The sequence below is a fragment of the Adiantum capillus-veneris genome, chromosome 2, assembly GCF_014529385.1.
Source record: "Adiantum capillus-veneris isolate H3 chromosome 2, ASM1452938v2, whole genome shotgun sequence".
Classification (NCBI taxonomy): Eukaryota; Viridiplantae; Streptophyta; class Polypodiopsida; order Polypodiales; family Pteridaceae; genus Adiantum; species Adiantum capillus-veneris.
In genome coordinates, this window is record NC_140932.1 from 129,820,240 (window position 1) to 129,892,328 (window position 72,089).

The 72,089-nt window shown below is 40.8% G+C and overlaps 1 protein-coding gene across 1 annotated transcript; it reads right to left on the reverse strand.

Annotated features, from left to right (window-relative positions):
- Positions 1 to 23,804: 23,804 nt before the first annotated feature.
- Positions 23,805 to 50,009, reverse strand: LOC147463619 (uncharacterized). The gene is given in 5 exon segments (XM_086496934.1): positions 23,805 to 24,076; positions 24,153 to 24,434; positions 48,655 to 48,726; positions 49,483 to 49,675; positions 49,983 to 50,009. Coding segments are annotated over 5 exon segments (846 nt in total).
- Positions 50,010 to 72,089: the final 22,080 nt, after the last annotated feature.

The window sequence follows — 72,089 nt, forward strand, 5'->3', positions numbered from 1 at the left end:
CACGAACAACTGAAATTTGGGACTTTTGGCATCCAAACCAAAATTTAAGCATATCACTGGGTTACTCATATCTAGGGGAAGTTGTGGGACAAGGCTGGGGTCAAACAGGCCAAAAAGACATCCTACGTGTAGGATGTCTTTTGAGTGATTTTCGACTCCAAACTGAATTCTGAGTATACCAAAGTGATCAGCAACTCAAGGGAGACCTGGGCTTTGAGTTTGAAGCCATTCTGATGAAAAATACATCCTATGAGTAGGATGTCTAATGCAAGAAAATGAAGCCAGACTTTGACTTTGAGCATAGTAAGGTGTTGTATAGCCTAAGGCAAGCCTCCTAGTCAATTTTGGTCCAATTTGGAGTTGATTAGACTGATCAATATCAGCAATAGGCTGTCGGAACAGATTTCTGACTCATTGACCAGCTAATAGGTGTCCAAACCAAAAAGTAAAAGCAGCTGTAGGCTCAACACAACAAGGGGAAACAACAGTGCAAAAATCCATGCAAAACACAGCAGGAGACATCCTACGCGTAGGATGTCTATTAGGGCCTACTGCAAGGAAAATTTGACCTGGCATAGACAGTGAGATTCCATTTGGCTTAAGGGTTCTAGAAATTCTTTCAGAAGTGAATTTGGACCTTGTTTGCCCATTTAACGAAGCAAAGACTGAATTCAGACTATTTCGCATAAATTGACCAACATCTGAGGGTAGTACTGTTTCAGATTAGCAAACCTAATCCAGAACATCATCAGTATATAAAATACAGTAGTGGTTGAGATTAACTCTCCAGTTATACCAATCATTACTAAGATAACCTCTAGCAGATAAATGCTTTGATTCGATTGTCAAAATTAAAATGCTTGTGTATAGGTATATTCAGTAACAAAGCAAGAAGTTGTGCAGAAACTGACCCTTTGCCAGGTGCGTGGTTGGATTTGTGATAAATTGCATTGATAAGTTTGATGAATTTAAGATCAGGAAGATACATTATTAGAGACCAGAAGGTGGCAGGTGACCAAGGTAGCTTAGTGTCCACCGAAGAGAGTGTAACTCAAGCAAGGCTAGATCCGCTAGCACCGATTATTGAGGAAGGTAGTGATACTGACACTTCTTCAGACAGATCTTTCTTCATGATGGGTAGTCAACAGCCAAGAGGTTTCACCTATGATGGACCTATGCGAGGAGGAAGCACCTCCCAAAATCCTTTGAATGATTCCAAGCTCACGGTGATCTTCTTGGAGGGAACAAACTCGAGAGGATCCCTAGTCTATTCTGACTATCAAGGACGCAAGTGCATTTGTATCGAAGAGAGGCCAGCTCAAAGATTGGAGATAATTCGAGTGTATGATGATAGAGATAGGTTCCGAGATGAAAAGGGGAACCACTATTTAATAGTTAGTAACCCTGAAGATTACAATAGATATGGAGATAACGTGGAGAAAGGGAAAATGGTTTCAGAAACTCAAGAACCGCCACCAAACATTGATCGGTCCGGAGATATTTTTATGTATGATAAGAAAACAACCAGGGTTCCAACTAATAACGAGAATGTGGGAATCTACAAGCATGAGAGTGAGGGTATAGTCTCTTACTTTCGCAGCAAAGAACCATACGTAAACGAATTAAGCAAAGACAAGGTTCTTTACTTATTCTCTTATGAAACTGCTATGGGGAAGGGCATAGTTTTTGTTGATAGATACGGGTGAGAATACCAACGTATTCTCCAAGAGGAAGTAGAGGTAACAACAGGTCCAGGAGCATCATCATAAGCCCCTGAGGAAGTGCCAAGAGCCACCTACACCCCAAGCAAGTCTACAAATTCTTTTTCTGATGAGTATGAGGAAAACTCACATTCCACCCAACCTCAAGCATTCAACAACCAAGACCAACCAGCAAACCAACCATCATTGCAGACATGGCTTCGACAGAGCGCAACAATGGAATCCGACCGAAACCAAGATGGTTATCAAGCCACATGAGGGCTCAGGGATTTGCAAGAACCACCACTCTATTCAAGGTATCAGGCAGAGAGTAAGCCAAAGACACAAGGGTCAACAAAGCCAGGAGGACCACCCATAGAACGAGTTCGAAGAGAAGAACCACCTCAAGCAAGAACCATTAGAAATTATGGCTTAGGAGCACCACAGCCTATTACAAAAGGCCTGAGGAGGTGTATCGACTAGGACGGGGTGATCCAATGATGAGGTTTGTAGACCATCGAAGAATTAGACCAGGTCCTTCTCAAGTGCAAAAATGGGTAAACAAGAAATACACAGGAAGCAGAGACCCAAGAGATCATGTAGCAGCCTTTGTGCGTGTAATTAGAGCAGAAGAGGTGTTAGATTTTCCTACCCAATTTGCAGGTTTTGGACTAACCCTAGAGAATGATGTTGCCACTTGGTTTGACTCTGTAGAGCGTAGAGACTTTGAGTCGATGGAGGAAGTGTTTGATGAGTTTATCGAGGAATTCTCTCAAAGGAAGCTAGCTCATAATACCATCTCACAAATCCATAAATTCAAACAGAAAGATGGAGAATTTGTACGAAAGGCAACCCTAAGACTAAAAATATATGTTAAGTTCTATCATGTAGAATAGCTGCCAACTCAGTCCAGACTTATGCTGATATTCATCCAAGGGCTAAGGAATGCAGATCTCCAGAAAGACTTACATATGAAGAGGAGCACGACATTGAATGAGTTGACCAAGGAAGCTCTGTACCTTATGGACAATTGTGCGGTCTACAAAGAAGGGGAGTTCAAGGACCTTGATGACGATTCGTCTTCACAGCAAAGTGGAAGCAAGTCTTCTAAGACAACACAGAAAGGAGAAGTAGTGGTAAACCAGGAGCAGCTTGTAGATGAAGTGCTAAAAAAGATCAACTTGTACGCCAAACCCTAGGCTAAACAACCCAAGTGGTGTGATATTGAACAAAAATGGACAAACCATGGGACCAAGGAATGTTATTATAACAAGGGATATGTGAGAGAGAGACCTTATGCTCCCCAAGCTTCAGTAGCTTCCCCTCAAGTTTCACCGATGCCTAGATATCAAGTAGGCAATTTACCAAGACCTGTAGGTGTAGAAAGACCACAACCGGTGTTGGGGCAACAACCACCCCTACCAGGATTACGACCAGTTGGTAAAAGATACACACCAACAGTAACTGAATCAGAGGATAAGGCTTTGGTGCCTATGCATGCATATTATGAAGATCCCAATGGATATGCGGCAAACCCTGTCTATTATCCACCAAAAGAACCCTCGACACCAAAACTATGGAGCATGATCAAAAATATAGGACCACCAACTGCTACACAGGCAGCAGGAGAAGGAAGATATAGCTTAGATGAACGAACATTGTTGTTCATAGCCAATGGAGGCATGGGTGGACAGAGACATGATTACCAACAAAGAGGAGCTCAAGGAGCACCTCAACAACCCAAGGGACCCTGCTACAAGTGTGGAGGAGACCATTGGCTGAGAGACTGTCCTCATGATGAAATCATTAGAGTCAATGCGTATTGCCCAGAATGTGGAATTACTCATTTGATTCCTGATTGCCCTAAAAACCCGAGCAAATGAGCAAAAACCACCTTGAACATGTTAGAAACAGTACCTTCCAGTGGAGGATCGAAAAATGAGACAATCATACCTATTCACACGGTAACACGAGCCCAAGCTCAAAGAAGGACGAATGAACCCATAGTTGAAGAACCAAAAACCGATGCCCAAAGTTCAGAAACGAAAAATCAAAGAAGCGCTTGGAAAGCTAGAAAGGCGCGTAGGAAAGCCAGGAAAGAACGAGAGCAAACAGCCATATCTGAGGAGTTGAAACATACAAAGGACAAATTGGAGCGGTTAGAGGATCTAGCTAGCTTAAGCTCACACACCACAGCAGCCATAGCACCCAAGGAAATAGCAGAGCCCAAAAGTGCAGGATCAGGAGGATCTGTATTGGCGGACAAGGTAAATGAGCAGCTGGATGCTCTTCTAAAAGCTTATGAAGCTCGACTTAAAAAGAACCAAACCCAGGAGCAAAGGTGGATGACTTATCCATATGCTGAAATAGAAAAACAGAGGTTGGATATGTGTAAAAATATGATCGAGACGGCTCAATCATTGATGGAAGACCCGCTAGGTAAACCTACAAATTGGCATGAGGCACCAGCTCCAATGCCTATCCAACCAACTTTAGAGAGATATGTGGAAACAAAGGAAAGACTCACTAATGCCTATGAGTCCATAGGAGAGCCTATCGTAGTGCCAAATACCACAGATGGGACAAGTGACGAGTTCCAACCTAAAATATTGGCAGAAATGGGCAAGGACTGTGACGTTCTAGACGATCTGTGGAAGCAAATTCGTGAGGCCAATGAAGCTAATAGGATGAGTAACCACCTAAATAGCATGAGAAAAGAAAAGAATGTGATCTTACCGCCTATTGAAGAATTTGAGGCAAGGTCGCAGATGAGCTTTGAGATACATTCACAAGGGGGAGACCAAGGATCTATAAGTTCGGGGCACAGCCAACCAGACTCGTTGAGAACCTTACCCTCTTACCTAGGAGAGTACGAAGCTAAGTCGGAAGTGAGAGCAATCCCATCTCAGAGACTTTCTTCTAACAATGTGATGGATTCGCAAGGATTGATTGAGTTGTTATCCACTCCGGTGGCATGCACAATCACGTTAGTAGAACTCCTAAGGTTAAGGCCAAACATGTGGACCACAGTAGGAAAATGCCTATAAACATTTGGAGTAAAAGACCCCACCTTGAAGCTACAAGAAGGAATCAGAGAGTTGGACAGGCCTTATCTAAACACTAGGCCGGTCCCATTGAATAAGGTAGGAGAATATTGCGAAGGAGAAGATGAAAACACTACGCTACCAGTAGCATTCCAAGGAGTAGTTTCCAAAGCTATTCTTGACAGTGGAGCGGGGGTTGCTATCGCCACCAAAGAAATCTGGAAAAAATGGGGAAAACCAGCTTTGAGGGCTACCAGAATGAAACTGCAATTGGCAGATGGGTTCATGGAGAAGCCTCTAGGACTTTTAGAAAAAGTAATTGTCACTTCGTGCGGAATTGAGTATGAGCATACATTTGCAATAGTCAATTTTGACAAAAAGAAAAATTATGAGATCGTCTTGGGACGACCATTCATGCGACAATTGAAGATGGTCCAAGATTGGGGATATGACCACATATACCTCAGACATGGCGAGACAACAACTAAAATACACCTGAAAGACCATAGTTACAAAGATGTGAACCAAACACCTGTGGAAGAGTTTGATTCGGCTATAGTAGCAGGATCAGAACTACCAGCATGGTTAGGGCAACCAAAAGAGCTATGGATGTGCGGAGCTTCACATTGTGGAAGCTTAAGAAGAGAGGAATGCGTCTTAGAAAGAACAGTTGAGGACAAGGAGTATATTCCGGAACCTTTTCTGAAGATGCCTTGGAACCTCTAGAATGGGAACACATACAGAAACATTGGATGTCTGTACCAGTACCGACAGTCCAACAACAAAATTTTGCGATAAGGATAGCTATGATGTGTTACCCTGTTACATGGTAAGCGTTATACCAGAAAAAGAGATGGTAGAACCACCAAAACAAGAAGAGTTTTACAACTCCTCTGAACATTTAGAAGTAAAAAATGATGTAGATAATGAGTGTTTATACACCTCAAGTGAGCGTGGAAATGGAACCGAGAATATCAAGTTTTATGATTTTGCTAATCAACACCCTAGACGCCAAGAACGCTATAGGAGGAAACGAGCAGGAAACAAAGCGAGAGAGAACCTGATGCCCAGGATAAAAGGTAAAACTCACTATTTGATGCTTGTAAAAGCAGAGGATTGTGTAAAAGATCAAATATCATGAAAATTCTCAAAAAATCGAATAGAAATAACATGAGAGGAAATAAAACAGGTACGGAAAGATAAAACCGAAACAAAATCACAAAAATCTCAAAAATTAAAAAAAGAAATAACAGAAGACCAAGAGTGGACCAAACTGGAGCGTAAACAGAAATACCAAGAAATGAAACGGTCTTTGAGAGAGATATGGACCACTGAAGAAGATAGTGATGGTAAAGGGGAGTCAAAAAAGGGGAACATGAATGTACCATCACACTATCGGAAATTCACTATCCAGGACAGAAAAATCATCATGACACCACCAGTCAGGGAAAGAACCAACCAAGAATCTTACGATGGGCCTGAAAATGCAAAAAAGGTAGACCTCGCATAACCAGGTGAAAAGCCTCAGCCGGTCTATATAGCTAACGATTTAGAGCCTAAGGAGGAAGAACAGCTAACACAACTTCTCAAGAAGTATAAAGATGTGTTCACTTGGTCCTATAAAGACCTCAAAGGAGTTGATCCATTGATATGCCAACATAAAATTCCTTTGAAATCGGATGCAAAACCTAGCAAACAACGTCCTCATACATATAATGACACATTTGCTAAACGAATCAAAGAAGAGATTGATAAGCTAATGGAAGCTGAATTCATCTATGAAATTGAACATACAGATTGGGTGTCGCCCATTGTGGTAGTTCCCAAAAAGAATGGAAAACTGTGAGTGCATGTAAACCTCAAAAAGGTGAATGTAGCAACCATAACACTAGGTTGGTAACCTAACAGGACATAAAAGTGTCCTTTCAGGGTTTTGAAAAAACCGTCCAAAACCATACTAGATCCACTCATTTTGTAAAATCCTTTCATGAGGTTATAGTTCAAGGCCTACTACACATGGAAAAAATAAGAAACTTTTAAAATTTCTCATCTTTTGGTCACACCAAGCCTCCAAAGTTGATGGACCAGTGCATTTTCATCAAAAGTCATTTCTTACGTTTTGTTGCATAAAAATAAGATTAGGGATTTTTGTAGGACTTGAGATAAATTCCCTAGTTAACTTCAATGGGTTGGTGATCAGAACATATGATTGCTTCTCACTCACTATTTTTTGTTTTTCCAAAATAAATAGGTACAAAAAAGTTGAATTTTTACCATTCTGCAAACCTATCATCAAAGTTTCTATAGCCACGCTCAATACAAATAATATATGCATGTTTTCTTAGTTTCCTATTGTCCTTTATGTTCATAAGAAGCCATGGAGCATGTCCAAAGAATAATACATCTCTTACCAAGGGGAATCTTGGGGACAAAGATGAAGTGCTAAATACACCAAACATGAAAAAATTGGGTTCAATATTATGAGTTGTAGAATCCCATAGAAACTATTCAATATCTAGCCAAATTTGATCCTTATGACTAGATATGGTTGCCTACAAAATGCATGTAGTTGTCACAAGAAACTAACAATATTGAAAAAGCTATACTTGATATACTAGAATGTTTCGTTTTCTTCTATAATTGAAAAAATCAACCATCGTTGTGTACTATGAAAAGTAGGGTATAGGTGCCCCAAAAATCAAGGAATATTAGCTTTATGTTACAATATGCGAGATAGAAAATCAAAAATGCATTTGGATATCATGAAATCCACCAAAAAAATCATAGAAGATGTAAAATTGGCCAAAAAACAGGATTTGACAATTTTTGTAATTTGGTCATAACTTACAACTTTAATATTTTTTTCTCCCTAGAAGCATCCGGACATGTTGAGGACTACTAAAGATAGTTCTCTAGCATTATAGACCTCACAAAAATGAATTCTAGAGTGGTATAGTTGCAAAAAGTTGAAAAAAGCCAAAAACAAGACCCGTTTTTTCACATAGTTTAGGTTGTGAAATGTTGTGCAAGGACAAGGTTAAAGATGGAATTGATATTCCAAAAAAATGTCGAGTTTTTTTCAGCTCATGAGACAACTTTCTAGATAGATAGCACCTCAAAATCCGTTTTGAAACTCTTGACATAATTCAAGGAAAATGGTCACTTAATAGGAAATAAAAGTGTCCCATTACCAACCTAGTGATAAGGGATAATTATCCCTTGCCAATCACACAACATGTACTGGAGCGAGTGGCTGGGAAACGGGCTTATTCCTTTCTGGATGGGTTTTCAGCATACAACCAACTGGCAATAGCAAGGGAGGATCAACACAAAACAGTATTTTCCACAGAATGGGGGATTTATGCGTATCGAGTTATGCCATTTGGCTTAACTAATGCACCAGCCACTTTCCAAAGGTTAATGACTCACGTATTCAAGGAATACCTAAGAATATTCTTAGAAATTTACATGGATGACCTGTGTGTACACTCTCTCCTACGAGAGGAACATATTGACCATTTGCAAAAGGTCTTTGAAAAGTGCAGGACATATCAAATCTGTCTTAACCCGGAAAAGTGTGTGTTTATGGTTAAGCAAGGACGAGTCTTAGGACACATTGTCTCAAGAAATGGCATAACCACTGACCTAGACAAAGTCAAAGTCATTAAAGACCTACCCAGGCCTACTAATGCGAAACAAGTGCAATCCTTCATGGGACACTGCGGATATTATCGAAGATTCATATACATGTATGCGGTTATCGCACAACCTCTGTATCGTTTGCTAGTCAATTTTGAGTGGACCGAGGAGTGTGAAACTTCATTCCAAAAGCTGAAGGAAAACCTTATATCAGCACCTGTACTAAAGGAACCAGGTTGGGAAAAGATATTTCATGTGCACATTGATGCTTCAGCATATGCCATTGGAAGTATTCTAGCTCAACCTGGAGACGGAACAATGGATTTTCTAGTTTGCTATGCGAACCGACAGTTAAACAGTGCAGAAAAGAACTACACAACCACCGAGCGGGAAGGGTTAGGAATGATTTATGCTGTAAAGAAATTTCGGCATTATTTGCTTGCAAACAAATTTGTGTTCTTCACAGATCATCAAGCTCTTTTGTACCTAAAAAATAAACCTTGCAATACAGGAAGAATCGTACGCTGGTTTATTATATTGCTAGAATTTGACTTCACAGTGGTGGTCAAAAAGGGTAAAAACCATCTACAAGCGGATCATCTTTCAAGGATACACAACGGGGAAGCTCCTGAAGGAGTAGATGATGACATACAAGATGCTTATCTTTTCAACATTGAAATGGTACCCAAATGGTCTCAGGAAATTGTTAGCGTTCTTTCCTTTGGAAGTGGGTTTGATAATACGGAATGCAGATCCAAATAGCAAACAATTCGACAAACAAAAAACTTCCAGTTGATAGCAGGACGACTGTATCATCTTGGATCTGACCTAATCCTACGATTATGTATAAATCCGGAAGAATTCGAGTGCTACCTTGAAGAGGCACATGTCCAGGGTTGTGCATTTCATTGTGCAATAGTGAAGACACACCAGAGCCTGAAACAGCTAGGGTTTATTGGCCAGCTATGTATGCGGACACACATTCTTATGTTACCAATTGTACTATATGTAGTACCAAACGACCAGTGGATCACGCAACTTTGTTTCAGGTAAACATAGCACCTGCATGGAGTCAATATATCATTGACTTCTTAACCACCAGGACGTTCCCCGAGAACATTACAAGAGCACGGAAAAAAGCTATAGAGCTGGAAGCTCATGACTTTCAGTTAATTGGGAACCAACTCTATAAGCGAGATAAGGACAATCAACTTAGAATCTGTGCAAGTGAAAGTGAATACCTGCTGATTCTAGAATATGCACATAGTGGAATAAGTGGAGGCCATTTTTCAGGCGATAAGACAGAAAAAATTGTCTTAACCGCAAGAATTTGGTGGCCTACATTGCAGATGGATACGGAAGAGTTTGTAAAGCGTTGTGACGCATGTCAACGCACCAAGGTGCCAATAAAAAGAGATGAGATGCCATTACGGCCAATGATGGGAGCAAGAGCATTTGCAAAATGGGGCATTGATTTTGTGGGACCTATATCACCCCCTACATATCGCACCCATACCCAATATATCATAGTGGCCACGGACTATCTCACAAAATGGGTCGAAGCCAAAGCAACACAAAAAGCTGATTCACGCACCACGGCACAATTTTTGTATGAGAATGTTTTTGTACGCTACGGGTTACCAATAGAAATTGTCAGTGACCGTGGAAAACATTTTCTCAATGAAGTCATTGAATATCTGCTAGAGGAATTCATGGTCATACATAGGAAATCCGCACCATACCATCCACAGGACAATGGGCAAGCTGAGGCCACTAATAAAACACTATGTACGGTTCTCACTAAAAAAGTGTCAGAATCAAGAACAGATTGGGATCAACAGCTACACTCAACACTATGGGCATACAGGGTAGCTTACAAAACATCAATAGGAACAACACCATACAACATGGTGTTTGGCCTGAATACTATACTATCCATAGAGTTTTTAATTCCAACCCTACGAGTAGCAAAAATCTTAGAACGGTTAGGGCATGAGCTCTCTTCAAGAATTGATGATCTTGAAAAGCTAGATGAACTCCACTTACGAGCTGTCGCTTCAATCTATGCCAAAAAGAGAAGACAAAAGGAATTTTTTGACAAACATGTGCGTACCAAAGAGTTTAAAACAGGCGATTACATACTTGTTTATACCTTGAAGCAACATGCCAAGAAACTAAAAAAGCAAGGGATGGGACCATTTGTGATTAGTGATCTATCACAAAGTGGAGCTGTCAAGCTTGCTACATTAGCAGGTGAAGAACTGCCAAACTCGATTAGTGGATGTCGGCTGAGGAGCTATCATCTACCACTCACACAGGAGATGCTCCAACAAATTCATCAAGGAAAACAAAGAATGAAGGAAAAATAGAGAGTACGGGAGGAAGCTCAAGCCGAAGCACAAGAACGCATTGCAAAAAGACGACTTCTGTGACAACAACAACAAAATGGAACACCATATCAATGCCATTCGACTGACGAAGTTGGAGGAGGAAACAGCGGAGCCAATAATTCCGGTCAAAATGGGCAGCAATCAAGTTGAATCAACAACATTGCTTGATTCGGGTGCTCAAGCAAATTTGATCTCTAACGGATTATACCAACAACTCAAAGACACAGGTCAACTTCATCCTACTCCTCAAGTGCTAAAAAGTAGCACATCACACCCGTTGAAAACATTGGGATGGACTATATTGAATGTACAGATACATCAATATATTTACCCACAAAAATTCTATGTGGTGACATATGAAAGCACACAACACCCAATGATGCTGGGCCAACCTTGGCAAAAAGAGTATAATGTGCAGATAGATTGGAAAGCAAAGGCAGTCAAAATTCCGCATGAACATGAACAATAGGTGATAAATTTTGCTCAGCAATACGATCATGATTAACTGCAAGCCATGCAATCACTGGGAACAAGGCCAAAAGCACGAATGACCTTAAAGAACAACATGATACCCAAGACCAACAATCAGGTAAAAGCCAACCATGATAACTACAGACAGATGAAGTCACCGGCCACAATGCAAAGATCTAGGCTACCAAAACAAGGAGAAAAGTATGGATGCGGAAAGATAGAAAGGACATGGCAGACAAACAACAATGCAACAAAAGGATTCCAACAAAGTAGAAGGTTCAACCACAAACCAAAGGAACAAAACAGATATGGATCCCAAAGAAAATGCTTAGCCATAACCCAAATGTCACTCACATTTGGATACCAAAACAAAATCAAAAGGAACTCCCTTCTCTACAAGCAACAACAAAAAACAGACAGCTGCATTCTAAAAAGGAAAACCGACTTATGTGGATGCCAATAAAAAACAAACCAGTGGTAAACAAGAAAGTGCCAAACCATCTACAAAAATCGGCAGCAACAAAATACCAATGGAAAGCAATGGCAATACGGCCAATAGCCATTACGCCCCAGCCAATTCTATCCTTCGAATTAGCTACGACTCCATCAACAGTATCGGCAAAAGCAATTGCCTTTTGCCAAAAAGACAATTAAACAGAGAGCAGTAGAGTTACAGCTGTTACTTGCAAAGAAAACAGGAAACTTCGACGGCAAATGCCAATAAGCATATTTCTTATTCCCTTCTCTTGCACAGCATTAATTTTTCCATGCATTGACAGAGTATGCATAAAATAGGGCCGCATTAATCGGCCAGGCATTAACACAACTTTTTCAACCTATGCACGGAACATACTCCGAGGCGAAACCTTGTCGTCCGGGAGGACTCCGGCTAGGAGGGAGGGAGGCATTCTAGAGGCACTCTCAAATGCGGAACCAATAATAGAAACAGTAAAAAAGGGCATGATTTTCGACTATATTTAGGATTGTTGTTTGATTGCGAAATTTTCTGGAGTAACCCAAGTACATATGCCCTTATACAGCATGAAGCTACAGGTATATGGGGCCAAACGCCAAATCAAGCCCCTAGGTGTGTGTATATAAGTAGAAATAGCCATTTTTCAGACAAAATATTGGTAAAACGGAGAAATTCGGCCATGGGGTGCAATTATGAGACTGGAGCGGAAAACGTGTTTTGGCCAGGTTTTGACCGAAATGCTAAAATTCTGGTAAACAGAGCAAATGGAGTCCAAATCAAGAAATTTTTTAGCCTAAACCTCATCTCTCAAGAAGATAGGAGCACATGTCAAATTTCATGAAAAGTGGTTCGGGGACCTCCATTATAAGAAATTTTCACCCCATTTTTAGCTCATTCTCACTATTGACTTTGTGGAGAGAGCTTCTGCCACCTAGAGCGGATCGACCTTCCAGCAGCTTCTATGATGCGCATGACTACCCGACCAGCTCCAGACATGAGAGGTAGGCTCACCACCTTGAGCTTTTCGCGCATGTTTGTCATTACGTCACGAAAACTAGCGTAGGAGTCACACAGAAAGCGGGCGGTAGAGACCTACAAGTAGAGACGGCGGCCTAACGACTAATCCGACAGCAACAAGACTTCATCGGCATCTTACTCTAGTCTAGGAGACCAGTCCTAGATAGCCAAAGGCAGTAGGAAACCATTGGGAAAAACCCTAATTCCCAGAAACCCTCAAGAGGCCACCAAATGGGAAATCGGCGAACCGACGACCAAATGCTACCAAAATTCATGGGTAGAAGCATCTTGACATGCTCGACAAGTCTATATGACCCGCATGACCAAAATGTGACCCGAAGCGGCACTAAACTTTAGAAACGGCATCAGACACACAAAGCGTCAAATTGCACTCATGGCCAAACCGCAAGTCTGTTTGCCACCAAACTTCACGAGCGGCTTTCCTAGACCATCAAAAACCAAGTCCTATGGTGGTAGACCACCCCAAATCATCAAAGGTATGTAAACGCAACCACGGGTGCTTCTAGAGCGACAAATTGCCAAATGGAGCTCCGGTGAAGCCAAAGTTGACAAAAACCATACGACAAGGATCCCCAAGGGATCGGGAAGCTATGGAGACCAACATCGAGAAATTTCATCGCCAAAAAGCACTCCAAAAGTAAGAAAACGGCTCAGAGGCTTTGAAGTCCACACAGGGAGTTATACTCTATCCATTTGACTTTTTTGTTGAAATTAGGCTCAAAAGGGACTTAGGGAGGCCAAGGGCAAGCACTGGGAGCACCAGCACTGAAAAAATCACCAGGAGACATCCTACGCGTAGGATGTCTCAAGGGCACTTTTTGGCACAACCTCCAACTTTTCTCATCATGCACATGTTCTGCATGACATTTACAAGGTATACACCAAGTTTCATCACATTTGGACCACATTTGACCTCATATGCATGGAAAAACGCAAAGTTAGGGCATAGAGGCAATAAAGGGCCATTGACCTACCAAATCTTGTCCAAATCCCATGAAACTTGCACAACACATTCACCAACACATCAGCAAACAATCGGTGTGGTCAGGTAGAAAAAATGATGAAATAGACATCCTACGCGTAGGATGTCTGATTGACCTTTTTGACATGCAATGGATGTTTTATCATTCCATATCAAATCACCTCATCATCAGGAGCCCATATATCAAATTTGAAGCCATTCTAATCACTTTTGACCCCCAACACCCTCAAGATATACTTTTTGAGCCCAAAAACACCTCACAGAGCTTTACAAGCATCAAATCTTGTCCAAATTCAAATCCAAGAACATGGCCATGTTCCATAAGCCAAGGACAACCCACAAAACAAGTTTCATGTCATTTTGATGAAAAAGAAATCCTATGCATAGGATGTCTCAAGCATAAATTTAGCCTTCTATGCAAAGAATGACAACATGGGAGCCTATACTATGGTGCAATGAGCCCATATACCAATTTTCAACCCATTTGGACATCAATTGCTACCTATGATGGACATTCTACCCAAATTGTGACCTAAAGCTTGAATCAACCCAAAAATCCACTTTTTGATATCCAAATCCAAATCCAAGCATATAGCCATGTTCCATGAGCCTTACACTACCTGCATGTCAAGTATGAACCAATTCTGATGAAAAAGACATCCTACGCATAGGATGTCTAGATGGAAATTTTTTGCCAGATTTGCACTATGAGCAAATGCACAGCTTCACAAGTTCCTTTTAAGCTTTATTTTCAATTTTCAAGTCATTTGGATAAGTAAAACTCAGTTTCGCAGCTAATATGAAAAAAATGTTAACTTCGGACTACTGAGTGCAACAGGATCTATGACGGCCTCGAAGTCACCGGCAAAAAAGAAAAGAATGACCATCAAAGATTATATGGACGAAGTGGAACCCTTTGTCATTCCAAAAGGAACACTAAAGCCCACCAGCACCTGGATACAAGAAGATTTGTTAGAGTCAAACGACCTAAAGATCTACCAGGGAGTGTTCAAAGACAATGAAGGCAATGTCATAGAGCTATCAATGCTGCCGAGAGAACTCAATGAGTTTGTACGAAGCAAGATGGCCAGCTACATGGAGAAGATTGATCTCCACAACTACTTTGAAGCAATACCGGCAGGAGTGGACATCAAAAGAGTCTGGGAGTTTGTAACAAGCATCAAAGAGGATGGAGTGGCCAAGGTAACAGATTTACAAGGCAGACCAGATACAAAGATAATAATCACTGAGCGGGTTGTAGCCCATGCACTAGACCTCTCCAATGAGGGAGACAATGTAACAAAAAGAAGGGATGAAGTCAAGGTGTACAAAGAGAAAAAGGCAAATTACACCTTTGAAGACATTGCCAACCCAAAGGTGGCAATTATGAGCCAGTTGTACAACCAGTACTTCCACATGTGCACGAAGAGGCCACAGAAGTATAGGATGCCGCCAGGTGCAATTTCCACAATGTTCACTTGGGCAATGACAAAAGGAACCCCAAAGATAATCAACTATGCGGCATACATACATGACAGCTTAGTAAAGATGGGCCACAAAAATCCAACCTACATAGTGCCAGGAGAACTGATCACCAAGGTGGTTTATGGGGCAGTACACGCTAAAGGAAGGTGGACTGACCCCCCATCTTAGAATGATTGGCTGAGAGTAAAAGAAGACAAAGAAGATGAGTCGCAAAGGGCACCAAGAGTGGCTACGAGGTTGAAAAGACGGCTAGATACGAGGTTGAAAAGACGGCTAGAGCGAGTTGAAGAGGAGCAACCCGAGCAAAAGAAAGGAAAGAAAGAGTTTTCTCAAGTGCCGGCCAAAGAGACAAGGTCACAAAAAGAGGCAAAACTAGAGAGGCTGATGGAGAGTTTTCGAGCAGAGAGAGCCCTCAAGGGTGATTTAAACGAACTCAGGAAGCCATCTCTCAAGTCTATGTCCGGGTCATCCAGAAGAGTGCAAAGGGACCGCTTTGAAGTTTATATCAAAAATTTTGAGATTCTTGATGCTGCAACAAAAAACATCCCCCATGTCCCTTTCATAGAGGAGGAAGTAGAGCAGATAAGGTAGAAACTGCTAGATGAACAAGAAATCCAAGAAAGAGAAAGAAAAACAAAAGCAAACAAGGACTTAAAGGGAAAACCTGCAACTTTACCAGCCAGTCCTAAACCCAGCCCACCGCCCTCACCACCTCCTAGCAGCCCTCCACATGAAGACAAGGAGGCTGAGGACAAACAAGAAGAAAGGCAAGCAGAGGAGCAAGAGCAAAGGTAGGAACCTGAGCCAAAAGAAGAGGCCAAGCCTAAATCTCAGCAAAAAGGATTAGATGAGGCCTATTATGAATTTCTGGACCTGCTAGCTGCTGCAGGCTATACGAAGGAAGAAGCCGCCACAGTCGCATTCGACTTGGCGAGGACAGGGCCTAAAGAACAGATGCAAGGAATCAGGGTAGTGGAGCTAAAAGAAATTTCTACCGACACGGTAGACCTGCACCTACCCTCCAATGACTGGGACGTGGTGATGACAAAGCTAGCCGGATTGAGGGCACAATCCATGGCTTCAGAGAAAGAGATGATAACTCTCAAAGCCACCGAAGAAAAGATCAAAATGGAAAGGGATTCTTTGCAGGCACAAAGCCAAGGGCAAAAGGAGAGAGAAGCTGACCTCCAAGCCAGCTTGGCAAGGGCTCTACAAAACTGCCAAGCAATGGAAGACGCAAATGAGGCAGCAGCAAAAAGGATACAAGCAGCTGAAGAAGAGTGTCAGCAGCTCAGCAAGTCATTGCGAGATGCCAAAAAAGAATGAGATAATTTGACGCTACAACTGGCAGAAGAAACAAAAGAAGTAGAGGCCATGAGGAATGCCAAGGAGAGAGCAGAGATAGAACAAGAAGCAAGCTTGGATGAAGTCCTTGAGCTCAAGGACCAACTAAAAGTCAAAGATCAAACCATCCAAAGGCTAAACCGTCTCTATTAGTTCAATTCGATATATTCTTTTGAACAGATTTTTAATTAAATATAGAATTTCCACAGCTTTTTGTTAAATATAGAAGACGGATCTATACCTCTTAACTATGCACGTCAGCCAGCTCTTTACACCATTACTATTTCCACGTCTCTTTTTCAAATATAGAAGACGGCTTTGTAGCTCTTAACTATGCACGTCAGCCAGCTCTTTGTCTTCCCGCTCTCTCGTTTTCCTGTCTCTCTCTAACTCTCTGTGTAGGAGCACAGATTGCTGTTTTACTTTGTAGGCCTATCACACATCTATTGTTGTCATATACTGCTCTTGCTCTCTGTAGGCCTATCACCTCACTCAATCTCTCCCTCTCTAGAATGGAGCAATAATCTCACACTGTATGTGACTGCTCTCAGCCTCACTGTGAACTGTGTGCTAGGTATGTTGTTGATGCGGTCAAGGAATATCATGCTAGGAGAAAGAGGGAGCAACATGCTAAGAACAAGCTTGAGCAGGTAGCACGTGAGGAAGATAATGATCAAAATGGTGCTGATGATGCAAAGCGTCAAAGACTTTGCAATGACCTTGTTATGCTCTTCAATCGGCGTACAAAGGCCCTCGATGTTGCATCACGCTCAGATATTTTGTGCAAGTTTGTCAATCATCCTTCTCTTGGAGACCTTGAAATGCCTAGGGCACAAACAACCTTCGTTGAAGCCATACGCAACACAATAGATGCAATCAAATTACCCAAGAGCGGACAGGAGCTCTTTCTTAAAAGGTTCATCACCACAATGCTTATGAATGTTGAGTGTACATCTACCTCAAAAGTGAATGTTTCAGCTGCATCTAAGTTGCTAAATTTGCACAAGAGGAACTTCATAGATGCAAAGAATCGGTTGAGGGCAGCAAGTGATGGCAATTTGCCCTCTCTTTGTGTGCTCGATAGCCCATGGATCGTGGCTTCATAACACCTGATGAGAAAGAGTTGATCTTCTCTTTTTGGATGTCTAACACTCGTGTTTCACCCAATAAGAAGGATGTGTGCAGAAAGCGTATTGGAAGAAATTCATATGTCAAACATCCTGTGCATCTTCTTGAACAATCTCAGGTAATAACTTGCTTCACTATATCCATTTTTGTTTTCTAATATTTGCATTCATGACCTATATTCTCTATAAATGGGTTGATAAGAGTAGATATGAAATCAGATATGAAGGAAGTTATAAATGGAAATAAGAGGAATCTGTATTTGGTCCTAGACTAAGAGTAGATAAATATTGGATGTGAAGGAGAATATAAATGGAAACATAGTTTTTATCATACGCGTATGTTTGTTGAAACATACGTTTGCAGACGCATACTTTCACACGCGTATGATATGTATAAACTGGTTAGGTAAAAAATTGGTTTACATAACCAGTAAAAATATTTTAACACCTATTTCTCATTGGTATACATAGTGGTTAAGTGTTCATGTACTGTTTGTCATGTCAGATAGGTAAAAAACATGTCTGTTTGAAAGTAAAATAGTGGTTTACATATCTAGTAAATTTTTTTGTACACTTATTTCTCACTGGTATACATCGTGATTAAGTCCTCACATGTACTGGTTAGGTAAATAACATACCAGTTTTAAATGAAAAGACTGGTTTACATTAGCAGTCAGAACATTTGAACTGGTTGACACTTATATACCACTGGAACGTACCAAGGACATGTGTTCATTTTTTTAAAACACATTTTTCTCACTGGTATACATCGTGGTTAAGTGCTTACATGTACTGGTTAGTAAATAACATAGCGATTTTAAATGAAAAGACTGGTTTACATCAGTAGTAAGAATATTTGAACAAGTTGACACTTATATACCACTAGTATGTACCAAGGACATGTGTTAATTTCTTTTAACACTAATTTCTCACTGGTATACATCGTGGTTAAGTGCTCACTTGTACTGGTTAGGTAAATAACATACCGGTTCTAAATGAAAAGACTGGTTTACATCAGCAGTAAGAACATTTGCACTGGTTGACACTTATATACGACTGGAATGTACCAAGGACATGTGTTCATTTTTTTAACCCTTATTTTTCACTAGTACACATCATGGGTAAGTGCTCACATGTACTGGTTAGGTAAATAACATACCGGTTTTAAATGAAAAGACTAGGCTACATCAGCACTAAGAAAATTTGCACTGGTTGACACTTATATACCACTGGTACGTACCAATGACATGTGTTCATTTTCTTTAACACTTATTTCTCACTGGTATACATCGTGATTAAGTGCTCACATGTACTGGTTAGGTAAATAACATACCAGTTTTAAATGAAAAGACTGGTTTACATCAGCAGTCAGAACATTTGAACTGGTTGACACTTATATACCACTGGTACGTACCAAGGACATGTGTTCCTTTTTTTAACCCTTATTTTTCACTGGTACACATCATGGGTAAGTGCTCACATGTACTGGTTAGGTAAATAACATACCGGTTTTAAATTAAAAAACTGGTTTACATCAGCAGTAAGAACATTTGAACTGGTTGACACTTATATACCACTGGTACGTACCAAGGGAATGTGTTCATTCTTTTTAACACTTATTTATCACTGGTATACATCGTGGTTAAGTGCTCATTTGTACTGGTTAGGTAAATAACATACCGGTTACAAATGAAAAGACTGGTTTACATCAGCAGTAAGAACATTTTCACTGGTTGACACTTATATACCACTGGTATGTACCAAGGACATGTGTTCATATATACTGATTTACCTAACCAATTAAGTGAAAAAACATAGTGGTTTGAAATAAAAATACTGGTTTATAGTAATGTAACAGTTTTTCTTAAAACCTGCACTTTTCTTCAATGTTCTTTAACAATATATGTCTTTCATTGTAGTTGGAGCTCTTTCTCAACTTCAAAGAACAATACCCTGAAATTGTAATAAGGCAGCGGGCATTTGAGTACATGAAGCCATATTTTGTGCGGAAATTGAGAGACCGATATACTTGCTGCTGCATTTCACATGTTCAAATGTCCTTCCTAAAGGATGCCATAAATCACATGCGAAGTTTTGTATTCGGTCTGCATGGAAAAGCTTGCCATTGTCAATGCAACATATGCAAAGACAATGGTGGATGCAAGGCACCAAAAAACCCTATCAAGAGTGTAACAGCCTTATTGGACTCTATACTGTGTCCTAAATCAGATACGTCCACCTTCCATGCCCTTGCCTGCTTGAGTGGTCAATGTAAAAGGTGTGGCCCGGATAAGTTAGACTTTTGTGCTGCAGAGGCTGCATTTATTGCTAAAAAGATTGTGGTGAAGAGTTTTGAGGACCTAGAAGTAGAAACTGCGCGTGACGGTCTGAAGAAGAAAAGGAAAGTCTTGTCGCATAAGGAAATATCATGCCACGATCTCTCAGTCATGTTCAAAGACCATCTTAAGAAATACATGATGCATAATTTTGTGTATAGATGGCAAGCAGAACAATATAAGGAATGTATACAAAGCTTTCCAGAAGATGTTGTTGTGTCAGTTGTTGACTTTGCTGAAAATTATAGTTTCAAAGAACAAAATGAGATTTAGTCCATGCACTAGTATTCAAATCAAGTAACTATTTTTGTGCACATAACATATTTCTGAATTGCAGGTAACGACATCACCCTAGATCAGTATTATTTATTTTGTATTAAGCCTTCAATAATTTCTGATTTTTATATTATGCAGGTGACATCCACAAGACAATTCACTTCTTCATTTCAGATGACAAGCAACATGACACACATTTTGTTCAACACTGTTTTCTGAAACATGCGGAATGGCTAAAGCAATTTGGTCTAAATATAAAACGTCATTGGGTATGGTCTGATGGAGCAGCTTCACAATTCAAAGCAAGAAGACCATTCTATTTCCTTGCCAGGTATACCATGTTCTAACAAACATTATCTGAAGGCGGTTTTAATATAGAGACCTATCATAGTGGCATTAAAGTTGTAATAAAATGCTTGTCTAACATCAGTAATATTAAAATACGTGTTTTTTTTGGTAATTCTATCGTGCCAACAGTATATTAATCTTCTTCTATCCATTGAATAAATTGCAGATACAGTGTTTTTACGGGATGGAAAATGTCTTGGAACTTTTTTGGATCCGGACATGGTAAGGGAGAACACGACGGTGCGGGAGCAGTGATAAAAAGGTCTTTAACTCAATACAAATTGCAGCCAAACTGCCCAAAGATAGACTGTGCTACAGATGTTGTGGAATTATTGAGACGGACCTTCTCAGATGGTGCTACAGCCACCTATGCATCCCAGGCCTGTTATGTAAGCAGGATTTTTTGGGTGATTGAATTGGGAGATGTCGAAAGGGGAAAAAATTGGGATGTGAAGGCTGTAAAAAATACCCGCTCAATGCACTCTGTTTCTGCATATTCAGAGCATGATACAACTGCTTTGAGAACACGTTCACTCTCTTGTTTCTGTAGTGGATGTAAACAGGAAAAGTGGAGGAGATGTGTGAGCAAGTCACACGTTCCTTTCTGGACATACCTTATTTTGGAGCCTACAGAAGAAGGGGAAGACGATGACAACAAAATAAATGAGGATGCAGCATATGAAGGACTCTATGACACCCTCAGTCAAGATCTTATTGTTGGTGATAATTTTGTTGTTCCCGCACCAAATGACAATGAAGAAAAAGTGGATTTCTATATAGTGAAATGCACTACATCTATTCAAGAGTTTCATTCAAACGCTGAAGATGACTGGGGCAATATCATTGGGCAAGGATCCTATGCTATCAAAGGGTTTTACTATCGTATGATAAATGAGCAGACCTACGAGCTTTTGGACAAAAAGCCAGAGGTGTTCATATATTCACATCTTGTTCGGGCAATCAAAATCCCCATGATACCCCATCCCAGCAACTCAAAACTATATACAATATCACTTGATGTCAGTGAGTCTATCTACAATAGTATGCCTTTTGAGCTGTAACCATCTTAAGAAATGCATAATGCATAATTTTGTGTATATCTGCCTATTACTATAAACTGAACTGTCTCCCTCTCCCTCTCTCCCTCTCTCTCTCTCTCTCTCTCTCTCTCTCTCTCTCTCTCTCTCTCTCTCTCTCTCTCTCTCCCTCTCCCTCCTCTCTCTCTCTCTCTCTCTCTCTCTCTCTCTCTCTCTCTCTCTCTCTCTCTCTCTCTCTCTCTCTCTCTCTCTATCATTTCTCAGTATCCTCTCTTTGTCATTTCTCAGTATCATACCAGTCACTTCTCAGTATCATACCCGTATCATACCAATAACTCCTCAGTATCATACCAGTCCTCTCTCTCTCTCTCTCTCTCTCTCTCTGTGTGTGTGTGTGTGTGTGTGTGTGTGTGTGTGTGTGTGTGTGTGTGTGTGTGTGTGTGTGTATAACGTCTCAGTATCATACCGGTCACTCCACAATATCATATTAGTCCCTCTCCCTCTCTATGTCACTGCTAAGTATCATACCGGTCACTCCTCAGTATCATACCGGTATGATATTAGTCACTTCACAGTATCATACCGGTATCATAACAGTCACTTCTCAGTATAAGACTCTCTCTCTCTCTCTCTCTCTCTCTCTCTCTCTCTCTCTCTCTCTCTCTCTCTCTCTCTCTCTCTCTCTCTCTCTCTCTCTCTCTCTCTCTCTCTCTCTCTCTCTCTCTCTCGTGTCACTTCTCAATATCATACCGGTCACTTCTCAGTATCACACCTGTATCATACGAGTCACTTGAAAGAATCATACAGGTATCATACATGTCACTTCTTTGTATCCGACTCTCTCTCTTTCTCTCTCTCTCTCTCTCTCTCTCTCTCTCTCTCTCTCTCTCTCTCTCTCTCTCTCTCTCACTTCTCGGTATCATACCAGTCATGCCCAGTATAATACCATTATCAGACACTCTCTCTCACTCTCTCCTTTTATTTGCAATATACTTCAAATATAGAATACAACGTATTTCCGTGCAACTTGCTTGTAAATGTATTATACATGAATTCTGTTACATTGATTGAGCCTTTTGGCTGAGTAATCCTCCATTTACATCCATCGACAGAAAAATACATCGACAAAAGTCGCCCACTTCACATTTTTATGAAGCTTTCTTTTTATATAAAAAATCTGTTCCTTTCTTCTTGAAAAAGTCAATCCGCCATTTCCAAATTATAGTCCTCTTTGTATACTCAATTCTGTCCTTAGAGTACAACCAGTGTGCCAGCCAGTTTATGACAGTGGTTGACAGAAAACAGGCGCGTACTTCTTTAGACTGCTTTTCTAGCTTGGGAAAAACAAGAAATGACCCCAATGGATTAAACACTAGCTTATATCCAAAATCATCAACGATAAGTGTGTCAGGTGGTAGGTCAGGAAAATTTTCGAGATTCTTGTGGAACACCGGTTTATCTGTCGCGCCCAATTTAAAAGGGTCCCTTGTGCACTGCGCCTGACCTACCACTCTATTGAATCTTTTTTGGTGGTCAGGGAACACTGTCGCTAGCATGCGTTTGAGCTTCTCAAACTCGCAGCAGCTCCATATCCACACTTCGAACCATCTGAAACAAAAATTCAGAAACACTTCTGCATCGGGCCTTACCCAAAACTGTGTATCCCCTTCAACAACATACCACATTTCTGGCCAGTGGGGCAATTCTTCACCATATTTTCCATCAAATTTCTTGAGCAGTAATCCATTAAGGTCCAAAATGAGAATCCTACGTTGGACGCTCAATGGAGGTGGTGGCCTTGGCCATATCAGTGGGATTCTTTTAATTATTCTATACCATAGAGGAAACACGAGCACTGCAGGAGACAACACGCAATTCCATATTGCACGAATGTCAGCCCTGCCATTCTGCTTGTCATCCCTGAACCTATCTCCAAGGCGCCATTCTTCAACTGAAAACATATCTGTAGATGCAAAATTACACAAGACTCAAATTTAAATATGCAATTAGGACATATCTATAGATTGAAATCATACAATAAATACACACAATGTTCAAAAATTAGGCACAAGATGAAAGAGACGTCGAATGGGAAAGAAAGTTATATTAATTTCAGAAGTGGTTACATAAAAAGAAACATGGGGGGGAAAACTGTAATCTTTTGCAGGCTTTGGGTTTAGGGTCAAAACTTGTGCCGGTATTCTGCATCTCCTTAGTGTCTTCTATGTCCATCTCCTCTTCTGGCTGCCCCTGGGTCTCTTCCTCTTCCTTGCTTTTTTACTCCATTTCAGGCTTCTAATCTCCAGTCTTCTCAATTTTTTTTCTTTTTGCCTTTCTTATATGTTGAGCAAGGGTCTCCTCGGGACTTCCCTCCAGCCTGACATCTACACGACCATCAGCTTTAGAAAGCTGTGCAGCAAGAGATCACTTATTAGAGCCATAATCAATGAAAAAAATTACTCTTGCCACGTTGGCCTCGTTTTCTCGGGGTCTTTGATCTTGTCACCCGCACGCTGTCTAGCAACACATCGTCTTCCTCATTCTGGGTTTTCTCTTCAGCACCAGTCGTACTCTGTTCCTTTACCTCAAAGTTTTGTTCTTCTTCTGTTGTTTTCGAAACAGGTTTCTCAGCATTACCAGGGACATTTTCATCAAGCAATACCTCCACAGTTGTCTTGTATGCAGGCGTCACTGCATCGTTCCCTGTGTCTTTACCGGCAGTAGTTCTGAAGTAGCTTGACTCTGAAAAAACATCAGAGAAGACAAAAATCAACCACTTGAAAAAACATTAGAGAAGACAAAAATCAACCACTTGATTACCCATTGAAACAATTTTCTCACCTGTTTTTGGGCATGGTTCAACAGGCTTCTTCTTTAGAAGGGATTGGTCTTCTGCAGAAATAACTCCGAGGCAATCCTTAACCATGCACTTTCCTTTCTCAGCCAAGTGAGCATAGCAGAATGCATGGTATGCATGTGAACAAGGCAATAGAACAACATGGTTTGAGTGATTGTGATCATGAATTCTTACACCACAAGCATTTCACACATCAACGAGAAAAACACTATGTGCAGGAGCTGTTACTCATGCAGGCAAGACTATGGTTTCAGGTAGCATTGGTTGACTAATCATGCCTGTCACAAATGTGACATAGAGACCAAAGGTTTCCTCACGGTCCAAGCATTTCGATAATTCTTCCTGTAGGCAAGAGACCTCTGTTATCAGACAATGTCAAACAGGTATAAAATCGGTATGAATGCTTGAAAATCGGTATAATGATGTTATCATATCGGTATGATTACATCCTCCTGGTATGATGTTATCCCACCGGTATAATGTTATTATACTGGATAGTATAACATCATACCGGTAGGATAACATCCGGTAACATCATACCGGTAGGATAACAATATACCGAAAGTATAACATCAAACCGGTTGGATTTTATCATACCGGTTGGATCTAACCATACCGGTCGGATGTAACCATACCAGTAGGATGTTATCATACTGGTAGGATTATCTCCTAAATCCTACCGGTAAGATAACATCCTACCGGTAGGATATAATCATACTGGTAGGATGTAATCATACCGGTAGGATATAATCCTACCGGTATGATAACATCCTACCGTTATTGTCATCTACCCTTACCGAATATGATATAATCCTACCGGTATGAAAAATCATACCATATGGTACTTTGCATGTATTATACTACAATCAGATGGACTTAAAAGCATACCTGTGCCTGTTGTAGGGTGGCTTTTGCTTGGTCAAATTTTTCTTGGAGGCTGTCAAGCAAGCCTATTCGTACATTGGCATCATCAGGGAAGTGCATTCGGATGGTGTCAAGGGCACCCTCACAACGGTGCACATCAGCAACAGATTTGACCACTGAATCCTTAGCCTTCTAACACTCGGCTGATACATTGTCATGAGATTTTCTAACCTCAACAAGAAGTTGTTAAAGAATATGTCCATTGTGCTATGGGCGGCTGGACACTGACTATACTATGTTGTAAATATACTTTGGATAATAGTTCAAAATAGAAGAAGAGAAGAGTAGCTCATTGAATGGCTGCTGCAGAGTAACGATTGTGTGTGTGTGTCTCGATGTGTGTTGGCGTGTGTGCGTAGTCTTCTTTTCTACATTCTCCATCACCTGCGCACTCTACAAAGTGGTATCGGAGCTCAGTTTGAGGAGATACAGTCAATACACAGGTTTCCGCAGCTCTGGAAAATAGCAAAAAAGAGAGGTTTTTTGGTCATAACTCCCTCACCCGAACTCTGAATACAGTGATCCAGGAGTCTATCTTTATTTTTTTGGGCGTTCCGGACGCATTGGCATACTCAGATTTTCCAAAATCTACAATTTTCTGCAGCAAACAGCCAGCTCACACAAGCATAGGAGATGTCCAGTTTTGCACTTGACAGTAGATTTACAGGTTACAGTTGAAGAATTCAGCATTTACACAGGTTTTGGAGAGCGACATAGAGCTTTTGCATCATGATATTGTGTTATCGAAGATTATGTTTGGTTGTTGTGGGTCCGTTATGGACAGCCGTCTATGTAAGAAAGGTTGTGGGAAGAATTTGAGGCGGTTATATTGTCAGATTGAGTACTTTGTGGTTATGTATGGATATGCGGTCAATGTATTTTGGAAAACTGCAGCCTTTGTGAGGGTCGAGTGAGGTTTTTTGAAGCCTTGCCTTGGGAGCTTTGGTACCTTGGCAAGGTGGATTAGGTACTGGAGCGAACCCCCGACTGGCCCCGCGAAAGACCTCATATGTCATTTACGACTATGGGAAGAAGGTGGATGTATGGATATGTGGTACAGGACAGCGTATGGATTGCATTTGCATACAGGTCCATGTGGACATTGTTTTAGAGTATTTATGCATAGTACTAAGTCAGCCTGTGGCAAAGTGAGTCAGTGGATTTTCCCTTGGCAGTGAGAGATTTTCTGTCAGTGTTTATGAGCACTTTGGTTGAGATTGTCACTTGAGATATTGTCCGAATACAAACGAAACTCTGCCGAAATTTTGCCAAAATCCTTTGAAAGAAATTGAGAGAGTGAAGATGGCAGAAAGTTCAACTCAAGTCACACAGATTGTTGGAGAGAAGCTGACCAGAGAGAACTACAGCATATGGTCTTACAGGATGGAGAACTTTATCATGGGCAAAGGTTTATGGGATTATATTACAGGTGAACAAGAGTGTCCCGAGGTTGGTTTGGAACCAAATAGAGAGAATATTGAAGCACATAAAACATGGCAAGCAGGAGTAGAAGCTTACAAGAAGTGGATTGAGAATTCAAGGAAAGTGATGCATTGGATTTCACTATGCATTAGTGACTTCTTTATACCACATGTGAAGAAGGCTCAATCTCCAAAGGAAGCATGGGAGATACTAGCAAGAATGAACAGCTCCAATACAGAACCACGAAAAGTTCACTTGAAGCAAAGGCTACATTGTGTATGGCGAGGAAATAGATCCATATCAGATTATGTGACAGAGATAAAGAAAATACAGGAAGATCTTGAGAACATTAATGTTGAAGTTCCAGATGATGACTTAGTTTCAGTGACATTGAATGGTTTGGGACCGGAATACAAGTCATTGGATACATCTATATCTATTTGAGGACACATGCCTGATTTTGAAGAGTTAGTAAACCTTTGTTAGCAAGAAGAGGTGAGTTACGCAAGTCAGGTCCTTCTACATCAAATAGCAATTCCAGAGATCAGGTTTTTTACTCTAGAGGTCGTGGAAACAATAGAGGTGGAAGAGGAAACTATGGTCGTGGAAACAATGTTGGAAGAGGTCAATAGCAAAACCAACAAAGTCAAAGTTACAATGATTATAGCCAAAGAGGCAGGGAGAGAGCCCGAACTCGTGGACGTGGAGGTGGACGATTTGTACATCCTCAAAGAGATGGATATTGTAACAGATGTGGCATTTATGGTCACTTTGAAAGAGAATGTTACACAAGGCTAAATCAAAATCGTGATCGTGGTGGAAGAGGCCGAGGTTATGGCAGACATGGAGGAAACTTTGTTGGATACAATCCTCATGATCAAAATATATATGACAATAGGTCGAGTGGACATTTATTTCCTATGGAGCATGTTGTTGGAAGCATGGTGGAGCCACATCATACAGATGATTGGTATTTAGATAGTGGTGCCACAAATCATATGACATATCATGGTGAATGGTTTGATAGAAAAGAGAAGTTAGAAGAGGATGAGTTTGTTGCTATAGGTGATGATACTATGCATCGGATTACACATGTTGGTTCAGTTCCATTGCTAGAAAAAGACGGGACATACAACACATTGGGAGATGTTCTATATGTGCCTTCAATCACAAAGAATTTAGCATCAGTTGGACAGATGACAGATCAAGGGTTTCAAGTCCGTTTTAATTGTTATGGATGCTTCATAGAGGAGTTTCACAAAGGCAGACCAGGCAAGATATTGGCACGTGGAAGAAAGAAAGGTCACTTGTTCTCATGGAAGCTGGAGATCCATGCTTACACAGTGGTATGTATGCAAACAAATCAGGCACTCAAGATGATTGGGCAAATTTATGGCATAAGAGAATTGGTCATGTCAATTTTAGAAGACTAAAGCATATGCAATCAAATCAAATTGTACGTGGATTACCAAAGTTTGGCAGATTGAATTTTGATCATGTTTGTGAAGCTTGTCAATTTGGAAAGCAATCTCGTTTACCATTTCCAAAGAGGGGGAGAATTAGCCAAAGTCCTTTGGAAATTGTTCATTCAGATATTTGGGGACCTTGTGATCATGCTACACCAAATGGTTGTCTATATTTTATCACATTTACGGATGATTACAGCAGAATGACATGGGTTTACTTTCTAAAGGCAAAGTCAGAGGCATTTGAGGTATTCTTGGAGTTCAAAGTTATGGTTGAGAAAGAGAATGTTTGTCAAATTAAATGCCTACGTACAGATGGAGGGGGAGAGTACATGTCATAGAAATTGTTCATTCAGATATTTGGGGACCTTGTGATCATGCTACACCAAATGGTTGTCGATATTTTATCACATTTACGGATGATTACAACAGAATGACATGGGTTTACTTTCTAAAGGCAAAGTCAGAGGCATTTGAGGTATTCTTGGAGTTCAAAGTTATGGTTGAGAAAGAGAATGGTTGTCAAATTAAATGCCTACGTACAGATGGAGGGGGAGAGTACATGTCACACAATTTTGATGATTACTTACATGAACAAGGCATAAGAAGACAGATTACTTGTAGATACACACCACAACAAAATGGAGTTGCTGAGAGAAAGAATAGAGTCATAGCAGAGATTGCAAGAGCCATGATTAATGAGATGAATATGCCATTAACATATTGGGTTGAAGCAGTTCATACAGCTGTACACATTATGAATCGAACACCAACAGCTGCCATTCATGAAATTTCACCTTATGAGAGACTTTATGGGATCAAGCCAACAGTTTCCTATATGAAAGTTTTTGGATGTGTTTGCTATGTTCATGTGCCAAATGAAGCAAGAAAGAAGATGGAGCCAAAGGCAGCGAAGTGTATATTCTTGGGCTACCCAGTTGAAAAGAAAGGTTACAAGTGCTATGATCCTACGACAAGAAAAGTTTATGTCAGTAGAGATGTCAGATTTTGTGAGCATGAACCATGGTATAAACCAAAGCCAGTGATGATAGAAGATGAGTATTAAGAGCAAGAGAATGTGCATCATGTTGTTGATAAGCCAGGACCATCAACAAGAACTATTTCAGGACCACATATGGCAGAGGAGAGTACAGGAAGTGTCAACCCATGGAGCGGTCGTTTGCGAGATAAGAAGCAAGACGAGAAAGGCAAGAAGAAAATGGTTGAAGAGAGTTCTGGAGATGAAAGCCTCAATGAAGATCATGATTTACCACATTTGAGGACACTTGGCAGTAAGCATATTGAGAAATATGTACCCCCATATGCAAGAGTTGAAGAGAAGAGTGCACCACAGTTGAGAAGATCAGAGAGGGTGCATTATCAAGTTGATAGATTGACATACAACGGTTACATGCGTACACATTATGCATACATGGTTTCACGTGTGCAACATAAAGAGCCTACATGTTTTCAAGAGGCAATTGGAAAATCAGAATGGGAGTCAGCTATGGATGATGAGATGGATGCTCTTGTGAAGAATGACACTTGGGATTTGGTTCGCTTGCCAAGTGGAAAGAAAGCAATTGGTTCAAAATGGGTATACAAAGTCAAGTGCAAGTCAGATGGTAGTGTGGAAAGATACAAAGCGAGGCTTGTTGCTAAAGGTTATGCACAAACAAAAGGTCTTGATTATGATGAGACATTTAGTCCAGTTGCAAAGATGACAACAGTCAGATTGGTGATAGCAATGGCAAGTATGTTCGGTTGGAAGTTACGGAAAATGGATGTGGATAATGCATTCTTGAATGGTGACTTGGAAGAAGAAGTTTATATGATACAGCCAGAGGGTTATCAACATCCACAGTTTCCATATTATGTGTGTAAGTTGAAGAAAGCATTGTATGGTTTGAAGCAAGCATCTAGAGCTTGGTGTGAAAAGATAACCAGATTCTCGAAGAAGATTGGATTTAAACAATCTACTGCTGATCACTCATTATTTTTGAAGCATGTTGATGGAGAGATCGTCGTTATTGTTATCTATGTTGATGACTTGATTCTCACTGGAAGTCATGCTGAGCAAATTTTGCATGTCAAGAAGAGTTTGTTGAGAGAATTCAACATGAATGACCTTGGTGAGTTGAGATATTTCTTGGGAATTGAAATTGTCAATACTTTATCAGGAATTTGGATGATACAAAGACAATACGCGTTGGATATGCTTGAGAAGTATGGAATGACAGCGTGCAAACCGGTTGATACACCTCTTGATCAAAATGTGAAGTTGTTTGATGATGGACATTACATTGAGGATGTCACTATGTATCGCAAGATGGTTGGAAGCCTTATTTACTTGACAATAACAAGGCCAGATTTGAGTTATGCAGTGGGTGTTGTGAGTCAATTCATGCAAAATCCATGTAAAAGTCATCTTGATGCAGTGAGACGGATTATGAGATATGTGAAAGCCACTGTTAGTTATGGAATGTTTTATGAAAAGAATGGGAAGCTTTGTCTTTATGGTTACACAGATGGAGATTGGGCAGGAGATTTTATGGATAGAAGATCTACAAGTGGTTATGCATTTTCCATTGGCAATGGTATGATAAGTTGGAGTAGCAAGAAGCAATCAACTGTAGCATTATCAAGTACAGAAGCTGAATATCGTGGAGTAGCTTTGGCAACATGTGAAGAGTCATGGTTGAGAGTGCTTATGGTAGAATTTGATTTTGACTATCTTGACAGTGTCATTATATATTGTGACAATATTAGCAGCATCATGTTGGCAAAGAATCCAGTCTACCATGCTCGCATTAAACACATTGAGGTACATTATCACTTCATTAGAGAAAAAGTTTTGGAAAATGAGATTGATTTGGTGTATGTGAAGACAAATGATCAAGTTGCGGATATATTCACAAAAGCTCTTGGAAAGGAGAAGTTTTGCTACTTTCGTGAAGCATTGGGAATCCATCATATGCAAGCTCACTCTGAGCTTGAGGGGGAGTGTTAAAGAATATGATGTTAAAGAATATGTCCATTGTGCTATGGTCGGCTGGACACTGACTATACTATGTTGTAAATATACTTTGGATAATAGTTCAAAATAGAAGAAGAGAAGAGCAGCTCATTGAATGGCTGCTGCAGGGTAACGATTGTGTGTGTGTGTCTCGATGTGTGTTGGCGTGTGTGCGTAGTCTTCTTTTCTACCTTCTCCATCAACTGCGCACTCTACAAAAGTTCCTTCAAGGAAGTGGATACTTCAACACTAAAGGCAGACTGAGTGGTCGCAAAAAGTCCACTTCCGACTGGTGTACTTCCGGATGGGGTATTTACTAAGAAGATGGCAGAACCACTTGGGGTACCTGTGGATACTTGGGAAGTCTCTAACTTCAATTGTTATCTTTTCCTATCTAAGTGACCTTCATTGGTCACATTCTTCACCACCTCAGATGCAAACTCAGCCCACTTTACCGGACCTGTGCATACGAAATAAACATATCCGCGTGCAAACTTGACTCCCAGCAGATAGTTTGGTGGTTTGGATTGGTACACCTACTTGTAGAGCTGGTAGAGTGCCTTGTAGTGATCCAGCCTTGCTGTTTTTATCGGCACTTATTTCTCCTTCACTAGAAGACACGTGAAAACTTTCATCCAGTCGGATATGGGCACATCTGCATTTGTCAACTTCCTAACATCTTTCCCCTCAAGACTTAACCCATATTCCCTGTCAAAATCCTCCTTTGTCGTGCAGAATGCCTTTAATGGAACCTCCACATCCTTGGGGTGAACAAAGTGGCTGATTTTGGAAGGACGCTGTAACTTTTGTCTCTGAAAGGAATAAATCCATACTCATTACTCAATGTATCCACACCTCAAAACTCTACTACACATAGGTCCGCTGTACACAACACACAGAGAGACAGAGAGAGGTGACATACCTTCGTGGGAGAATGTCGGGTCTTTGTGAGGGAGACCTGTCGAGCTGCATTCCTTGGGCTCTTTCTTAGGTTGCTATCCATAGCGAAGGATAAGCATTGTGCACAGGGGGCTGTAGAGCAAGCTGAGAAAGGCGCAGAAGGAGAAAGGCACAAAGATACAGAGAAGTCACAGTCATGAAAACATTCGACTGAACATTCGTTTTGACGTGGGCTCCACACGTGTTTTTGAATCCTCCACATGATTTTTAAGATTTTGTATCCTCCACACGAATATTTAATTCAAAAAATTCTTGCCCATAACACTAGTTTCATACCCCCTAAATTTTAAGCCTCCAAAAGAAACTTTCAATCGGTTAAAACCGGGCCACCTATTCATGCATCCACCCTGCGAGCATCACCTACTAGAGTCAGAGCTACAAGCTCGACTCAAATCATTTCTGAGAGTCAACTCTACGAAGAGCAAATGAAAGAACTTCAGAAATAACTGACTCTCGAGAAAAAGCAGAGGTTAATGATGGATGAAGGTTCTATAGTCATGCAAACTAGAATGGAAGAGGGCCAAAAAGCCCTGCAAGAAGAAATGGAAAGCATGAAGATAAAGCTCGAGGAGGCGGAAAGAATAAATGCCGAACTTAATGACCTCCTCGTGAATATGGACGGAGAAGCTGAAGCGGAAAAGAAAACACTCCTCAGGAAAATTGAGGAGTTGAAAGGCCAACAAGGAGGAGAGGCAGAAAGCTCAGGGCCAGCCGCCAATGAGGGCATCGACCTCGACAATGTGGCAGATCCAGTGGACACACCCATGCAAGAGGAAAGCATAGTAGGATCCTCTCAAGAGCCACAGGATATAACACAAGAAGAGGAGGAGAAATTGTGTAAGGCAATAGAAGAAGAGCTCAGAGAAACCACGAAGGAAGCCTTGGAGTGGGAGCAGAGGGTCTTCAAATCTATGATCATTTAGAGGATCGACACCAGCAATCTCAGGCGTGAGTGGCTTCAACCCTCTCTCCCATATCCATTGCTGAAATATGAGGCAGCTACAATAAACAAGCGGATCGGAGAAGAGCCAGTTGTACCTCTCTACAATGCAGACACCTCAAAGCTAGAAGGAGTTAAGCTTATTGTGGATTCTCAGCCAAAGTGGAGGAAGGCTTGGCTTACAAAGTACCCACAATACCTAATCCACTTGGTAGAGGCACCTAAAAATATCAGAGACAACCTCATCTTCTGTCCTCTACCAAGGGTTAGGACGTGGAAGGCACATAAATTTTACAAAGAAGCCAACCCACTTGGCTGAACTACCCAAAGCTGCCGGGCTTGAAGGCAGGTGAGAGAATAAGTGTCCAATACATGGTGAAAACCCTAACGGGCGCCATAAAGTTGTTCACTGGCTCACCTGACCTTACATGCATTATGATCAGAAAAATCTGCAGAACCATCTTAGCAGTGTTCGAGACCTTCAAGCCAGGCCAGGTGACTGACAGCATATTCTTCTTTCAGGATACATACAGATGCGCCTATGATCTGTCAGGTCAGCCTTCCAAGGAGGTGATATATGCGCTGTATCAAAGGATCATGTTTCTACCATCCTATCACCTCCAAGATTTTGAAGAAGCATTCTATATAGGGTTCTTCAACATCAATAGAGACATTTTTGGCCCAACAATGCTGAACCTACATGTCAGGTACGAATCATTGCGAAAGATGCGGGAAACGATAAGATGAAGCAGCAGATCAAGGCCATGTCGGGGACGACATGAGCAAGGAGGGGGGGAGTGTTAGAAGCTGGACACACCCCACGTCATCTAACTACTCGGAGGACTATTATTTTTTGTAATTATTCATTCATTAAGGAAAACCTGATTTTTCACCTTGTAATTATTGGGACTTACAGAAGTTTCCAGATTGTATCCCAGTTTTGATAGTTAGATTGAGTAGATGGTTGATTTTGGAACTTTATGGTTTGAGAAATTGTAAGGTATATATACCACTTTTTGACCTTAATGAAAGGCCTTTTGTCATTTTAAAACAAGTTTTGAAGTCTGTGAGTGAGCGTATTGTGTACGAGAGAGAGAGTGTGAGCTTCATCTTGACGCTACGTGTGCTCTGATGGTCAGAATCTAGTGCAAAGAAGTGCAGCGTGTTGCCCCCGATGAGAGCTACGCGCCGATACCTACATTGCGCACATACGGTCCGGTTTTGCGAGCTCCTTCTACGAGCTTCATCGGTTGTTTGGGTGAGCATACGTTATCCGATTTTGCATTGCACATATCCACACGTTCACATTGAGTAGAACTACACATTAGGAACTTTAGATTTTGGAAACGAAGACCTACAGATTTTGGCCAGACATCCTACGTGTTTTTGCACTAGGTGTTTTGGGTTGTGATTTTGGTTCATAGACCTTAGGGAGAGCGAACTATTGGTATTAGTAGGGTCTCCTTCAAGTTCTATGGTGTTTCGAGATTGTTTGATGGATGTTCGACTCTAGAAAGCGTCGTAGGAAGTTCCCTCTTGTGCACTCTTGAAGGCTGTGACTTAGACAATTGGTAGAGACCTCTGTAGGAATTAGTTAGGAGTCGGTTGAGTGTAGGTTGACACCTTATACTTGCTTCCACGCTCCTACGGGTCGAGCTTCGTCCTTAGCTGACATTACATGTTAGGTGAGTTCTCATTGTGCTGACGCCCGTCGCGGCGTATCCGTCCACCAATAGGCATTATTCCACACAGACTCACACTAGCTCATGTGTGAAGCAAGAAGACTCTCTCTTTCCTTCTCAAGCTTTAATGGAAAGCTTATCACCTACTCCAAGATTGTGAGAAGGGAAGCTTACACCAACTCTTGGCTTTGTGATGAAAATCCAACCAAGAGCCAAGCTTTAATGCATGCTCATCTCCTCTACCATGCTAATTACTAAGCTATGCTATCCTAATATGAGTGATTATGTGAGATATACTTCTTTGTCGTAAGACTACTCCTTCTTCCTCTCAATCTACTCTTATACCCTGCTAGCTCTCACCATCTTCGAAGGTCTGTGAGGTCTTGGGTCTGAGATCGTGAGGGAATTGATGTTGTGTTTTATAAGTGTTTGCTGAGTGCTTGAAGCTTCCATCTTCATTGCACTAGCTAGTGATTGAAGGAACACAAAGAATTGTATTGTAAAATGTCTTCCTTGATGGGGGAAACCTATAATACAAATCCTTTTTGATGGGGGACCAACTTCATGAAAATCCGGTCCTCAACTCTTGTCAATAGCTTAATTTCTCTCTCTTTTGAAGTATTGTTCATGCCTATCTAACTAGGTGTTATGCTTCTTGTTGCTCTCTCCACCCAAGCACTCTTGTTATGCTCATTAGGAACCTGTGCCAATGAAATGCTCACCATGTTCATGTTATTTTCCGCTACACACAAGCTACTAGGCCATTAAATAATACATTGGTATCAGAGCACAAGGTTTCTCTTTTCTTGCTCAAGAAGGGAGGTCCTGAAGCTATCTATACATGGTTGTTGTTATTAATTGCAATTGAGTAAGTAGAATAGTGATTTTTCAACCTTGTAGTGCGCCTGCCTTTGTGCAGATAATGGGGCATCACCGTCGAGAGCTATGGTCTTAATAGTGGAGTTCTACGGGTCTTGCCTACTGCTTAACCACTATTGAGCTATTAGAAGCTTGACAAGATTCGGTGTTGTTTTGGTGTTGAAAGGCCCTCTCTTATATTCCTTGCAATTAATGATATTCGAGCCACGGGTATAGTAGCTTGAGTGATTTTCTAAAGGGGTAAAGAGGAGTAGCAACTAGGGCTTGAAGTGCCAAAGTATACCTAAAAAAGTTTACACCTAAAAGTTGTTAGAATGGCTGACAATAGTAAAGAGAGTGAAATTAATGTTGATAGCTTTGATTTTGCTAATGAGCAGACTACTAATGATGCCCCTATGCTTGTTAACTACCTTGTTTCTAGGCTTCAACAAGCCATGGGCAATCCATCCCTCCAAAGTGAAGAGCAACAGTAGCTTCATGCCCATGGGATTCTCCAAGCTCCCCACCATGACGAGAGAGTACCTAGCATTAGGTGAAATTTGGACTCACAAAGGGGCCCTTTAAGGAGTTTGACTTTACTTCTCTCTACTAGATAAATTTTTGCAAACAAACTCCAAAATTTGTGGATGTTTGACAGTTAGAATTTCCTCTTCAAGCTCTATCTATTGATATATAGCACACCATGAGATTCCTCATATTCTAAAACTCTTTTTTTCATTCACCTATGATGTGACAACTCCGTTGGAATCTAAGTGAATCAAAAAAAGAATCTTCTAAAATACGAGAAATCTTATGGCGTGCTATATATTAGTAAAACAGCTTGAAGATAACATTCTAACTGTCAAACCTTTGCCAACTTTGGAGTTTTTTTGCAAAAATTTATCCATGTGCCCGTTTTGGTAGAGAGAGGTAAAGTCAAACTCTTTAAAGGGCCCCTTTGTGAGTCCAAATTTCACCTAATGGAAGCCTCCTTGTGAGACTCCCAAAAGAGGACTCTCTCCGATTCGGGAAGAAGAAAAGGATCCATATGAAGGGTTCAAATATTTTCTTCTTGAAGATGCATCTCCTCCTCAAAGAAGAACTCAAGAGCCCCCACCAAAAGAACGAGAAAGAAGTGAGTTTCCTACCACCTCGGCGGAGATGGCTCCACAAAGACGGCGGGAAAAATGCTCTCCATCACCTCCTAAATAGAGAAGACCATTGCACACTTCTCCACACCATAATTCAAAGAGGGATGACCGAAAGCAAGAGAAGAAAAATGCGAGAAAGAGATCATCCTCTTCTCCATCTTCTTCATCCTCTTCCTCTTATGAAGAAAGTGATGGTGCAGACAAGAAGAACCAAGGGAAGAAAGAGGTCACCCTCTTCTCCATCTTCCTCAAATTCTTCATCTTCTGAAGAAAACGATGGTGCAACTTTTGAACCTTAAAATAGAAGAGTCCATAGGAAATTCTATGCCACGTGGAAGAAATCGTCCAAGCTCTCTTTCCTTACCTATGATGGCACCTTTGGTGCTACAAACAAAGTCTTGGCTTTCATCCAACAATTCAATGTCGCATTTGGAGATGAGGGCTTCACGGAGTCCTTAAGCTACACCATGTAGCTATGCACTTTCAAAAGTCCGCCCAGCAATGGTGGTCTAGCCTACGGGCCAACAGTGAAGCTCCACGAACATGGAAAGCTTTAAGATCTTCCACCATGAAGCAATTTTTGGCCACCGATGCCAAAGACAAAGTACTCACCGAATGGCGAAGCTTGAGGCTCTTTCCCTACAAATCCATTCACAAATATGTAGACAAGTTTTGGGACTTACATCTCAAAGCCACTCTCTTCAAAAAGATGGATTTTGGAGAGCAAAAACAACAATTTTGTGCCGGCTTAACTCAAGAAATGGCGGAGTATGTCAACTCCCAAAGGCCACGCACCATATCTACTGTTATACACCATACTATGGTGGCTTCTTGAATCAATTTCCAAACAGGGGCAAAGAGAAATTCTAAGCCCATGGAAAACAAGGGTTCCAATGAGCCTAAGGGGAAGGACAATGTCCAAAAGTCTCCTAAGGGCAATTTCAATGACAAGAAAGCTAATGAGAAGGGAGTTTACAAAGGCAAAAACAAACTCTCTCCTGAAGATCTTAAACGTTATTGTAAGGATAACTGTTGTTTCAAGTGCGGCGAGCAAGGGCATGCGTACCACACTTGTCCCTAAAAGAGCACCCTCCATGAGCCTCCTACAGCTACCTTGGTCAAAATCCAAGAAGAGGAAGCTCGCCACAAAGGATCTCCTCTATGCCATTCTTGGGGAAAGGTAAGAGAACATGATGCTTTTATTCTCTTTGACCCTAGTTCTACTCACAATTCCATATCCACACAATTGGCCACCAAGATAGGCATCTAAGTTTATGAGATGGGAGATGTTCTACCCCGCAGATGGTGCTTTCAAGGGGCAAGAAGCTTCAACCACTCCCTTAATCGGGAAATTGAGGCTCCATGTCCAAATCTGTGTGGACAAAGAGGACTTCTTTATCTCTCCTCTCAAGCACAAGGATGTAATCCTAGGGATACCATGGTTTGAGTGCATGGCTGCCAATGTTAAATTCCCTGAAAGGAAAATCTACTTTAAGTACAAGGAAAAAGATATGTACATAGATGCTAAGGAAAAGGGTAACACCATACGCATTGTACATATGCAAACTTTCAATAAGTCAATAAAGAGATCTATTTTCGTGTTCATGATTTTTGTTAAAGATTCTCAAAATGAACCTAATACTTTATCAAAAGAAAATATAATCAATCACAAGGAATTAGAGTTATCAAGGGGTTTCAAGATGTTTCTTTTTTACCGACATCCCTTGTGAACTACCTCCTAAAGGAGGCAATGATGACCATTGCCTAGGAAGTTCACTGCCTAATAAACCTTCTTATAGAGTTTCTCAAGCTCAACAAGAGGAGATTATGCGGCAAGTGCATGAGTTATGTGAAAAGGGCATGGTTAGGCCTAGCTCATCTCCATTTTTCTCACCTGTGTTATTAGTGCAAAAGAAAGATGGCACATATCATATGTGTATCGACTATAGAGCACTAAATAGGATCACTATCAAAAATAGGTTTCCCACTCCATGGGTAGAAGACATGTTTGATAAGCTACAAGGGTCCACCTACTTCAGTAGGATTGACCTAAAAAGTGGCTACCATCAAATAAGGATAGTTGATCAAGACATTGTAAAGACCGCATTTTGCACTATGTTTGGTCTTTATGAATACATTGTCATGCCTTTTGGCTTGACCAACACACCAGCCACATTCAACTGCTTGATGAAGAAACTATTTAGGCCTCACCGAACCTTTACTAGAGTGTTCTTTGATGATATCATCATCTACTCTAATTCATTAGACGAACACAAGAAACACCTCCAGGTAATATTTCAAGTCTTAAGAGAGAATGAACTTTATGTTAATCGAAAGAAAAGTGAGTTTTCTAACAAGAGATCCAGTATTTAGGTCACATTATCTCTCAAGATGGCATCCAAATGGATCCATCACAGTTAGAGGTAATAAAAGGATGGCCTAAACCAAGGAATCTTCATGAATTAAGAAGCTTTATAGGTATGTGTGCATACTATAGATGCTTCGTAGAAAATTTCTCACAAATCTTAGGACCATTACATGACCTAACAAAGAAAAACATACATGGTCTGCCAAGGAGAAAAATGCTTTCGAAAAGCTTAAAGAAAAGCTTATCTCTCAACCTGTGCTTACACTACCGGATCTCTAAAATCCATTTGAGGTCCAATGTGACGCTTGTGGTGATTGCCTTGGAGCTGTTTTTCTCCAAGAAGGGCATGTCATAGCCTATAAAAATTGAGGGCTCAACCCTGTTGAGCAAGCTCTAGGCATATATGAAAAGGAACTTCTCGCAGTTCTACATGCCTTAGACTCATGGAAGCACTATTTATTGGGGACTCCTTTCATTCTGTGGACAGATCGCCAAAGCCTTAAGTACTTCATGACACAGACCAAGCTCTCCAACAAACAAATGAGGTGAACGAATTTCCTTTTGCAATTTCATTATCATATTGCTGACATTGCTGGCAAGCATAATCAAGTAGCCGATGCACTCTCAAGACGGTCGAGAGTGGATGCGATTTCCATAGCAACTCACAATGATCTTTCTTCTATGATAGATGAGTATGCTATTGATCCCGATTTTAGAGATGTGATTTCCTCCCTTGCACTAGGGAAGAAAGAGGAACCATTTACTTTACAAGATGGTTATCTTCTCTATGGAAATAGACTATGCGTTACTAACTCACTACGTGAGAAAGTAATGTATTAATCTCATGCTCCTCCTTATGCGGGGCATAGAGGTATTCAGTCTACCCTAAAAGGGATTGAAACATATTTCTATTGGCCTACCATGAAAGCAAGCATACAAGAGTATGTTTCTAAATGTGTGGTATGCCAAAAGACGAAGTTTGATAGAGGGAAGCAACCTGGATTTCTTCAACCATTGCCAATCCCTAATTCACCATGGGAGAGCATATCCATGGATTTTATCTTTGAATTGCCTAAGTCTATCCATGGGAATACGAGAATATGGAAGATAGTAGACAAGTTTAGTAAACAAGCTCATTTTATACCTATCAAAAAGACTATCAAAGCCCATCAAATGGCAACCCTCTTCATTTCACAAATCTTCAAGTAGCATGGCTTGCCAATGTCCATAGTGTTGGATAGAGATCCTAGAATGACCAATAATTTTTGGATGGGTCTCTTTGAGAATTTAGGGACAAGGCTAAATTTCTCTTTGGCCTATCACCCACAAACGGATGGCCAAAGTGAAATAGCTAACATAAAAATTCTTGATCTACTAAAAGCCTATGTAAGGGAAGTAGATTAAAGGTCCCAATGGGAGAAGTACTTACCCTTAGTGGAGTATGCCTACAATAACACTATACATACTTCCACGAGAAAAGAACCTTTTGAGGTAATTGAGGGAAGATAAAAAAGTCCCATGCTACTTAAGGTACACAGGAAGATCTTTGTTGCAGATGAGTATAGCCGAGACCTACAAGAATCTTTCCAAAAGATTAAGGATGCTATCTCTATCTCACGACAAAGGCAAAAGGCTTCTTCTCATAAGCATAGAAGAGCCCAAACCTTTAAAGAAAATGATTGGGTCTTACTTAAATTTCCCAAGGATTGATTAAGGCACACGACCGGCAAGAATCCTATGGGACACCAAAAGTACTATGCTAAGTTAGCAAAAAGGTACTATGGTCCCTTTCAGATTCTTAGACCAATCAATGAGATGGCCTATCAATTCAAGTTGCCTAGCCAAGTTGGCTCATACACAATGATTTTCATGTGAGCCTACTAAAGCCTTACAAAGGAGATCCACCTTGAGAACCAACTATTGAAGACCCACCGGAGATCGAGGACCAAGAAGAGGTGCTGCAGCCCGAGTCCATTCTCCGACATGAATACAAGGTATTAAGAGGTGGTAAGACTATCCGACGGTATCTTATTAAGTTTAAAAATTATCCTTTTGAAGATGCTAGATGGATGTAAGGCATACAATTAAAGGATAATCTAAACGTTATCAATGCTTAAAATGCTTCCCTAGAGTAAGCAAATGTACAAATGTTTAACATGAACAAAGTTTTTGTCTTATAAGACTCTCTTTTTCTTTTTTGTGCACAAAAATGAAGTAGTATGCATGCTTAGAATCAAGTTTGCAAAGATGACGTCTCCAAAACAGCAAGTAGAGCTTGTCACTCTACTATGGAAGATTGATACGACTAATGTGCATACATGCTTGCGGTAGCCTTAGGCTCTCAAGTACCAAATGGATTAGTCATCCATTCTGGAACGATGTCATAAAGTAAGATAGGATCCTCTACCCGCTAGAAAAAGGACTAATGAATAGGATTTATCTTCTCTAACCCATAGTCAAGGACGACTATGATTTCAAGAGAGAGGTAATGTCATAATAACTAATTTCTTATTCTCCTAAATAATTTTCTCATGTTAAACTGGTCATTTAATATGGGGAAGTGCCAGGGGAGAAAAAGCTAGAATATTGGTTAAGCTAGAGGACCGGCCACAGTAGGGATCCAAAGGAGGGAAAATAGGGATCCAAAGGGGGGGCCATCTGCAAAAGAGCAATGTGCAACAATGGGCTTTAAAGACCCTAAGTTTCTTAGGAAAATTGGATGCTTTGTGTGTGTACAAAAAAGTTTTTATGATTCCTACATAGAAGGGGACGAGCCCTATAAGTAGGGGATGAGAGAGAAACATACACACACACACACACTCACAAGCTTCCTTTACACAAAGGTAATGAGGGATACATGTCAACTCTCTAGCCCAGATGCCCACAGGGTGCACTCAAATCCTATTGGATGGCCATGGAGGTGGACCAACGAGAATTAGGCTAGAGTAAATCTAGTTTAATTCATTTAAAAACACTTGATAAAAGAACCAATAAGAATTAATCTCTCTAGAAGACTATTGGACAGTCTCCCAAGGGGTCCAATGAGCATTCATGAGCCCAATGGCTTGCCTGATTCCTATTGGCCAGGAGACAAAGGGGTCCAATGAGAGTTTAGTTGCATTAATTAATCACCTAAATCTCTCATAAAAGGGGAAAGGGGGACACATGTCAAAAGGCTATCACTTATGCTTCTTAAATCCTATTGGCTAAGCTTAGAAAGGTCCAATGATGCGCCAACAAGAGGATTTAGCAAGAGGGGTCGACCAAGACAGAGAGAGAGAGAGAGAGAGAGAGAGAGAGAGAGAGAGAGAGGGCTGATTTTTCAAGGTCATTATTCCACACACACTCACACTAGCTCATGTTTGAAGCAAGAAGACTCTCTCTCTCCTTCTCAAGATTTAATGGAAAGCTTATCACCTACTCCAAGCTTGTGAGAAGGGAAGCCTACACCAACAACTCTTGGCTTTGTGATGCAAATCCAGCCAATATCCAAGCTTCAATGCATGCTCATCTCCTCCTCCATGCTAATTACTAAGCTATGCTATGCTAATATGAGTGATTATGTGAGGAGATGTACTTCTTTCTCGTAAGACTACTCCTTCCACTCAATCTACTCTCATACCCCACTAGCTCTCACCATCTTCAAAGGTGTGTGAGGTCTTGGGTCTGGACCATGATGGAATTGATGTTGTGTTTTATAAGCGTTTGATGAGTGCTTGAAGCTTCCATTCATTGCACTAGCTAGTGATTGAAGGAACACAAAGAATTGTATTGTAAAATGTCTTCCTTGATGGGGGAAACCTATAATACAAAGCCTTCTAGAGGGGGGACCAGCTCCATGAAAATCCGGTCCTCCTTAATTTCTCTCTCTTTTGAAGTATTGTTCATGACTCTCTAACTAGGTGTTATGCTTCTTGTTGCTCTCTCCACCCAAGCACTCTTGTTATGCTCATTAGTAACCTATTCTAATGAAATTCTCACTATGTTCATGTTATTTTCTGCTACACACTAGGCCATTAAATGTTACATCATGTCTTTATGTTTCTACATAAGTTAGGATACTGTTTTTATCCTAGGGGAGCCGCCCAATTGTATGGGCAACTGGTTTGGTTTATGGGCATCCCAAACCTTGGGTGGGGGTTTATCCACCCCGGATTGTGAACAAGGAATGGATGCCATTTTTCACCCTTAGGTAGTATTGAAACAAGAAGAGTATTGTTCGTGGTTATTATGGTCAATGTTGTTTTATTGACAGTACCATGTCTCAAGTTTAAAGATGTCTATTTGCTAAAAGAATCCTTTTCAATGTTGTCTTGAATACTTGATTGAAGGAATCACTGTGATCATTATTTTGAATTTTAAAACAATGTGATAATATTATAAAACAAAATAATCATGTGTGAGCGAGGGGTGGTGAGTGGGGATTGACTAATGTTGTCAATCATGGACTGTTGGACCTGATTACTCAGGTAACTATCCATCCCTACACACTAAAAATGTTTATAAAACTTCTTCACTTGGAAGAGGAGTCCACCAGCAGCTGTGCCCTCACATATGTTAGGGGGGAAAAAGTGTTGGTTGAGGATACCTTAGCCCAATTTGTGGAAGTTCTAGGGCTGAAAGACTTTTGGATTTTTAAGATGTTGTCCCATTTTTGCTGTGAGACAGGACTAGGTCTTCATCTACGGCTATAGACTCAAGTCATTGTTGTCAATGGTAAAGGTCTATTCCCTGGATTTTTCTTATTTAGAGACTCTGATTTTTATTAGTCCTAGAGACCTGTTGAGGATCCCATCCCGATCTTGGTATTGGTAGGTTGGGGATCTCACATTAGATTTTATGACATTACCTCTCTCTTGAAATCATATTCGTCCTCGACTATGAGATAGAAGAGATAAATCCTTAGTCATTAGTTGATGTTTCTTAACGGGTAGAGGATCCCTTTTTACCCTACAACATATTCCAAGATGGATGACTAATCCATTAGGAGCTTGGGAGACTTAGCTATCAAAAGCATGCATGCTTTTTAGTCCATATTATAGTTCCAAAGTAGAGTGGCAATTTCTACTTGGTGTTTGAGGGACGTTGTCAGTGTAAACATGATTCTAAGCATGCATACTACTTAAATTTGTGCACAATAAAAAGAGAATTATTTTTATAAGACAAAAACATTGATCATTTAGAACAAAAATGTACATTTACTTACTCTAATGTAGCATTGACAAGGTTCATACTATCCTTAAGCTGTATTCCTTGCATCCATCTAGCATCTTTAAAAGGATAATTTTTGAACTTAATAAGATACCGTCGGATAATCTTACCATGTCATAGTACTTTGTCCTCATGCCGAAGGATAGCTTCGGGTTGTAGCACCTCTTCTTGCTCTTCAATTTCTGGAGGGTCTTCAATAATTGGTTCTCTTGGTGGCTCTTCTTTGTAGGGCTTAAGTAGGCTCACATGAAAACTATTGTGTATGAGCCAATGGTTGGGCAACTTGAGTTGATAAACCATTTTATTGATTGGCTTCAAGATTTGAAAAGCACCATAGTATCTTTTTGCTAGTTTAGCATAATATTTTTGATGGCCTGTATGATTTTTGCCCATCATTTTCCTCAATCGAGCCTTGGGAAACTTAAGTAAGACCCAAACATTTTCTTTAATTGTTAAGGCCCTTCTATGCTTGTTAGTAGCATCTTTTTTCCTTTGTTGAGAGATGGATATATCCTCTTTAATATTTTGAAAAGATTCTTGTAGGTCACAACCGCTATACTCATCGGCACTGAAGGTCTTCCCATGTACTTTAAGTAGCAAGGGACTTTTAGGTCTTCCCTCAACGATCTCAAAAGGTGCCTTTCCCGTAGTAGTATGGAAGTATGATTGTATGCATACTCTACAAGGGTAAGTACTTTTCCCATTGTGAGCATTGATCTACTTCTGTAACATAAGTTTTTAGTAGGTCAAGTATCATAAGATTGGCTATCTCTCTTTGACCATCCGTTTGTGGGTGATAGACCAAAGATAAATTCAATCTTGTATCTAGACTTTCAAAGAGACCTTTCTAAAAATTACTGGCCATTCTAGAATCTCTATCTGACACAATGGATGTTGGAAATCCATGGTATTTGAAAATCTGAGATATAAAGAGGGTTGCCATTTGGTGTGCCTTAATAGTATTTTTGAGAAGAATAAAGTGCGCTTTCTTGCTAAACCTGTCAACTATTGTCCATATTCTTGTAATGGATAGACTTGGGTAATCCAAAGATAAAATCCATAGATATACTCTTCCATGGTGAATTAGGGATTGGCAATGGTTGGAGTAATTCAGATTGCTTCCATCTATCATACTTGGTCTTTTGGCATACCACACATTTTGAAACATAGTCTTGTATGTCTACTTTCATGGTAGGCCAATAGAAGTATGTCCTACTCCTCAAAGAGTAGGTTGAATGCCTCTATGCCCCACATAGGGAGGAGCATGGGATTCATAAATGAATTTCTCACAAAGGGAGTGGGTAACACATAGTCTATTTCCATGGAGAAGATAACCATCCTCCAAGGTAAATGTTTATTCTTTCTTTCCCAATGCAAGGGCTGACATTATGTCTCTAAAGTCGGGGTCAGTAGCATACTCATCTATCATAGAAGATAGATCCTTGTGAGTTTCTATAGAGACCGCATGAACTCTTGGTCATCGTGAAAGTGCATCGGCCACTTCATTATTCTTACCATCAATGTGAGCAATATGAAAAAAAAAATGCAAAAGAAAATTTACCCACCTCATTTGTTTGTCAGAAAGCTTGGTCTGCTTCATGAAGTAGTTGAGACTTTGGTGGTCCATATGCAACATAAATGGAGTCCCCAATAGATATCGCTTCCATGTGTCTGGGGCATGTAGAACAACTAAAATATCTTTTTCATATATGCCCAAGACCCGTTCATCGGCATTGAGCCTTCAGCTCTCATATGCTATGGCATGCCCTTCTTGAAGCAAGACTGCTCCAAGGCAATCACCACAAGCATCACATTGGACATCAGATGGCTTTGAGAGATCCGAAAGCATAAGGACTGGTTGGGAGGTAAGCTTCTCTTTGAGCTTGTCAAAACCATTTTGCTCCTAGCAGTCCATGAGTACTTAACATTATTCTTTGTTAAGTCATGTAATGGTCCTGCTATTTGAGAGAGTTTTGCTATGAAGCATCTATAGTATGCACAAATACCAATAGAGCTTCTTAGCTCATGTAGATTCCTTGGATTAGGCCATGCTTTTATTAGCTCCAACTTTGATGGATCCATACGGATACCATCTTGAGAGGAATCCCAAATCCTCGAGCAAGTACTTCTGAGCAAACAAGTAATCGAGTGAGTACATAAAATAAAAAAGGCAAGATCAAGACATCAATAGTTACTCTATAGAGGATAGTGCCACAAAGTAAATGCAAAAACAAACATAACTCTCCCCATGGGGTTTAACCTAGATGCGATGTATTTTCTACGACCCCAAAAGCATGGTGCGACAACCACGTGCTTAATATCATGTAAGCCATCATTAATGAATTGCACACATCCGCTTGTTTGATTTTGTAGAATCCCAAAACATGTCATCTTACATTGACTTTGCAAACCCATTTTTGCCATCGACTTTGTAAACCCATTTTTGCCATCGATTTTGTAAACCCATTGATTGGGTGAGATCGACCAAATTTCTAGTATCCAAGGCAACATATGATTGCTTTAATAATCTCTAGGCAAGGACTTGCATACCATGGGCAATGCTCGTCTTTGCCCCTTTAAGATAGACATTACACAACACTCGAAATCATGGCCATTGCTACGTCTGCCGCAACAACTTCATATAAATAAGCTTGTGGCCATGCTCTGGTCCATAAATGGTTATGTCCCTAGTCATTCTTGACTGTAGGCTCGCTCATGATGGGTTATTGGGTTTCTAAATCATTTGAAACAGTAAAAGGCTTTAATGATCCTAGATTTTAAAGATACTAAAATATATAAAAATATAAACCAAGATGGGTTATTGGGTTCTAAATCATTTGAACAGTAAAAGGCTTTACTGATCCTAGATTTTGAAGATACAAGATGGTTATCTTCTCTATGGTAATAGACTATGTGTTAGCAACTCACTACGTGAGAAAGAATTGTATGAATCTCATGCTCCTCCTTATGCGGGGCATAGAGGGATTCAGTCTACCCTAAAAGGAATTGAAACATATTTCTATTGGCCTGCCATGAAATCAAACATACAAGAGTATGTTTCTAAAGAGAAATCCCAATCCTTGAGCGAGTACTTCCGAGTGAACAAGTTATCGAGAGAGTACATAAAATAAAAAAGACAAGATCAAGACATCAATAGCTACTCTATAGAGGACAGTGTAGCAAAGTAAATTCAAAAACAAACATAACACTCCCCATGGGGCTCAACCCAGATGCGATGTATTTTTTGGAACCCCAAAAACATGGTGCGACAACCACGTGCTTAATATCATGTAAGCCATCATTAATGAATTTCACACATCCGCTTGTTTGATTTTGTAGAATCCCAAAACACGTCATCTTACATGGACTTCGCAAACCCATTTTTTCCATCGATGAATGGGTGAGATCGACCAAATTTCTAACAGCCAAGGCAACAAATGATTGCTTTAATAATCTCTAGGCAAGGACTTGCATACCACGGGCATTGCTCGTTTTTGCCCCTTTAAGGAAGACATCACACTTAACACTTGGAATCATGGCCATTGCTATGTCTGCCGCAACAGCTTCATATAGATAAGCTTGTGGCCATGCTTTGGTCCATAAATGGTTATGTCCCTAGTCATTCTCGACTGTTGCAGGCTCGCTCAAGATGGGTTATTGGGGTTCTAAATCATTTGAAAAAGTAAAAAGGCTTTATCGATCCTAGATTTTGAAGATACTAAAATATATAAAAATATAAACCAATTTTTAAAATGTGAAATTCTTAATTTTGGAGATGCCAAAATATTTAAAATATATATAAAAAAGTTAAATTATGGGATAAGAGACGTAGAACAAATTCTCTCCATTTGTTATCATCAGAGAAAAGCTATATTTATCAAGAAGCCATAAAACATTAAACTAAAAGTGAGCCTAAATTTGAGACTAGAGTTCTTACACAATTACTTCCCCTGTACTTCTTGGCATGTGTTAATCAAAGAGGCAAGTGGCATCACCTGGCACGACTAATGTTATCATAGAGGTTGCAACTCTCACATTTTTAAAGAGAAAACTATATCACCCTTAAACAAGTTCCTATTTCCACACCAAAATTCTGTAGAGACTTACCTGCAGACTGATGATCCCTACTATGATTTCCTTTTCGCTGCACAAATGTGACCGAGATGAAAGAGAGTGCTACTGCAAGAACCACACAAACAAGAAACATGTAATCTCCTTAAGTTTGGATTTTAGGTTCCATATGTTGCATTCTACTCATCCGCTCTTTGATGTGACGTTTGCAAGAAATGCAATAGAATAGCCACAATTTTCCATTATTTGTGAGGAGCCAAAGCACGATTTAGGAGGAGATGATAGAATCCAATCCTCTGCATGCACACTAGAAATGATGGTCTCTTTGAAAGTGAGGTAGGACTCTCTCTCTCTCTCTCTCTCCTCTCTCTCTCTCTCTCTCTCTCTCTCTCTCTCCTCTCTCTCTCTCTCTCTCTCTCTCTCTCTCTCTCTCTCTCTCTCTCTCTCTCTCTCTCTCTCTTCTCTCTCTCTCTCTCTCTCTCTCTCTCTCTCTCTCTCTCTCTCTCTCATGATGGAGCAATGGAGAGATCCGAGTGAAAGAGCTGAGAGAAAAGGTTGATCGAGGAAGCCCAAATATCACAAGCTCGATCGAGATCAAGGGGCCACCTAAAAGCCTTAAAAGGGGCTCACTCAGTATGTCAAGGGTCAACACAAGCGCGGGCACGTGCGCACGCACACACATACAAATGACGAACGCGTGCACTCTTGCACAGAGAGACTCGAGAGCAAAGAGGGCGACGATCAAATGTCATTGAAAGCGTGCGAGGTAAATAATTCAATGACAATGGACATTCTACTCTATGAGCCTGGGTAGGATTTCCTTGCTCTATTCTCACCATCAACATGAACGAGTCTGCGTGGCACATCTTGCCAGTGTGCCTACGTTATGTGTCTTGGCAAGATTGTACACGATGATAAAGCTCTGTGTAGGGCCATCCTGATCATTGCCTCCTTGTATGTGGGTATCATCCAAGATCTTTCCATCCCCACTCTGCTCTTCAGGGACCTTGTAAGCGGGTCCCACAACCCTTCGACAGAGTTTTCTACCTACGAGCAACTGGAGAATTTGACCATGTTGTTGAAACACGCAGCTACTTTCAAGGACAGAATACTAGGAGGAGACGGAAATTTGACACTGTTCACTTTGTCCCGGGAGGGTGCCATCTCTATTTGACACAGGCTTGAGCGGGAGAGATCAATGGCTGGCATGAGATTAGCGTTGCTCAGATAATGCAATGCATGCTCTTGTCCTTTGAGGGTAAAGAAAAAAAAACCAAGCTCAACATGGGGGAGACAAGGTATTAACATTGTATCCCCAGCCCAACAGTTGATACTAATTGCACTATTGTTTCCTGTCTGCTTACCTCCTGCTTCACACGAGCCGCTGGCATAGTTACGTACGTTTAACATCGATCTTGCACACACCAGTTTATTGTCAGCACACCACAGTTGACTTCAACTTCCATAGCTAGATTTGGAGCTCCTGCACCGCAGCTCCTCACGTACTTTAGACAAGTTGGCTGTAATGTCCCTATGATGTTTGCTGCAACAATCTTTGCGTGTTCATTTTCTGAGGACGTCAGCATGTACCAAACAGTAGCTACCATCAGCAGATGTTGTCATCCTGCTCAATAAAATTCTTTCTTATTTGTTCCTAACTTTCAAGCTCCTAGTTTCAAAACGTTATCTGCTAGATGCTCTGTACAGGATTCCAACCTCAAGCTCAAACAAATGAGGATCTACAAGCATAGAGTCTCAATCCTCAAAGACTCTCTAGAGCTTTATGCAAGGACTTAAGACCTGCAGGGTTTGCTGGATGACAATGGCTCTCTAGATGTGATTTATAATTGGGTACAGGAGATGAAGGATGAAGTACTAGAACTGGCTAGCAAGTATGAAGAGGCCCTGAATTTTGCCAAGAGGCTTCACGAAGAGATAGACTGGCTATGAAGACAAGTGCTAACTATCAAGTTAACTGTTAAGGACACTTTGTATCCCAGGGAGTATGGCAGAGCCCTTTTTGTAAAGACTGAAACATGGCCTATGGGCCTTTCCCTACTTGTATCTAACTCTTTACCCCCTCCATGGGTGATCAGATGTAATTTTGCTTCTCTCTTATAAATTCAAAGCGCGTATTTGGTAAAAAAAACTCATCGAAATCCTTATGGAGATGGATGTATGTCGCAAAAATATAATGCCCAGCCCTCAGCTTGTTCTTACTTGTCTTGTCCATCACATTGAGATAGTGATCTAATGTTTGCATAAGCGAGATGTATGAGTTCCATGCCCAAATGATGCTCGGCATGATGTTGAGTCTAGCCCCCGAGTTCAGTCCCCTAGTCCCTAAGCTCTTGTAAGATCACTCCCCCCACATGAGGCATTGGAGTTGATACAGTCCCTTCACCCCTATCGAGTCCCTTCTCAATCCAAATTTGTAAAAACGATGTCCATGTTTTTCTTCCCTAAGGGGGGAGGTGTGGTGTGCATGGGTGTGTAGCCGGACATGGAGTGGTGTGAACCTCCCATGTATATGCCAAGAAGGTTTCTATAGTGCTTGTGATATCGATATAAGGAGCTACTCTCGTATGCAAGGGACACGCTGGTTCTAGTTCTATCCTATGTACTTCAGAATATTGTGTCGTTTTCAATTTCAAAATGCCAGGTGAGGAGAATTTCCGTCCCAAACTAGAGAAAAATAGTGTAAAAAAGCAAAAAAATAACCTAATGCTTTATAATTTCCTCTTGGCAAGGTCAAGAAGAGGAATTTTGTATGTTTGGGAAAATGGAATTTTTTCAACTCCATTGGACAACACGACTCATATTAGATCGCACGTCGAGAACACTCCATTGGATCGCATGATTGCAATTGGATCACACGTCGACGTGCAATCCTTGCTGTAGATTTCCCAATTTTTTTAAAGGCAAGTTCAAAATCTAACGATTAAAAAACATTGGGCTCGTGAGCAATTTTGTCAAGTTTTGAAAAAAAATCCCAGCGTTGTTGATAGTGGACCGCACACACCGGCGTGTGGTCCTTGGTGTAGAAGGCGATGCCGTGAAATACAACCCAAAAGCACGCTAGAGCACCCACAGATTCCACATTAACATTGCCACTGTCATGCACTTTGTACAGCTTCACAATTGTTCTCCTCTTTCCCTTCTCGGCCTATGGCCTACGCAGTGCTGCTTGGCGGGCCTATGTTCCAAATTTTCTATACGTCTTCTATTTGGCACTCTGTCATGTGCAAGAGGTAGTAGGCAGCCCTCTTTCCACATGCAATTCCTCTCCCCTCTAGTTTGCATTGCACGGGTCCCCAGTTACCCCACCATTCCAAAGTGTCGAAACTCTCACCCAAATCCACTTGTGCACCCAACTCTCACCCCACCATTGCAAGGCCTTCCTTGATCCTTCAATGAAGCATGTCACACACACTCTTAATCACCCAGCTACACACACCCTCTCATGATGCTACCTGCCAATATCACCACCCAGTTGGCTCATATTTGTTACCACCACTCCATTCTAGCACTTGCTACTAGAAACTAACCTATACACAAAAATCTTGCTTTGCTAGAAATGAGCCTCACATATCCATCTCGCAATCAAAAAATGTTCAGTTGAGGTGTGCAATCTGACTGTGCATTCTTACCATGGTTCTCATCATTGATGACAATTAATTTGAATTTTATACATATTTACCCCATGATTTCATGAGTCTATTTGGACCCATCCGAGTATTTCAAATTTGTAGTAGTGTCTATTGTATCCCTAGGACCTTAGGCATTTGGCCTCAAAGATGGTGGTAATACTCTTGCTTTATATTGCAACCCCATGTTGCATACCTTCCTTTATGGGCAGTCCATCCATGCCATTCCACCGTGTCCTATAACCGCATGGGCTACATGTGATGCCAATAATATAGGCCCACTTCCATTGTCTCCCATTTTCCTAGTGAGGGGCCCATCTTGCATACGCCATCATGGACCATTCACAATCCACGCCTCATCAACCCGTTGTGACCCTGGTCTACCTTAACACATGTAGACAAATTCTTTATGCGTATTGGCACACCACAAAAATCGACTATTACACACACACATGCGCGTGCACGTGCACATACACATGTGCGCACACACACACTTAGGCCCCCGTCACACGAGGACATGCAGCCACATCACTTTTTTGAAGGCGGCCAGAAAAATGTAGTCACACTGGGTCATTACTTAAACAATGCCCACATTTTTCAATGAATTGGTTGTAACCAGCAGGTGGTAGAGCGTCCGCGTTTCATGCTGATGAGCAGAGTTCAAGACTTGTAGTCTTCTTTGGTGCACTCACTTTTTGCATTTGGCCGCTTCAAAGTTGCTTGGCCTCTCTTGCTCGGGTTTTAGTTTGCTCGAGAAATCTCGCTTGGGCTATGGTAAGACTCCCATCTTGAGAGATAATATGACCTAAGTATTTAATCTCTTGAAGGAAAAATTCACTCTTCTTTTGATAAAAAGCTTGTTCTCCCTCAAAGCTTGAAAAATCACCTGGAGATGTTGCTCTTTCTCCTCTAAGGACTTGGATTAGATGATCATATCATCAAAGAACACTCCAGTTAACTTGCGGTAGGGTATAAATATTTTTTCCATCAAACGATTGAATGTGCCCGGTGCATTAGTCCAGCAAAAAGACATGATTAGATATTCATAAAGACCAAACATTGTACGGAACATGGTCTTAAGGATACCTTCATTCACTATCCTTATTTGATGATAGCAACTTTTAAGGTCAATCCTACTAAAGTAGTCCAACCTTGTAGCTTATCAAACATATCTTCTACCTGTAGTATGGGAAATCTATTTTCAATACTGATATGGTTTAATGCTCAATATTGAGTCAACACACACACGGTATCTTTCTTTTTCACTGAAAGGATTGGAGAACAAAAGGGAGAGGAGCTAGGCCTCACCATCCCTTTGTCTACCAATTCTTGTACTTGCCTCATGATCTCCTCTTGTTGAGATTGGGAAACTCGATAAGGAGGATTGTTGATTTGATGGTCATCATTCCTTGGTATTGGAGGTAAGTCCTAAGGGATATCATTGACAAAAACATCTTGGAATACATTCAGAAAATTAGACAAGTCTAACTCTTCTTGATTCCTACCATATTCATTTGATAAAACATTAAAACTTTTTATAGATTGCTTAGCAAAAATCCATGTACGTAGAATTAAGCTTTTCATTGGTTTATCAAAAGCAGGAGAATTTACAAGGGGTATGGTACGACTAGGCTCATTAGCATCTATGTACATGTTCTTTTCCCTATACTTGAAGTACAACCTTCTTTCAGGGAACTACCATACGGTCAAACCATGGTGCCCCTAGGATGACATCTTCATGCTTGAGAGGAGAGATGAAGAAATATTCTTTGTCAACATAGCCGTGGACATGAAGCCTCAATTTCCCAAATAAGGGAGTAACTGCGTCTTCTTGGCCCTTGAAGGATCCATCAGCTACTACAATATTTTCCATCTCATGAGCTAGAATGCCTAATTTGGTGGCCAGCTCCATGGATATGAAATTGTGAGTAGATCTAGGGTCAAACAAGATGAAGGTATCATGCTCCCTTACCTTCCCCCAAGCATAGGAGAGAGACAATCCTTTGCAATGTGCATCCTCTTTTGGAGCTTTTATCATTGAAGCTCTAGGAATCTCATTGCGGGCATTTTGATTGGGGCAAGAACGGTAGACATGTCCTTGCTCCCCGCACTTGAAGCATTTGTGGTCCTTATACGAAAAGTTTTTAGCTCTTCAGGAGAGAGTGTATTTTTACCTTTGTAAACTCCCTTCTCCTTGGACCGATTGTTGTTGTTGTTGTTGTTAGAATCGTCTTGGGAAGAATTTTGGACATTGTTTTTCCCCTTTGCATCATTTTTGTCTTTGCTTTCCATGGGCTTGGCATTCCTTTTAGCCCCTTGTTGAAAATTGATGCGCAAAGCAACCATACTATGGTGGATCACTTCAATGATAGAACTAGGCCGTTGAGAGTTGACATACTTGGCCATTTCTTCAGGTAATCCTACAAAATTGTTTCTTTTGCTCAATGAAGTATATATTTTGAAAGCCGGTAGCCTTGAGATGTAAATCCCAAAACTTGTCCACATATTTTTGGATAGACTCGTTGGAGAGTAGCTTCAAACTCCGTCATTTGGTAAGAACTTTGGCCTTTGCATCACTTGCAAGGAATTGCTTCATGATAGAAACTTGTAGAGTTTTCCATGTCTTTGGGACTTCGTTGTTTCCACGAAGGCTAGCCCACCATTGACGAGCAGATTTTTGGAAGTGCATAGCTACATGATGTAGCTTGGAGGACTTCGTGAAGCCCTCATCTCCAAAGGCCGCATCAAATTGCTAGATGAAGGCCAATACTTTGTCGATGGCACCAAAGGTTCCCTCATAGGTAAGAAAAGAGATACTCTTTCCTCCCTTTGAATGTCTTGAGCTTTTGGGACCTTCTCCACGCAAGGTAGGAGAATATTCGTAGCTTTCGTTGGAAGAGGAGGAAGGTGAAGAAGAAGGAGAAGAGGGTGACCTCTTTCTTTCCTTTTTCTTCCTTTGTTTCCTCTCTTCCCTTTCTAAGTGACGAGGAGAAGGACTACGGGTTAACCGTTTCCTCTTGGGAGGAGTTGGCGACCATTTAGGCCGACATCTTCGTGGAGCCACATCTTCAAAGGAACTTAGGGATTCGCTTCTTTCTCGTCTTTGGATTCCTCATCTCATGGGGGCATCATCATTAGCACCTTCATGTGCAAAATCAAAGTTATCAATGTTCATTCTAATCTCTTGGTTATTGTCAACCATGCTAATTAAATTTATGTATAGATTATTTTGTGCTTTGGTACCCTCAAAAACCTTAGTCGCAACCCTTCTTTACCTTTGAAAATTAGTTCTCAAGCAGCCACACCCGTGGTTTAGAGTCTGTTGATTGCAAAGACTATTGGAGAGGGCCTAACATTTCTTGGTTGATTATGGTTCCTATTGAGCTTGCTCGTAGCTCAATAATGGTTAAGCCAAAGGCAAGCCCTGAGAGACTCCATTATTAAGACCATAGTTCCCAACGGTGTACCTCAAACTAAGTCCTTCTCAACCAAGATAATAGATCCTTGTCCCACTTATCCTATTGCAATGAACAGGTCCAACCTTTCATGAACAACTTAAGGACCTCTCTTCTTAAGTAAGAAAAGAGAAACCAATAGCTCTGATATCAATGTAATGGAAATGGCCTAAGACTTTGAGAATAGTGGAATTAAGAGAATTAGAGTAAGAATTGTCATGAGACTACTTTGAGAACATAGAGGGTGAACTTAATGAGTGGTAGCAACATAACCATATATTTAATTAACTTTGCATGAATAACATTTTTGTAAGAGAAAGAGTTAGAGAACTTGACAACATTGAGCACCTGATTTATGTCAAGCCGGTCGGTCCCCCCTCCAATAGGCTTTTGTATTATAGATTCTCCCATCAAGAGAGACTTGGTACAATACAATCTTTGGGTTCCTTGTGACCTAGGTGATGCAATGAAGATGGAAAGCTTCATGCATCACAAGCATAACATAATCTTGTAAAAAGCATTAACCCTCCTCGCCCTCAATCCCAAGGCCTCAAACACCTTCAAAGGTGGAGAGAGCTAGCGGGTAATGAGGATAGGCAAGAGGAAGAAGAAGTAATATACAAGAAAGAGATAGTTTCTCACTTATCATCATTCTTCTTGCATAGCATAGCATAATAATGATGAAGAGGATGGCAAGCTTAAGAATTGGAGCATGGATCTTGGTTGGATTTTCATTCCATATCCAAGAGTGTTGGTGTGGGCTCTCAACTTCTCAACAAGATTGGGGAAGGAGATGGAGCTCTTGCACTTTGCAAGCCAAAATGAGCTGGTGAGTGTGTGTGTGAGAGAGAGTTTACCCCCCAAGAACAGCCCTAGCCTCACTTGGTCGACCCCTCCTTCTACCTCATGAGAGAAGTTTATTGGACCCCTACAAGCTTAGCCAATCACATGCTTTAATTAAATCAAGCAACCATACAAGCCTTGGAAAAAGTGTCCCCCTTTACCCTTTGAGAGAGAGGACTTGATAAATACATAAACAATTAATTGAATTAGCTAAATTATCATTGGACCCTTTGAGAGTCCAACCAATAGGCTTTAGGCACACCATGATGGAAACATGGAGAGGAACTTGACAACTGTCCTTGTTGCTTCTTTAGACCAAGATTGCCTTGTGTGGGGGTGTGTGTGTTCTCTCTCATGCTCCTACAATGAGGGCTCACCCCCTATTGAGTAGGGATCTTGTTTGAGTTTTGGAACTCCTCAGGCCCCTCAAGCACCTTAGTCATGGAGCACCTTAGCACCTTAGTTATAATTAAGCACCTCAAGCACCTTAGTCAGCAAGTACGACAAACACCCTAAGCACCTTAGTCAGCAATCATGACAATCACCTCAAGCATCTTAGTCAGCAAGCACGACAAGCACCTCAAGTACCTTAGTCAGCAAGCACAGCAAGCACCTCAAGCTTGGGCCGGATTTCCACCTCAATCACAATCCTAGCTTGCCTAAGTTCGAAGGACTTTTAACACTAACCTTTGGAGGTCTTTAATGACGCTAACCCTAAGGTCTTTATGATCCATTAGCTAGCATTGCTCTTTGACATACCATCTCTCATTTGGACCTTTTAACCTTGGCCCCGTGTTGAGATAGATCCATAAGCACATGTCTATATTCTAACCCTTTTTCCCGTTTATTCTCCCACATTAAATGATCACTTTAATATGAGAAAATCATAGGCTTGGTTAGATATTAGATTTTATGATAGTCAACACTCTTCCAAGAAGTTGTGTTTCCTGGCATTGCGAAGACTTTGGTCCCTATTTCTAAGTAAAAGAGCTCCCTTGCATCCCTTGATAACTGTGTTGACATATTGTTGAACACTATGGTTAAAACCTTGTTTCCCTTGCTAAAGCATTCAAATGTCACTTTAGGAGACATTTGTTACTACAAAACAAACATTCAAAGAAATACCTCAATATCATTGTTGAACACTTAACCACTTTACTATAACTAATACCACATACTTTCATTCAAGAAGGAAAGTTAAGTAGATACTACCACTCAATGTCACTCATAGATGCATCATGAATACAATATCCTTTCCCAAACAGCATCCATGAATGCGTACATGATGCATAACTAGCCCACCGGCTAGTATCAGGCTTCCCATGACCTTAAGCATAGGCTGTGATACTAGGTCAGAGATACCCCTCCCCAGGGGTCAATGCACAAAATACACAATTTACACCTTTATCCAATTCTTTATACACAACTTTCATTATACAATTTCCAATATACATTAGAGCTACGAAAGCATTTGCATAGGGGAGGAGTTCTCAGCGCCTGACCTAGCATGGAGTTTAGGCCATGAGCAAGACTGCATCCAAAGGCACCCAGCGACTAGTACTGCCTCTGAATGGGTGGTATGAATGAATCATACTCAAGAAAAATGAACATTATGGAGGGTGAATACATGTGTACACCGCATTACAAAAATAGGGAGAGAAAGAGAAGATAGTGGAGGGTGAAGTAGGGTGCACAGAGACACGAGAGAACGACCACAAAGAATCTTTAAATGCCCCATCTAAATAAAACAGGCTACCAAATATTAATGCAATAACAAAATATGGGTATATCGTAACATCAAAAGATGTATAACCAACAGTGGGTGAGGCACAACTAATCTTGCATAATCACTTTAGAACATAACATGGCTGCAAAACTTTTGGCAACATAACCATATCCAAAAAAAAAACCAAGGGCCACACCAACTTCCACCATAAAAATAACAACCTTAATCCATGGGGATCTCAGCCCTTGATCATAAATCATACTCACATTGAAACCAACTCCCACACTTGCAGTTTGACATATCCACTACAATCAAATTGAGGCCACACATATGGCCCTTAGGACATGAACCTTTTATGCATAAAATAAGTCCAACCAGCAACTAAACATGGTATCAAAATCCAATTTTGACAACATCCAATCATGCATAATTGATGCATCATATATGCACTTCACCCCTACATAGAGCTAGTTTTGACCTAGAAATGTGGTAAGCAATCATACTTATGGACATAATGCATCCATATCTATCTATAAGGTACCATACATCATATAATATCATTCCATCAACATAAACACGATGCAAAATAGCTCCAACACTTAGGTCGACCATAAACCATAACTTCCCATTTATGAGAAAAATAACTTTTTGCCATTTCTAGGTGCATACATAACATGAAAATGAAAGTTTTTGACCTCAAAATAATGCATCAAGCTCAGATCCATAATATAGACTAGCACCTCATCACATCACTTTGCCCATATGATACTCATGCAACAAACGGTAACACAAAAAGAAAGCCCCTTTATTCATATGCGGCTCGGGTTGACTAACCATATACCCTCACATAATTTTATGGACATCTAATACTTAAAATAAACTTACCAAATAAATCATAAATCATATATAAATAGCTCAATTAACCACGACTGGTACTACCCTTTGGTAGCACCCCTTGCACGCCTAGGTAAACCTGGTTATGGAATAATTAATAACTCACACACCAAAAGTGATAATGGAGACCTAAATACATTTGTCAACAAGTTCAATCAAGATTTTGAATTAGCTAAGTGGGTTTTCCCACCGGTGAATCTATATAGTGATTCTCCAAAGAGCCTGAGTCCAAAAATTTGATTAAGTGTAGTGGGCAACAAGCTGTTTTTTTACCACAACTCTTAGCTCGCACATGATTTTCACATGACACCCAAGAGAGAATATGTTTTAAATGATGTGTTTTATCTTTAGTTTAAAGGGTTTGGACTGATTCATAACGGTTTGTGAGTTATGACCAAAACAATGTTGTTATCGCTTACGTGATGTGAAATGAAAAGCTCTTTTTATGTACGCACATGACCATAAACACATTGTGTACATAAATCAATGTGCTAAAAATGATGAAATAATCAAGGAGAAACTTTATACGCACTCGAAAAGTCCATATATGCACTTGTATACTGTGCACTTTTACTACACATGTTGGAGGCTGAGAACTTGCCAAACACTATGTGCGAGCCACAAATGGCTGCAAGCACACAACTAGACTATCCTAGTAAGCTCAAATGGGCAATGGTGTGTCACTCACCACGCGATGATTTACCCTCGTGAAGGATTCCGTGCCACAAAGAAGAGGGATCCACCGTCGCCGCATCCAACCGCCTTGCCGCCTCAATGCTCTCTCTCTCTCTCTCTCTCTCTCTCTCTCTCTCTCAAGCATACACGCACACACACTTGTGAGAAAACGATGGAGAAGAAGGTAGAGATAGAGCAAGAGCACTTCTTTTGCATGCACCTCAAGAATGAGGATTTTAGGTCAACATGAACCTTTTATATGAATCCGACCCATTCATACATGGGTGCCCACTGTGGCCGGTCATAGAAAAAATAAGGTAAAAATGAGATAAGTGGTGCGCCTCTCATTGGCGATCACCTACACATCTATAGGAACGACAAGCCCAGTCCGACATGACCCAAATGAAGTGATAAGGAATCCATCAAAGGTGATAAGGTGTCCGTAAGTGGTTAACATGCCCCCCTTCTTGATATAGATTCCGTCCTCGAAAGCTAGTGAAGTGAAGCCCGTTCGTCAAGGTGGAAGAGAATCTGAGATTGAATTTCTTTAGCTTTCTTCAAACACTACAAAATCAACCAAAAATGACACAGTAATTGCATTTTCAGAGAACATATATAATTAAAAATCATATAAAGTGAATAGGCACACCGATTGATTGGTAACAAAATATTAGATAATTTTTCAGCAGTAAACATTAAGCTGTAATATAATCAAACGCATAAGCACTTGCAAAGGTCAAAAAATAAACAAGTCTAGGGTCGCTAATTTAATGATCGAGAGGCACTAGAGGTCAACTATTAATACCATGGACAATCTTTCCAATTCTCTCTGGTCAATTAAATTGTTTAATCGTGAGAGCAAAGTATTTCATGTTTGAGGGCTGACTAGAGGCTATACCTAGAAGACCTTCTAGTTAAGCTACAATAAAAAGGAATTGTATATGAAATCATCGCCTGATTATTTTCTTTGTTTGACCCCCAAAAGTGTTTTCCACATTAATTCAATATTTTATATATGTGCTTATTTTTTATGCCTTGGGATTTTTGCTTTTCAAGGAAAGGCACCCGCACTGGGTACCTCTAGGGCTCTAGTACCATAGGCATTACATGTGAGTGAAGTACCAAATTAAGTTGGGATTTTTTTCCAGCTTAAGATTTTTCATTTTTGTCACTTTTGTTTTTTTTCACTAAATTTCAATGGTAACTTTGGGGGGTCAAATTGACATTGTTACCCTCCCAAGGCTCATCACAATAGTAAACTCCCTTTATAATACTTAAGCTAAAGGTCAAGAGGCATTAAGCCCACTAGAAAGCACTAGTACATTGCACACAATGCTTCATAAGATTGACAATTAGGAAGGCATTTCTCATGGTATTAAGAGAAGATCTCTAATGTCTATCTTGGTCAAACTAGCTTAGTCAGACTTCTTGATTCATAAACCTACACAAGGGACTATGAGATAAAACTATATTGAATCTAATGTTTAATAATAAGAAAATGTGCTGAATATTGTGCTACCAATCACAGTTAAAGCAGACAAACATGGATGCTAAAAAAGACAAGAGGCAATGATAATGGACAAGAAACACCTATTGTGTAGATGATCGCGCTCGATTCGAAGAGTGAACTAGACAAAGATTGCATGATGTTCAAAATCCCAATTACTACAATGTGTTCCTATACACACTAGAAAACACAAGGAATACCTGTAGGAGGCTTATTAGTGGGAAGAATCACCAACCTTTATTGAACACAATCAAAACAACATAAAGAACCCTAATTATTTGCACCCCCCTAGAGGGTCAAGGGAACAAGATATTGTATAGATGGGTAGGTAGCCGTAAGTCTAAACCCCTATCCTTGTCATCATCAAGAAAAATAAAGTCATTATCAGTCAGACCATACGTGCCATCCGTGTAATCATGTAAATCTTCCTCATCATTAGATGCACATATGTTCACTAAGAATGTCACTAGGAGTGTATAGTTATCTTGCTCAAAAGGGTAAGCTTGTGCATCGAAGAGACATTATCTACAAAGTAGTCATGGTCAAGAGACGTATCAGCCATTCTAATTTCTCAAAAATTTTATCACACGTTAGTGTCTCTACCAAATCCCATTCGCAAGCAAGTACCCGGTGAGGCGGTCCGGGGCGGGCAACAAGAGAGGCAACCTCTAAACACCCCTCAAGGCTCCCGTGCTGCTCAATTGGGGCTGGGGCAACCACAAGCACAACACAAAAACAAACCCACAGCCAAACCCAAACAAGATAGGGGCACCACCTAGTTATGGTATGCGAACTAGGACGCAAGAGAGATTTTGGCACAACCAAGAAGATGCACCACACAACACACACAAGCAACCTCACACCAAGACACACATGAAATGGACCAGAGAGAGCTAGAGCAAAGGGAAGAGAGAGAGGGAAGGATCTTGCGTAATACCTTATTTGTGACTTGCAAATGGAGATGGTTCGTTATGATGCTATCGTAGAACTTGTACAAAACTCACTCAATGCTTAGTGATTGCTAATCATTGCCAAAACACACACACACTGTCTTAGGGTGTAGGAGACCTCTCACCACAATACCCTCTTACAATGGACACAAAACTGGCAATGAAAAACACACTAAAACACTTTCTAAAATCAAGATCAACCGATAAAACTCAAAATACACAAGTCACCTTGAATTCACCAAACCGTATTGCACAAATGGAAGGACGAAGATTTAAACGTTGAATCACGCCTTTGATGCACCAAACCTCAATTTATTGATGATGAAGGAGCATGTACAATAGTGGTTTTGAGATTTGTGGAACTCACGCTCTCTCACTTGCAATGTGTAGCTTGAAGGCTTCTCTCACACCAAGAGTGAAGTTCACAAGTGGTTGCTACACCTAAGTCTCTCCTCACGCATAGAGTGTTGGGGTGCTATGTGAGATGTTGGAGGTTGTTTTACAAGAAGGAGAGGGGCCTATTTATAGGTTGGAGACCCCTCATTACGATTATTGGAAATCCTAATTTACAAGCTAACAAATCAGGATTATGATTTTTTTGAATATCAAAACATTGTGGGCCTTCTTTGTCTGCTTGAGTCATGGGTGTGGGCTCAAAAGAGAGCATTATTGATGGTAGATAAAGTGAAAGTAAGTAAGGAGAGAGAGAGAGAGAGAGAGAGAGAGAGAGAGAGAGAGAGAGAGAGAGAGAGAGTTACTATACACATGTCTTGAGGTGAGGTGTCTTTTATGGTTAGGTCAATGGCTATTTTGTGTTAGTATGTTAGTGGTTAGTGTTAGTAATCACTAGAAAGTTAATGATATATTTACAATGGGTAGAATGGGTGGGATGGTTGGAGTAAGATGGTTGAATGAAGTGAGCAAATCCTTGTGATGGTGAAGCTTGAAGAAGTTTTGGACTTACTTGTGTAAGTTCTCAAAATGACCATCGATCTTCTTCTTCGTCTTCTCTTCTTTACGCCACCGCTGCCAAGGTTGATCATCGTGATGAAAATGGTAATTCCGTTGATGAGATCTTTTGATTTGCAGAGGTTAAGCATGGTACACATGCTGAATTTATGTATATATATAAGGAGTAAGATGGAATTGTACTTTGGAGATAATAGAGAGAGGCATAGAGATGGTGTATGTACATGGAGAGCTCATATGAGAGCTATGGGAGTAAGTGGGGAGGTTAATGGTGAAGAAGGTGAGAGAAACCATTGAAGGTGCAGGTTTGAGTGAGGGATTGAGAGAAATGTGTGTGTGTGTGTGTGTGTGTAGAAGTGTGGAAAGAGGTGAGAGAAGACTATGGGCTACTTGTGAAAAAAGTGGGCAGACTGGGGTCCACTCAAAAAATCATAGCTCACCGCTGGTAGCTCCAAAAATCATGAAAAAATTTGAGGTGATTATTCAGAGCGTGGGCTACATTTTCTCTTTTGACCACTGCTCCAAATTCGGAGTGGAGATAGGTGCCAAAATTCTCACCAAAAAGCCTGTTTTTATGCTTGCAAAAGTCTTTTAGTGGACCCCTCCTTTGTTGAATTTGTACAATGCATCCAAGAGTGAGCCCCTCCTTTGTCATATCATAATACAAAGCATCCAAGTTGCCCTTGACACATGCATGGAGGAGGATTATTGGTGAATAAAGAAATATATACATGGTGGGACTAGTGTATGGACTATTCATGGACTTTAGCTCAATGAGCACATGGTGTTAGAATAATGAGTAAAAATAATAATAAAAATATGGAGGAGTTATGGATATGGAAAGATATTGGAATCATATGATATGGTCCCTCTTTGAATTATTTTGGGTGAAAGAGGAAAAGGTATGCAAGTAAATAATATAATAAACTTGACCAATGAGTAGAAATCAATTTTTTGTTTTCACGAGGGTGAGGGTGAAAATGTGGGAGTGATTTGTATAAAGGAAAAATATAAGGTTAGAGTATGTACATATTGGCAAAAAAAATATACTTATGGTGTAAGAGGATGAAAGAAGGTGTACATATGTTTAATAAAACACACACCTAAGTAGAAATATTTAAATAAAATACCAAAATAGTTATAAAAAATCCCTATATTTAGGCCATATATACAATGAAATATTTACACACAAAGAGGCCATAATATACTTTTATTTTTTATTTTTTTTTATTTTTTTTTAATTTTTTTGGCTCACCTAGCCCAGTGACTAGCTAGTTGAGGGTTTTTAAGAAGATATGGGAAAAGTCCCGTGACTCACGCACGCCTATGTACAGTGAAATGGTAGGGATAGCCACAGTGTTTGGGTGATTTTGGTAGGGTGAGGTAACTCACTGTGGCAATTACAGATAGCCGAAAAAACGGCTATCATTAGCCCTCCCCCTGGATGATGGTATATTCATGTACCATCGTAGAGCATCTTTTCCAAAGAGAGTGCTTCAGAGTCCTTGACGAGATCTTCATTGTTTAGCCCCTCAGAATTTTGGCTGGAGTTACACTCATGCTTCATGTAACAATACTGACATGAGACAACGGCCTTTGGACAGATCTTTGGTAGATCCTTTGGTAGAAGGCGACTCAAATAGGGCTTCAAGCGATACCCGTTTACTTTCCTGGAGTGCTCTTTACCATTCAAGTCCATAAGCTGATAGTAACTTGAATTGAAAGCCTTCTTGACTATGTATGGCCCTTGCCATCTTGTTTCAAACTTGGCATCAAAACGATTGTCAAGTCGATTGTCATACCTTAGCACAAGCTCTCCTTCCTTGATGCCTTTGTCCTTCAGTTTCTTGTCGTGCGTTTATTTCGCTTGTGTGGCTTTCCTCTTGTAGCACTCGTATGCTACTTCTCTTTTCCACTCAAGCTCCACTAACGTAAGAAGTCGATCCATCCATACCTCTTGATCATCTTGTGCTCCTTTGCCATGAAGTCGCATTGTTGGAATGTTGAGCTCGATAGGCTGCAAAGCCTCTTGACCATAGACCAAGTGAAATGGTGTGAACTCCGTGGCTTCCCTATATGTGGTTCGATATGCCCACAAGGCACCATCCAAGAAGTCATCCCATAATTTTGTCTTGTTTTGCACCATCTTTCTAATGATTCCTGCAATGACACCATTAGCCTTTTCCACCAAACCATTTGACTGTGGGTAGTATGGTGTGCTATGACGATGTAGAATGTGAAGCTCTTCACAAACTTCTGTGAGCAATCCTTTTCTAAACCCTGGACCATTATCAGAAACAATCTCCAAAGGTGTGCCAAATCTACAACAAATGTGAGTGTAGACGAATTTGCTCACTGTCTTCTCATTTACCTTTGCCACACTTTGTGCTTCCACCCACCTAGTCATATAGTCTACAGCCACTAGAATGTAGAGTTTACCATTTTTTGTCCTAGGCAGAGGACCCATAGCATCAATGCCCCACTTTTCAAAGGGTCCATTTGCAAGCACTATTTGCCTCGGGCCATGCACCAACCTTCTATTTCCATTTATCTGACAAGTGTGACAGCTTTTACACCAATGTTGAACATCCACATGCAAACTTGGCCAAACATACCCCGAAAGCAAAATCTTCTTCACAGTTAATTCTTGGGCAAAATGACCACCACATGCCTCTTCATGCAAACCTTTTAGAATGGCTGGAATTTCCTTGATAGTTGGTACTCGTCTGCACACTTGATCCTTCCCTCTTTGATAGAGGGAGCCTTCTAGGAAGAGATATACGCTTGCCTTCTTCATGAGTCTCCTCTTCTGAGCTTTTGTGAAGTCTGGTGGAAACTCACCCTCCAAAATGTAGCCAATGATGGGAGCCAATGACTCCAATCCCTGGTACCTCGGTTGCTTCACAGCAGCCGCCACCATGATGACCTGCACTTCTTTCTTTACACATGCAACGGCTTGTTGTGCAAGTAAATCAGCATCTTCATTCTGTTTCCTAGGAATATGATATAGTTGCACTTCTTCAAATTGATTAAACAATCTACGAATGGCATGAACTTTTGTCCGTAAGCTCTCATTCTTGCATGCCCAAATGCCTAAAATCTGTTTAACAATGAGAAGTGCATCTCCCTTTACCATGAGGCGTTGTATCCCTTGGCCAATGCACATCTTCAAACCATGAAGTAGAGTGTCATATTCTGCTTCATTGTTGCTAGCTGAACTTGGTAGATTGAACTTCTCTTTCATGACCACCTCTCCACTTGGGTTGAGCAACACTAGCCCTCCCCCTGCTTTTCCTGTGGCTCGACGAAAAGCTCCATCAAAGAACAAAGTAAAAGCATTAGGAATACTTTTTGGTGGTGGCAATGGTAGGGTCTTTACTTCAGGCACCTTAATCTCCTTTTCATGCACCCTATAAGTGAGAATCCCTGCCAATTGTGCACGCACACTATCTTCTACCTTGAAAGAGTATTGAAACTCTTGCAACTCCATAATCCACTTTGAGATCCTAGTACTAAGATTCATTTGAGATGACAACAAGGGAACAAATTTTCTGCAGTGAGAATTACAAAAGGTTTTGGTAGCAGGTAGGATCTAAACTTTCTCACCGCAAACATGAGAGAAAGCATCATGAGTTCTGCTTCTGTGTAGTCTCTCTCCAAAGCATTCATGACCCTACTAGCAAAGTAGATGGGTCGCATCCTTGTACTGTGGGGATCTTGTTGTAGCAACACAGCACCAATTGTTTCTTTTCCAGCATTAGAGCTAACAAAGAATGTGTACTCCCAACAAGGAGGCATGAGTGTTGGTAGCTCTGACAAAATGACTTTAATTTTACAAAAGTACTCTTCAAGCTCATCAGACCATGCAAATTCTACTTGTTGTGTCAACTTTTGCAAAGGGTGAAGTAACTCCGAGGCTAAGTGAATGAAGCGTGACATATACTTCACCTTTTGAATGAATGAGATGACCTCCTTAAGACTCTTGGGTGATGGTAGCTCAATAAGAGCCTTTGCCTTCGAAGGATCCACTTCAATGCCTTTGTAAGAAACTTTATGACCAAGCAAGATTACTTCATCCTCACCTATATGGCACTTGTCGGGGTTGAGTTGACCTCCCATGTCGTAGAGCTTCTTTAAACCTTCTTCTACCCTTTGTAGATGCAATGATTTTGAGCTATAAATACAGAAATCATCAATGAACACCCTAATTGACTTTCCAAAGAATGCTTGAAACACCATATTCATGAAACGTTGGAATGTTGCAGGAGCATTTGTCAGACCAAATGGCATGACTCTAAAAGCATAAAAACCCCAAGGAGTGATAAAGGTTGTTTTCAATTGATCCTCCAGTGCAATCCCTATTTGAAAGTAACCTGAGTAACCATCGCACACAGTGTACTTCTCATGACCAGCTACTTCATTTAGTATCTCATCCTGGAATGGGAGGGGAAAGTGATCTCTCTTTGTTGCCTCATTGAGGGGACGGTAATCCACACACACCCTCCACTTGCCGTTCTTCTTAGGAGTGACAACAACAGGAGATACCCACTCCGAATTCTCCACTGGATAAATGAACCCTGCTGCTAGAAGCTTTCTTACCTCCTTGAGTAAAGCCTGCTCCTTGATGACTCCTAGCCTTCGTAGCTTCTGAGCCTTAGGTGTGGCCTCTGGCTTCAACTCAATTTTGTGTTGAACAGCATCTACTCCATGCACATCGGTGTAGTCTTTAGCAAAAAGCCTAGGAAACTTCCTTAGCACACATTTGAACTCCTCTCTTTCATCCTTTGTAAGTGTTGTTGATAGCATACCTTCCAGCATCCCTTCATCTTGATATTCACCTTCGTTCTCTTGAGGACCTACCTCCTCCAAGCCTTGACAAGAGGTCTCTTGGTTGCTTGGCTTAAACCTTACCCCCATGACTTCGATGGAAGACTCCTCTTCAGTAATGCTGCCGCTACTTTCTTCTTCTGAAGTGCTATCGGTCCAACCTTCTTCCGTCTCACTTTGAGATGATTCTTCATGGAGCTCCTCTTGGCGTTGCTCCTTCATGTCAAAGACAACCTTCTTGTGATTGTCATTCCTGCAAATTAGCTTTCCACTCTCCCAATCCTGCAAAGCTCGCATTTTCATTAGCCATGGTCTTCCTAGGATAAATGGGTAACCATTTCCCTTGGTAGACATGACATAGAAATCCACTGCCTTCTTAATGCCAAAGGCCTCCACAAAAACATTTTTACAAATGCCTACGCACCTAGCCTTGCTATTGTTTGCCATCTTGACCCTAATTTCAGGTGTCTCATGGATGTGCATGCCTAGTTTTTGCATGAGTCCCTCTGTCATGATGCAAATTTGTGCACCCCCATCCACTAGAACTTTCCTAACCAATCTCCCTTTGATGTAACAGTCTAGCACCGGTGTAATGTCCTCATTCATTTCAGCTTGTGCAATTTTTACAACAGGCACACTCTCTTTTACCTTTCTCCTAGTGCTAACTGCCCTTGTTAAATCCCTCCTAACTTGTGGACATAATGCAAGAAATTGAGGCCATGAAATATCAGGACCCTTACCTCTCATGTCTTCCAACAAGTTGTACGGAGCCATACCATGTCCAAGAGGGAAGTCTTGGAGGTTGATACGACGTCGAGTGCTCTTGGTTTCCTTGGTTTCCTTTGCCTTCTTGCCTTGTCCATGGTCACTCTGTGATGTGACTCCTTCTTTCTCTTTACCTTTTCGTCGGCCACGCTTAATGCCATTGGCTTCCATGTCAACCTCATTTGAATTTGTCACCTCTACCACATGCACATTTGGATCTGGCAAAGGTGGAACTCCTTCTACCCCTTGTGGAGGTGGTCTTGGTCCATTTGGCCTTTGTAGAAGCCTTGGTTGCTGACCAGCTCCTTCTCCTGCATTCATCACTGGGTAATTCAAGTTAGGTCTCCCTGGCTCTCCACGGGGCCAAGGACAATTATACATCCCATGTCCAGACTCTCCGCAATTCCAACATTGCAAGACTCTCCTAGGTTGTGGATCTCGCTCTTCAGACTTCTTTGCTTGTCCCTTTGGACCTACAGCTTGTGCAAGGTGAATTGACAGGCTGCTTAAAGATTCATTTAACTTCTCAATTACTTCTGCCGTTACCTCAGGAAGCTCCCTCGATGTTGATGCTTGTGACTTACCTTTGGATCTAAGACCTTCTATTGGAACCTCTCCCCTTAAGCACTTGAGTTTCCTATACTTCTCAGCAGCCCTAGTTTCAGCTGCATCAAAAGTAGCAGGTGCACCCGCCTCAACTTTTACCTTAAGGTCAGGAAAGAGTCCGGCTATGAACCTCTCCTTCTTTAAAAATTCTGCACCATCACCAAGGTTAGTAACATTTCGTATCCATAGAGCCCAAAGACGTAGAAACTCTTGCTTGTACAAGTAGTAGTCATCTAAGTCTTTTTGCTTATGAGAAACAATGTCTTGCCATAGTTTTTGAGTGTTTTGGGGATCAAAGAAGTATCTCTTAAAATGATTCAAAACTTCTGTGTAATTCTCCTTAACTTCCTCAGGCAAAGAGTCAAACCAAGTGCTAGCATCTTTCCTAAGGACCACCTCAAACATTTCTACACATTCTTGATCAGTTATTATCCTCTTGATACGGCAAGACATCTTGAAATTCGCTAAAAATAATTCTGCATCCTCTCCAGGCTCTCCAAAGAAAAGAGGATACCCAGACATTTGGCGTTGGCTTTCCATTGAATTGATTTCAAAGTGACACCCGTTTTTGTTTTTCTTTCTTAAAAAGATTTACACAATAATGTTTTCTAGCTTGCAATCTATTCTACAACAAAATAAAGATATTCACATCAAACGACCTATGATAATCAATAAGGGGTAGGATGACAGGGTTTGGTGATGCGAGAATTTCTCCTACTCTTTGGGCACCAAACATGAACACCATACGTTGTTGAAAATGGATTTTCCTACTAATTGCAATGTTTATTCTAATGTGTGGAGTGAAATGGAAGGGGAAAACCTCTATTCCTGGGCCATTATCCATGGTCTATGCATGACCTAATGCTTAAAACAAAACAAAAATATAGACGTCCAAACTAAGGTCGTACCTAATGAGAGGGAAAATAAAAGGATTTACTGAAGCGTTTATCTCGGCCAACCTAAGAGGACCTAAAATTCTACGAATGACACCTTGAAATTGCAACTTAGTACTAACAATTATGTGTACCTTTTGCCTTGCAATGGGTAATGAAGGGATCATACAAATTTTCGTGATTCATGCAAACTACTTGACTATGCTAAAGGTTGATTCTACACAAAAATACACAAGCCGTCCTCCGTGGGGGCACCAAAATTGAGGCGGTCCGGGGCGGGCAACAAGAGAGGCGACCTCTAAACACCCCTCAAGGCTCCCGTGCTGCTCAATTGGGGCTGGGGCAACCACAAGCACAACACAAAAACAAACCCACAGCCAAACCCAAACAAGATAGGGGCACCACCTAGTTATGGTATGCGAACTAGGACACAAGAGAGATTTTGGCACAACCAAGAAGATGCACCACACAACACACACAAGCAACCTCACACCAAGACACACATGAAATGGACCAGAGAGAGCTAGAGCAAAGGGAAGAGAGAGAGCGAAGGATCTTGCGTAATACCTTATTTGTGACTTGCAAATGGAGATGGTTCATTATGATGCTATCGTAGAACTTGTACAAAACTCACTCAATGCTTAGTGATTGCTAATCATTGCCAAAACACACACACACTGTCTTAGGGTGTGGGAGACCTCTCACCACAATACCCTCTTACAATGGACACAAAACTGGCAATGAAAAACACACTAAAACACTTTCTAAAATCAAGATCAACCGATAAAACTCAAAATACACAAGTCACCTTGAATTCACCAAACCGTATTGCACAAATGGAAGGACGAAGATTTAAACGTTGAATCACGCCTTTGATGCACCAAACCTCAATTTATTGATGATGAAGGAGCATGTACAATAGTGGTTTTGAGATTTGTGGAACTCACGCTCTCTCACTTGCAATGTGTAGCTTGAAGGCTTCTCTCACACCAAGAGTGAAGTTCACAAGTGGTTGCTACACCTAAGTCTCTCCTCACGCATAGAGTGTTGGGGTGCTATGTGAGATGTTGGAGGTTGTTTTACAAGAAGGAGAGGGGCCTATTTATAGGTTGGAGACCCCTCATTACGATTATTGGAAATCCTAATTTACAAGCTAACAAATCAGGATTATGATTTTTTTGAATATCAAAACATTGTGGGCCTTCTTTGTCTGCTTGAGTCATGGGTGTGGGCTCAAAAGAGAGCATTATTGATGGTAGATAAAGTGAAAGTAAGTAAGGAGAGAGAGAGAGAGAGAGAGAGAGAGAGAGAGAGAGTTACTATACACATGTCTTGAGGTGAGGTGTCTTTTATGGTTAGGTCAATGGCTATTTTGTGTTAGTATGTTAGTGGTTAGTGTTAGTAATCACTAGAAAGTTAATGATATATTTACAATGGGTAGAATGGGTGGGATGGTTGGAGTAAGATGGTTGAATGAAGTGAGCAAATCCTTGTGATGGTGAAGCTTGAAGAAGTTTTGGACTTACTTGTGTAGGTTCTCAAAATGACCATCGATCTTCTTCTTCGTCTTCTCTTCTTTACGCCACCGCTGCCAAGGTTGATCATCGTGATGAAAATGGTAATTCCGTTGATGAGATCTTTTGATTTGCAGAGGTTAAGCATGGTACACATGCTGAATTTATGTATATATATAAGGAGTAAGATGGAATTGTAC